The sequence below is a fragment of the Heterocephalus glaber genome, unplaced genomic scaffold, assembly GCF_053883595.1.
Source record: "Heterocephalus glaber isolate CG9 unplaced genomic scaffold, H.glaber_assembly_v1.0 deba00001586, whole genome shotgun sequence".
Classification (NCBI taxonomy): domain Eukaryota; kingdom Metazoa; phylum Chordata; class Mammalia; order Rodentia; family Bathyergidae; genus Heterocephalus; species Heterocephalus glaber.
The window spans coordinates 2,517,527-2,589,615 of record NW_028258364.1 but is presented as its reverse complement, the minus strand read 5'-3'; the positions used below and the strand labels follow the sequence as shown (position 1 = coordinate 2,589,615).

The window sequence follows — 72,089 nt, the reverse complement described above, 5'->3', positions numbered from 1 at the left end:
CTTGAAGACATTGGCCTAGGAAAAGATTTCATGAACAAAATCTTAGTCACATGGGAACTAGCACAAAGAATCAATAACTGGGATCTCATCTTATTAAAGCTTCTGCACAGCAAGAAACCACCAAAAGTGTGAAGAGACAACCTACAATGTGGGAAAAAAAATTTACCAAATGTTCCTCAAAGGACTACTATCTAGAATATATAAAGAATTTTTAAAAAATCAGACCCCCCTCAATTTAAAGACCCAATCCAAAAATGTGAAATGAACAGACATTTCTCAGATGAAGAAGTAGAAGCAGCAAATAAACATATGAAAAAATGTTCAACATCATTGGTCACTCAAAAGATGCAAATTAAAACAATGCTGAGATTGCACCTCACTCCAGAATGAATGGCTATAATCAAGAAATCAACCAATAACAAATGCTGGCAGGGCTGTGGGGAGAAAGGAACACTTCTCCACTGTTCGTGGGAGTGTAGACTGGTGCAACCACTGTGGAAATCAGTGCAGAAATTCCTCCAAAAACTAGGATTAGCGGTCTCATTTGACCCAGCTATTCCCCTGCTAGGTATATTCCCAAAAGAATTAAAAGCATCCAGCCAGGGATTTAGCTCAGTGGTTCCATTGCCTGCCTTGCAAGTGCAAGGTCCCAAGTTTGATCCCCAGTACCAAAAAAAAAAAAAAAAAAAAAAAAGAATTAAAAGCATCATACCACAGTGAAATATGCATGCCCATGTTTATAGTGGCACAGTTTGAAGTAGCTAAATCTTAGAAACAGCCCAATTGCCCATCAACTGGTGACTTGATAATGAAGATGTGTTTGTTTGTTTGTTTATAAAATGGAGTAGTACTCAGCCATAAATAATGATAAACTAGAGACATTCATAGCTAAATGGATGGACCTTGAGACCATACTCTTAAGTGAAATAAATAGGATGCACATGTGTAAATACTGAATTGTTTCTCTGGTGTGAGAAATTGAAAGTGTAAGTGCAGACCAAAATGTATAATTGATATTGTGAAAAAGGAAGAAAAGGTTCAAAGGGGATGGGGAACTAGGTGTGGGGGGTGTGGGGGCATGGGGAAAGAAAGAAGAGAATGAAAAAAAATGAAAAAAGAAGGAAAAAACAGAACCAACACTTTTGTAAATAGGGAAAGGTGGAGGGGTAGAAGGGAGGGAAGGGGAATGGCAAAACAAACAAGAACCAGGTCATATCATGTACAGGTACAAATTCCCAGTGTTGAATGCAATCATAATATTGTAGATAGGTAAGTTGATTAGATATCTTATAGGCAGTTACACAGGGCTGGTCTTCAAGGAGCCAACAAGGAGAACAATTAAGGACCCAACATGGACAACAACTGAGGCACAGTGAGTGGTTAGCATTACAAAAATGAAAAGAGGTGCTATTTCCCCTAGAGATGAATAGCAGTGATTGATATTCTAAATGGAGAAATTCCTTGTATGTGACTTGCTTTCCCATTTGGTCCCCATTTAATCAATATTACCTGGGTGACTGTACTTGTAATCTTATTGGTTGGTCATGGTTTTGTCCCACCTCATTCCCACCTTGTAATTTTCCACTGGGTCTTATAGTTTTGTCCCACTTTGTACCCGCCTCACTTCATGGCTTTGCCCTATAAAACACCTTTGAAAAGCAGGGTGGGCTGGCAACCCATTTTCCGGTCCCCCCTCTGTCTCTCTTAGAAGCTTATCTTTCTCTCAATAAATTTTTAACCTCCATTGTTCCTAGAAGTCATTCAATTTTAGAGAACAGGAACTTGCATTTCAGATATCAGATATCTAGCAGATTTGGGAGTTATATCTATTTCCCCTATATCAATAATGTATACCTAAAATGTACCAATAAACTTAATGAATAAAAAAGAATAACAACTCCAATAAAAAAATAAAAATAAAGGGTGTTTATTTTTTGACGAGAATGTATCTTTAATGTTAGACTTAGGATCAAGATATCAAAGTTGGTTCTGAGCAGGAAGAAGTTAGAAAGAAATGTTTTAGATGATATCCTTCCATAAGGAGGGCACTGTCCTTGAGGAGTGCTTGTTTCCTGAGCTGTGAGGGAAAAAGTCAGATGGCAGGGCCCCTCCTCAGGCACACTGCCCAGCAAGCATATGTTTGTGTCCTCATTCCACTGACGATGGCCTGTGTTGTCGGAGAAAAATCTGTGGTTTCGGGAACGCCTGGGTGGAATGCATTTGTGGCTTTCAACCAACACATCACTCAAGGGATGGAAAATTTATCTATTCAGTGCCTGTGGCTTTCCAACTGTGAGAAGAAGAGAGCTCTCTTATGTTTGAATGTTGGATTGAGGCAAAATATTCTTTTCCTGGCCAAAAATGTTGTGAATTTAAGGTTGACTTCATACATAGATCTTCTAGGGATCCAGGGCAGATGGTGTAGGCAGAGTTTTAGGTGGTTAAAAAAGATTGTTCTAGAGGCCAATAAAAGCTAATCTCAATCTGGTGAAATTGTCTTCTTTAGGTCTTATGTTCTGAGAGGAGAGATTGCACAGAATTGTGATAATGAGACTGAGGAGCGAGGTCACACAGAGCTGATGCTTCCCAAGGGGTCTGTGGTGTTCAGGGTCCCTCAGCCTCACGCAAGGTTTTTAAACATCCACATCAGTTCTACTTCTGTCTATCACAAAATATTTGTACTAAAAACTACTGCAGGTCTGGGTATCAGAAACTTTTGATGGGGACAGGGATTAGAGTTAGGAGGTAAGTGAATGAGGTGGGGGAAGAGAAGGAAGAATTTATGCAATATATTTTAAAGGACAGACAAGCCAGGTGAGACAATCTGCCTCCCTGCTATGAAGTTACCGCTGACCCAATGAACCATGTTGTAGGGTGTCTGTCTCTGACTCATGGCATCACCCCTTAAATGATGAGTTATATGTTGGCTCTGAGTCTGTTCCCTGGAATTTCCCAGAAAGTGTCTCTTACCTCTTCTGATAAGACTGCTCTTCAAACATCGCGAGTCAGGTCCCTCCCAAGTCTTCTCTTCCCCTAGGTTAGACTTCAGCTGTTCTTTTCTAAGTCATCCTATTCCTTGTCACTTCAGATGCCACTCTGTGCCAGGTGAGGCCAGCTATCTGGAGAGCAAATCTATAATCCTGTATCAACCCATGCTAATAAGTTACTCTTACGTATACAATCACATAACAGGAAGCAACCTTAAAGGTCAACCCAAATCCATATTTATGGACAGAAATAAACGGTGGTTTAGTGCCACACATTTGTTGGTAGGTAAATTAGGACAAGAAGGCAAGTTTTTTTTGTTTTGTTTTGTTTTTTAATCTCTCCCTGTTACAGGCATGTGCCAGGCCACATTCCTGGAAAATATCTACCAGGAAGAAAATCATAGTAATTTAGGAGAGCACAATAAAGCACAATTTAACAGTATGATGAAAAATTCAGCCTGCTGAGGGCTTCTAAGGATCTTTGTTTCTTCTTATTAGGATGATAGTTTGCTATTACTGATTTGTTGATAAAAGACACAAAATATGAGCTCCTGCTCCTTATTTTTGGTTGGTGATATTTTACTTTTGAAGATGTCATTCAGTGGGTGCAATTTATTTACAAAATTGAAAGATCTTCAGAGAACCAAATAAAAGGTGGGTTTATATTATGCAGCAGCAATATCATTTACTATGGAGGAAGGAAGAGAGCCTGTGTGTCTCAGTCAATAATCAGTTGTCTGTATTTGTGGGATCAATTCATTTGATTTTAAAGGCAAACTTCAGAATGATTCCTAGGAAAATTTGTTGACTTTTCTTCATTTAGTGTCATTTAATTTTATTAAAATCTTGTTTTCTCTATGTATGCAGCTATCATATTTCCCCTTTGAATGTGGTACTTCTTGATAAAACACAGAAAATCTTCAACTTACATTTCTTCTTTCAGCAGGAAGATTATCTTACCCTAGAATCTTAGGGTGAGAAAGCGCACTTAGAAACCTGCCACTCTAACAATATTGTTTTTTTTTTATTTTAAAATTTGTATTAGTAAGTATTTGCAGTACATGTTGTTTACAGCCCTTGAGTGGAGTTGTGCATGTGCGTAACACATCTGCATTCCCTTTCTCTCCCCTCCTCTCCCCTCCCTCCCTCTCTTGACCTCCTTCCCACTTTCAAAAGATCTGCCTCCCTATTTCCCATTATCTCCTTTTTATTTTGTTCTCTATTTATATTTTGGATTCCTTATATAAGAGAAACCAGGCAATATTTAAATTTGTATGTCTGATTTATCTCCCTTAACTTTATGGTCTCAAGGTGCATCCATTTTCCTACATGTGACTCATTTATTTTCTTTAAGGGAGAGTAGTACTCCATTGTATGTAAATAGTACACTTTCTTTATCCACTCCTCTGCTGCTGGACATACAGGGTGATTCCAAGATTTAGCTGTTACGAACTGTACTGCTATGCTTAAATTACTGTAATATGATGTCTTTAACTCTCTCAGGAAGATACCTGAAAGGGTACCAGTTTTGAAGTTTTCATCTGATTCCTCCCAGAAATAATTTCTCCTGGGAATTGATATCTTAAATGTTTTTGCTGGCTTCATCCTTAGCAATATATCTTTTATGATCATTCATGTTATGACTTGCTCTCTTCTTTTGAGTAAGATTTTTGTTGGTTGCATTTGTCTGTCTCTTCTCTTGTTTTGTTATCTTTCCACTTTGTGCTGATTTCTTCTTATTCAGCATTCTCGAATTTGTTTTCACCTAGTTCCACAAAATTGTGAGTGCAGAGCTAAACCTGGAATGACATTTAAGCTTGTGTGCTGTGACGATCCCGGTCATCGGTAATACGTGTCCTGCCCAACTCCCTGGTCCAGGCCTTGCTGCCATTCTGTCTTTCACAGGCTCCTTCCAGAATGGAGCCCGGCCTAGGAGCCCCGCCTGACTCTGCGCCAGGCTCTACTTTAAGCAAAGATCCCCTCCGGGTGCCCGATCTTCAGCCCTTTGGAAAATGCAGGTCACCACCACACCGATGTATTCCCTGAGCTATCTACAGCACTCCAAACTGAAGAAATAACGAGGTCACACTTCCCTTAAGCTCCTCCACGGGTCCTTTGCTCTGGGTTGCTAAGCTGTGACCGCTGTAGGAAACTGTGGAGGCAGCACCGGACAGGCCCCGTGTGGACCGGGATACAGCTGGGCTTAACAATATTGTTTTTCCCACGAAAAAACTGAGATATTAGTGAACGGCTCAAGATCAAATGGCTGGTAAGTGAGTGGGCTACTAAGCAGTGATCAGGGTCTCACTGTCGACTCCAGCCAGACCCGTCTCCTCACACGGCATCTTGGTCCAAACAGGCTTCTGTCTTTTCAGTCCTGTCTCCAGTCACATTCATTCATTAACATGGCAACTTTTCAGGTTGACAGTAAAAGTTGGTATCACCCACAGGCTAACCAAGAAACTAAGCCAGGGAGAACTGTTTTAAGCATGGCACTAATAAGGTGAACTCTCAAGTTCTTGCTTCCCAGGGACTTCAGCTAATTTTTCACTAGTACCCAAACTATAGCTATAATATCTCTTAACAAGGTTGAAAATGTTTACTTCTGGCTACAAAACAAATTCAGTGGCAAAATACCAGTTGTATGTATTACCCGCTGCTGTTATTGGGAAAATAGCTCAATGGGCAGATCCTGTTGATATGGAGCCAAATGGAGAAATTTCATATTAAAAAACCAGTAGGGCACCTCATGTCATTGGGTGGCATTTTATTAAATGATAAGATTACATTGTTTATAATTAAACAGATATGGAGAGTTAATGGATGACTCAATAAATGTGGAGAGGATCATAATTATACATTTTATATTCTGATTCCACAACATTTCTTAAATAGATTAGCAAATCCATGAAGCTTTAGGTCTGCATACTAAACAATTTGATTGTAAGATGTTTCTGTTTTCTATACATCATCTAAAGCAACAAAAACGATGCTAGGCAATGAAAACTGAATTGAGGGGTTAATTTTTTCTTTTATTCAGAAGTACTATCTCTATCATCTTGCCAGTTCTTTATAAATATATTTGATTCCTTACATTTTTTCGTCATTGTCAAAGGTATTTAATTAGATTAATTAGAAAAGCCATAATTTATTGAACACCTATTGTGTGCCTAATACCACCCTAAACATTTTAAAGTTCATTTTCATGCAATCCTCACAACAGTCCTCTGAGGGAGATTAATTGTTAACTTAATTTTGTGAAAAGTAAAAGAAAAAAACCCTGAAATAACCCTGTAGTTTATGTTAAAAACATTGTCATGACTTGTGGTCACTGCATCTCAGGCAGTGCTCCGGCCTCCCTCACGTCTCTGATCAGATAGCTGTCCCGTACTGAATTAGTTCACGAGTTCACACCAAGGTAATAATGGAGATGAGTGCTTGATTTTAAGGTCAGGAAGAAATCAATCTGATGGTAGGCTTTTCTGGCAACAAAATGACTGTTGGGAAGGGAGAAGGATTAAGCATAGGAGAGTAATTCCTGCCGGGAACTCCACTGTCCCCTCAAATATGTTTCTTAAATGTTTTCCTGGTGAGATGGCTGACCAGGTAGGTGTGTCTGTCAACAAAAATGTAAGTGTTAGACAAAGAAGACTGTTTATCCAGGGAGTCCTGCTGGGAAGAGTAGAGACTCACATACCTGGTGTAATTCTCTGTCAAAGTTTTCTATCAAAAAGTGGGAAAAATGTATCACAGTAATTGTGTACTTCAGCAGCTAAGATGGAGATTAGAGTAATTAGAGCATATCTGGACAAAAGATTGCAAAATAACTTTGGTGGTGATTAATAATATTAATCACTACCAAATTTTTGATCAGTTCCACATACTTATTTTTATTTTCTCTTTTTAGTTTACTTCACATTAAATGTTTTTTCCCCTTAGTCCTTCATATCTCAAACATTGGGCAGCACAGATTAAAAAATAAAACCTCTTCTAGAAACTTATGATAAATTGGCACTCTCACATTATCATGGTTTGGGGTATGAGAAAATGGAAAACAAATTAGTAACCATTTCAGTCTCCTGGAGTTCCTTTTGATGCAATGCCAGACATTCAATTCAAAAAATCATAGAGGCTCTGCCACAGTACCTTCCTCCTCAGAACCTGTATTTCTTTTTCTGTTAGTGAGCTAGTCACCTTTATCCAATCAGAGTCTTGAGACAACTCTCGGCTGGATCATAGTTATTTTTAAAAATAGGTTTTATTTCAGAGTTGTTTTAGGCTCTTAGCAAAATTAAACAGAAAATATAGACATTTCCAGTATAGTCCCTGTCCTCACCTCCACCCCTGCCACCAGCCTCCCCCAACTAACACATCTTCCGCCAGAGTGGTGCATTTGTTATAACTAATGGACCTCCATTGGTACATTATTACCCAAGGTTCATAGTTTACATTAGGGTTCACTCTTGGTGTTGTACATTCTATGGTTTTCACAAAAGTAGAATGGCATGTATCCACCGTGTAATACCATATAGCTTTGTAACAGGAATTAGTGAGACAAGAGTTAGGATTCTATTAGGTAGTAAGGACAGTAAGAACAGTGAAGCCCTAAAATGGAGTCAGGAAGCCCAAAATGGAGTCTGCTGAGTCATGATCCTCCAGGAATTTTACAAAAACATCTGTCAGGTGTCCTGTGGCTGTTTGGGACCTCCCTGGAGCATGATCAAGCAGGCCATTGGCTCAGGGACACATGGGCCCCACACGGGTACTGCATGAACACTATATCCTATATCCTATAGTTTCCTATAGGATAGAGATTATATTGCTTCCTCAACAGGCTGAGCTCCCTTTCAAATCTCTGAAAAACCCTTAGACAAAGAACCACTCAGAACCCCCTCCTGGCTAGTGGGACTTTACTTTCTTGCCTTTATATCTTTTACTTGTTGCCTTTATATCTTTTAAATAAATTTGCTTGCTCCCTACCTCCTTTGTCCTCAGTTTCATTCTTTGTTTCTGTGACATGACTCCTGCATTCCGGTAATGGTATTATAGACAGCTAAGTTAGGTAGAAATATAGGCAGTCAGACAGAGCGAGACCCTCCAGAGAGTCAATACAAAAGATGAAAATGCATTACAACTGTGGCTGGAGGCAATCTGTTGGAGGTCTGGCTCCAAGATAAAGATGGAATGACTGTGCCTACATGCTTCCACAAAGGATAAGGTAAGTGGTAACACCTGACCCAATGAAGCCTAGATAGACATCAATCACCTTAGTGGCTGACCAAGACCCCTGGACCCTCCCTAAAAAAGTTCTTTGTTGTTTCCATGTACAGTTGCTTCATGACCTGCTTCCCCATTGGATCAATATTACCTAAGCGGTTATACTAATAATCTTATAAGTCAAGCTTTAACCCATGTTTTACCCACCTCATGATTTTGCCCTATAAAATTCCTTCTGTTAAGTGGGGTCAGTGACTACCCACTTGTGGCCCCTCCTGTCTCTCAGGAGCTATATCTCTCCTCTTCAATAATTATTTCCTATTCCTCACCTCCGTTGTTCCTTAGAATTCAATCTTCTATTTTGGGGAACATGAACTTGGCATATCTGATATTTAGCAGGTCGGGAGTTACATTTATTTCCCCTATATGATTTGGATTTTCAATAGTTTTACTGCCCTAAACTCCTCTGGCCTCCTCCTATTCAACTCTCCTTTCCCCAAAGCCCTGGCAGCTACTGATCTTTTTACTGTCTCCATAGTTTGCCATTTTTAGGATGCCACACAGAGCATAGCTGCTCTGTGACTCTTATCTCTGGTTCATCTCTGTTCCTGGAGAGTCTATTCACATTCTACCAGGACCTGGGTGTTCACTAGGGGCTCTTTCTTCTCGCTCAGATTTTAAAGACTGAAAAATTTCTGCTCTATTTATTCAGAGTTTTTCTGCTTGATTTCTTAATATCTTGCTTCCTGCAGCATCAGAATTTGGTAAATGTTTTGGTTGGAAAACAGATCAAGTGTCAGACTCAGTTTTTCAACTACAATTCTTTCTTCCCCCAGTTTTTATTTTTTTATTAGTACATGTTTGCATTACATAATGATTATATTTCTTTTGGGGGGGGTGTTGGTAAATGTAAATACCACATCTTAATTCTTTTTCTTTTTTGATTCCCTTTCCCTTCCTTTCTTCCCCCCTCCCTTCATGTCTTCATACCCTTCCCATCTCAACAAAATCTATCTCTCTACTTTATTTTGCTCTTTATTTATATTTTATGTTTCTCATATAAAAGAAATCATGCAGCATTTAAGCTTGTGTGTCTGGTTTATTTCACTCAGTATTCTGGTCTCAAGGTGTGTCCGTTTTCTCACAAATGACTCTAGTTTATCCTTAGTTACAGCAGAGTAGTTAGTACTCCACTGTGTAGAAATACCACGTTTTCTTTATCCATTCATATGCTGATAAACATATGGGCTGCTTCCAAAATTTAGCTGTTACGAATTGTGCTATCTTCCCCACTTCTTATGGAGAGTCCAGCCTTGAAAGATTCCAATTTTTCCAACCCCTAAACTGTGAAAAATTCTGCTACCTTCTTTGCCCCTTAGGGCCTCCTATGTCCACATGCATTGCCTGGATTCTTGGCCTCTCACCCAGCACCCAGAATTAGCAAATGCCCCAAGGAAAAGTCAGTTGCAAAAGACTGCAAAAACCTTTTCAAGTTTTCTCCTTTTCCAGAATCCTGTTGATCATGTCTGAGTTTCATAACAGTTCTCAAGGGCTTTCAGTCCTATGCTACTTTGTGTATTTTATCCAGCTTTTCTAGTTGGCCCATTGAAAGTATTGGCTTTCTTCTTTGGTTAAAGTGGAAGTCCTGAGATTCCTGACAGATGATTTTGTAGTTCCTTATTTATCCTGTTAAGATTAACAAAGACTATAAACAGTTTAGCCAAGAAATATACCTGCTCTATTAACCATCTGCATGATTTTATGGATGATTTGTTACTTAAAGTACAAACCTATAATTTAGTATGTTGCTATGTTAACATGTTTGGTCATTTGTTATGTTGATACTTATTTTTATAAAACTTAATGCATTTTAAAATTAGTAACTGGTGATCAGAGTCACCATATTGGGTAGTGTATATGAAATTGAACCAACCAAGAGAAGCTTAATTTTAATCTTGAGCTCCCATTTTACTTGGGTAACAGAAACTTAATCTCAGACAAGGATACCCTCAGGATTGTAGTTAAGTACCAAGAAGAGCCTTACGTAGTGCCACAACTTCAGGGTTGGGGTAGAAGCTAAGGTTCAAAAGCATCTATCTAAGATGCATCCACTGACAAGCACGACATTCTGTCTCCCTACTGCGGGTCCAGTCTGGCATTCCTTCACATATGTTCTTGTCTACAAAGTCCTTTTTAGATTCCCTGGCTTTTGTTTACCTTCTATTCTTCCATGCATACAAAACTAGCTTCTGCTCCCAAGCTGAGTTCCAGAAAGAGGAAAAGGTTCTAACTGTGTGAGCACACTAACTAGTTTTTCCACAGGGACGTGGGGCCTCCTGAGAGCTAAGCTTGGACCCTCTTGTGGGTCAAGCTGCTAGCTTTAGAGGAACAGTACAGGTATTCTTAACAGTGTTATCAGAAAATTTTGTTCCAATATTTTGTTTATTCCATTGAGTTCTCTGGACTTTCCTAAAGACCTAAGGTTTTGAAACTCAAAATGCAGGTATGGTTTACTTTTATTGTCCTATATGTTCTCTGAGGTAATAAGACAGGAGCCTAGTTAAAAAAGGAGAAAAGCAAAGCAAATATTCCAAAAATATCATTGTACTATGTGTATATTCATTCATTAAGCCCTTCCTTGCTTATTAAATATATATCAGGCATTATGTTAGACAGTAGACTGTAACGATGAACAAGTTAGAGTCTTCACTTCAGTCAGCTTCAGATCTAACAAGAAATATATAAGATAAGAAGCATTCTACTTCTTTGTGTGAGAAATGTCTGTTCATTTCAGATGCCCATTTTTGGATTGGGTCTTTAAATTTGGGAGGTCTGATCTTTTTAAGTTCTTTATAGATTCGAGATAGTAGACCTTTGTCTGAGGAAGAGCAGGTGAAGGTTTTTTCCCACGTTGTGGGCTGTCTCTTCACACTGCTGGTGGTTTCTCTTGCTGTGCAGAAGCTTTTTAATAAGAAGAGATCCCACTTGTTGATTGTTTGTGCTAGTTCAAGGGCAACAGAGGTTTTGTTCATAAAATATTTTCCTACACTGATGTCTTCAAGGGATCTACCTAACCTCTGTTCCAACTGGTTCAGAGTTTCTATTTTAATATTTAGATCTTTAATTCATTTTGATTTTAGTTTAGTGCATGGTGAGAGATATAGGTCTAGTTTTAATCTTTGGCAAGTCAAAGCCCAATTTTTCCAGCACCATTTATTAAAGAGGCTATGTTTTCTCCAATGAGGGTGTTTGGCTCCTTTACTGAAGATGAGATGGCTGAGTGTGTCTGGCATTGTTTCTGCATCTTCTAATCTGTTCCACTGGTCCTCAGGTCTGTTTCTTTGCCAGTACCATGCTGAACAGACATTTCTCAGACAAAGAAGTAGAAATAGCAAATAAATACATGAAAAAATGTTCAACATCACTGGTCATTTGAGAGATGCAAATGAAAACAAGACTGAGATTGCACATCACTCCAGAAAGAATGGCTGCTGTCATGAAATCAACCAATAACAAATGCTGGCAGGGCTGTGGGGAAAGAGGAACCCTGCTCCACTGCTGGTGAGAGTGTAGACTGGTGCAACTACTGTGGAAATCAGTATGGAGATACCTCAAAGAACTAGGACTGGAAGTCCCATTTGACCCTGCTATTTCACTGCTGAGGATCTTCCCCAAAGAATTAAAAGAATCATACCACAGTGATATATGTGCACCCATGTTCATAGCAGCACAGTTTGTAATAGCTAAAACTTGGAAACAGCCCAAATGCCCATCAACTGGAGACTGGATAAAGAAAATGTGTTTTTTTGTATAAAATGGAGTACTACTCAGCCATAAAAAATGAGAAATTAGAGACATTTATAGCTAAGTGGATGCACATTGAGGCAATACTCTTAAGGGAAATAAATAGGACACACATGTATAAATACCGAATAGTTTCTCTGGTGTGAGTAACTGAAAGTGTAAATAAAGACTAAATGCATAATAGGTAATGTGAAATAGGAAGAAAAGGGGCAAAGGGGAAGGAAGTGGGAGGGCTAGGGGAAAGGATAGAAGGGAATGGAATTAATATGAGAAAATGGAAAAATAGGAACAAAATCTTTGTAAATAGGGAGGAATGGAGGGTTTGAAGGGAGGGCTGGGCAAGGATGAAAAATAAGAACCAAGAGAGACTATGTAAAGGTGCAAATTTCCAATGATGAATGTCAGTAGATTGTATACCTAAAATGTGCCAAAGATTAGAATGAATAATCGATAATGTAAAATAGGAAGAAAAGGTCCAAAGGGGTAGGGGTAGTGGAAGGGGCAGGGGAAAGGAAAGAAGGGAAAGGAAAAATGCTGAGAAATGGAAAAAATGGAAATAAAGTCTTTGTAAATAGGGAAGGGTGGAGGGGGTGAAGGGAGGGCTAGGAATGGGGAAAAAATAAGAACCAAGATGCATTATGTAAAGGTACAATTCCCAATGAGAAATGTAATTGTGTTGTATACCTACAATGTACCAATAAAAGAATTTAATAAAAAAAAAGATAAGAAGCATTCAATACTTCCAAACTAAAATGGCAGAATGAACACATATCCATTGACCTTATATCCCAAAACTACACAAATTTAAAAGGCACAGAACTGTAAAGACAAAAAAATAGTTATATGAAATATGTAGCTGGGTATTGTGGCATAGACCTGTAGTCCCAGAACTCTAGGAGGCTGAAGTGGGGGATTGCAAGTTTGAGCCCAACTGAGACAAAATAGAAAAGGGCTGGGGATGTAGCTCAGTTTGAAGGTGCTGGGTTCAATCCTGAGTACCAGAAAAAAATCACAAAGAAAAGTAGAAAAAAATGGGATATATGTAAGTAGAGGAGACAGAAGTAACAGAATTTTGGAGACCAGTGGTTAGATTAGTGCTAAACTTATGTAACAGACCAGAGAAGACTGAAACCAAAATGAAGTAAGAAAGGCAAATCACTCTACACAGGAGTGTACCAGTTTTTCCAGTCAGTTTTATTTTTTATTTTTTTAGCAAAACATTTATTGGTACATTTTGGGCATACATAATGTAACACTCATCATAGGGAATTTGCACCTGTACACCATTTTAAATATGAGCAGATAGCCAAGGAGTTTATGTCCTGACAGAAACAAATCAAATAAACAGTTGAGGAAACAGCAGCTCTGTGTATGGAATAGAAGAAAAATTAAAAACAAACAAACCCTACATTTCATAACCTTATGTAAGTAAAAAGAGACATTGTATCTGAGAAGTAATGTCAGAAGCCTACAGTAAGAAACTATTCAGAGAGCAAACACTTCTCTATCAACTCAAATATGATAGAAATTACAGAAAAAAGTTTGGAAGATGATCCCGAGGAAATCTCCTAGAAAGTCAAACCAAGATTTAAACAATGGAAAATTGCCAGGGGTTTAGCTCGGTGGTTCCGGCACCTGCCTCACAAGCATAAGGTCCCGAGTTCAATCCCCGGTACCAAAAAAACAAAAACAAAAACAAAAGCAAAACATAAAAAATGGAAAATGGAAAAGAATCACATTAGAGTTCAAGAAGCTCAACATCCTAATAAGCAAGAGCCTCAGAAGGGGAGAATACAAAACAAGAAGGTAAGATACTAAAAAAAACCTGCAAAGTTCTTCTTGAATAGAAGACACAAGTTCCTAGATGGAGAGAACTCACTTGGAGAATTCACTTGGAGATCTTCACAAGGAATAAAAACCCCAAAAGGCACAATAAATCATGCCATGTGAAATTTCCAAATCTTGGAGATAAAAGATCTTACAAACGTCCAGAGATTAAAAAGACACAGAATTAGAAAGGCGCAAGAACTTCTCACCTGCTACAAGAGAAAGCAGAAAGTCAGCGGGGTCTTTCCTTTGAAATTCATATAGGAACTTACTTCAAGTCTTGACTTCTATTTCCTGTCAGATTTCCTAATATGCATGAAGGCAGATTAAAGACCTTTCAGATACGCAAGTGTGAAAACATTTTACCTCTCTTTCACTCTTCTTATGGGAAATACTGTACTGGAGAATGGGTTCCACAAAATAAGATGAACCAAAAAGAAGGCAAGGTAGACTCTGGGAACCAGGTGCATGGACAAAATGTTCCAGTTAGCCTGGGCCTGAGGGCCCTGGCACCTGTGGACATTTTAGTTATGAAACCGGTACAGCTCCTGGCAAATCAAGATTCATGGTCATCCTAACTCAAAGCTGGTGGCAAACACAGAACAACTTATAAGACATGGGGAGAGAATGCTGCCGGAAGGCTGTGTCCAAGGAAGAGTACATTCCTCTGTGTGTGTCTGTGTGTGTGTGTGTGTGTGTGAAAGCATTTCCTGTGAGTTTGAGTATACTGAGGAAATTCTTTTAGGGGAAAGTTTAGAGGTAAGTTGTATGCACACAGGAAATGAAACTAATGAAAAGACTGAGGATGATAAAGAAAAAGTGATAGGTAGAAGAGAGTAAAAATCAAAGAACACAAACACTGTCCTCCTATAAAGTATACTTACATAATTATGATAATGTAGTCACTGGATATTGTTCCAATCAGAAATTATAACCATTGAAATTGTTGGGAGAGGAGGGAAGAAAAAGATAAAGCTAGGACATTATCTTCAGTGATATAGAGTGAATAAAGGCTATTCTAAAAAAGACCCCTGTAATCATGCTACTTAAAAGCATAAAGGTCAATTTGAGAAAAGATAGTTGAAATAAATTGAAAAGAATTTTTTTCTGCTTCTGGAGAATGCAAGTTAGTGTGAACTAGTAGGGCAGGAGAGTTCTCAATCCTAAAAATAACAAAACATTTTGACTTAAAAATTATGAATGTGAATATATTTGATGGAAAAATATATTTTTAAATCAACTACATTCTTCAGCATGTAGTTTAACTTTATGCATGTAATATTTTGCAGATAAATTCTGTAATATTCTGTTTAAAATTTTAATGTAGTCAAATTGATTCATTTCCTTTTGTTGTTCATTTCTTTTCTTGTGTTCTTAATTTCTTCATTAATATGTCAAAATACAGGCTGGGGATGTAGTTCAGTGGTATAACACTTGTTTAGACTATGTGAGGCCCTAGGTTTGATCCCCAGGACTACCAAATTAAAAAAAAACTACATCAAAACACAATGTAGAGTGCAAAAAGTGCTAAAAGGCTTGTATACTGTATACTTAATTATATTAAATTTTTGTATCAAACTATATATATGTGTGTGTGTGTGTGTGTGTGTACTGGGGATCAAACTTGGATCCTTGTGCTTGTGAGGCAGGAGGCGGAACCACTGAACTAAATCCCTGGCCCTATATATGTAGTTTTGGCATGTCACAACTTTCTTGTCTTTATCAGAAAAATTTTCATAAAAAAAAATTGCTTTGTCTAGATCTCAGCATCCCACTTCTGAGCTCTGAGGAAGTTTGCTTTCCTTTGAGCTACCTGCTCGTTCTTCTGAGCAGGGGACATTTTGGGGCAGTTCCACTTTTTATTTTTAACTTCTCCCTTGGGCTCCTTCTCATAGACAGCTAGACTTGCAAAATAGTATGAGCTTTTTCATATATATCTCCATCATGTCTGCAGTTACGTTGTTTTTTATGTACAGAGAGAATTGTTTCTTCTAAGTGTCTTCAGCTTCTTCCATTAGGTATCATATATTAATATACAATGTTCCAGTACAGGATATGGTTCTGATGTACTTCTGTACTGAATTTTTTGGTTTTAGAACCATAATCAGGGACTCATCTGGCATGATGGACAGACAGACTAGCCTCCACCTATAGCTCCTTCTGGGCCCCAAAAGCTTTCCTGCCAACTGTACTCCTGGCAAGTCTTGTGTCCAAATAGCAGGCAAAGGCACTAGGTTTAATCATCAGTGCTTTACACAGTATGTATCTGGTCGTCTCCACTTGGCCTTCATAGATCTTGTCCATGCCAAACCTACTGAGAAGTCTGCAGGTAAGCAGTACACCAATGCAGCATAATTTGTTAGGCATTTTTCATGCCATATTTTGGTAGTTTATGTGTATATGCTTATGCAGACTATTACATTCCCTTCCATATGGCATAAGCAGGTGATACATCTGTTAGTTACGTGACCTCTCAGCCTATATTTTGGTGTGTTGTACTCAGTTTGTCCTGGATCACCATGCACTTCTAAACATAGTAATCAGTTTTATTCTCTCATCTTCTAAATTTTACTTGGTATCTCTTAAAGTCAGCCACATTTGTGAGAACTTTAACAAATCCCACCCTGGGAACAGAGATCTATGGAGTTTAACATAAGCCACAAACACAGCAATACTGCTGGCCAAATGGGGGAGCTACATATTATTTTGATTACTATTTACTCTGTCTTTAGCATTTTACTTCTTTATTTTGAAAAAAAAATTTAATTAAAAAAATTTATCAGTACATGTTTGCTGTACATAATTACATTCATTGTGGGGAATTGATATAAGTACATAACGTATCTCAATTCTTTTTTTCCCCTTCCCTTCCACCCCCATTTTTTTCTTTTCTTTTGGCCAACATCAGATTTATTTATTTTGTAAGTCCTTATCAGGTTAATTATTATAAACACAAATTGACAGCCAGACTAACAGCCCCTCAAAAATATAAAACACATTAAACAATTCCACTAAATTAAGGTACACTTTTAGATATACTGGCCATGATGGATTACAATTACTTTTTTCCTATTATTTATTTTGCACTAAATTTACATATTGGATTTCTTATTTAAGAAAAACCATGTGATATTTAAGTTTGTGAGTGTGATTTACTTTACTTAAATTAATAGTCTTAAGGTGCACAACTCAAGTCTATTTTTATTGCAGAGTAGTACTCCATTTGAGTATAAATCCTACATTTTCTTTATCTATTCATCTGTTGATGGACATATAAGCTGTTTTCAACATATAAGCTGTTATGAATTGTGCTGCTATAAACATGGGCATGCATGTATCACTGTACTATAATCTTTAATTCTTTGGGGAAGACACTTAGAAGGGGAATAGCTGAGTCAAATGGAATTTCTATTTTTAGTTTTTTGAGGAATCTCCATATAATCAGTGGTTGTACCATAGTGTTTGTACCAGTTTATACTTCCATCAACAATGAAGCAGAGTTTCTTTTTCTCTGAAGCCTCTCCAGCATTTGTTATTGTTAGATTTCTCGAAGATTTCTTTCTAGAGATGGAATCTCAGTTTTGTTTTGATTTGCATTTCCTGAATGCCTAGTGCTCTCCAACATTTTTCATGTATTCATCTGCCATTTATACCTCTACTTTGAGCTAGGGGCCCACAGAAATGTACCTAACCTGGGTTGGAAGGTTGGGTTAGGAAAGTGTTTCCAATGAAGGCAGTGATCCAGAAGCTACATCCTGACCTGGGTTGCAGCTAGGCGGTTGGGGAAGGAGAGACACCAGGAGGTGTAGAGATATATATTCTAGGAAAGAAAATATATCCTGTACTTGACGATGGAGACAAAGATGAATCCCATATGGGGAGCTGAGATGCACTGAAAGAATGTGTACTGAAGACTTACTGAGGAATTTGGTGTCTGGATTTAATTAGTAGGTGCTCATATTCTTTAAAAAATGATTTTCCTGGCACATGATGCATTTCTGCTTCATTGAATCTACTGTTTTTGCTTTTTTCTGGTGTCTCCACCCCAAACTGTTCCTTCGTCTCTCCGACTGCTTCCCCTTCGCTCACGCAGATGCCTGCTTTCCCCAGTCTCCGCTAAGGGTGTCAATGGCTCCCTTTCTGTTCCAGCTGCAGCTCATATTTGCTGCTCGGGAAGACTGAGATGGCAACTGTGAAAGCCTTTCAATATGTTTTTCCCCCTCTAGTCTCCTTTCTATGCCAAAATCCTCCTCCTCCGGCCTCATGGGATTCTAGGACGCTGAGTCACGCAGGGAACCCTCTGAAGCCCTCAGCGCTGCTGTTTATTGGTTTCCTGGGGCTCTGCCCCGGTTTTTCTGGGCATGGAGGATCCCCTTCCTGCCTGGGGTGGTTTAGCTTTGCTCCCAGCGAGGTCTCAGGAGCCGGGAGAGCGGAATGTTGATTTTCCTCCCTAAGTTCAGCCTGTGAGAGCGGGCAGGGGTTGTAAGAATCAGGGAGTGTTTAGTAAGGTTCCAGCACAGAACGTCATATTTCTCCATGATACTTTCTGAAAAACATCAGAGAATACTGTTTCGCTTGTGTAACATGAAAGCTCATTTTGGTGTTCTGAATACTTTCTTTAGACCTTTGAAAACAGTAGTTATCCTTCCCACAGGAAAATATGATTAGATTTGGGCATTATACACTGTTACCTTTTTTTAGATTGAGGTAAAATCTGACTAAAGTGAAATGAACAGTATATTAATGAATGAATCTTGAAAAAAATATGTATACTATGTGACCATCATTCAAATCAAGATACAGAAACTCTCCATCATCTCCAAAAAGTTCCCTTTCTGCTTTTAATCAACCTCACCCTCAAGAAAGAAAAACAAAACCCTGAAAGTTAAAGACAGCAGCTAATCTGATTTCTGTCACCACAACTTAGTTTTTCTGTTCCTGACCTCCACATACAGCAAATCAGATAAAATTTTTCTTGTCTTTTTTTGTTCAATAACTATTGAAATTATTCCATGTTATTGTGTTCTTTTTATTGCTAATACCATTTCATGATAGAAATAAACCATAGTTCATTTATTTTTATCTCTTCCCCCATCACCTTGTGCTGGGGATTGAACCCAGGGCTTTTCCATGCTAAGCTCATCCCTTTTCTCTACCATTAAACTGCAATTCTCTTTTGATACATATTTCAGTTGTTCCTCCACATTAATTTTTAAAATGAGTAAACTGTGGAGAAATGTTTAGAACATTTCTTTATAATGGAGAATTCTTTTTATAAAATCGACATTATATTCCTAACAGAATGTCCAAAAAATTGGAATTATATTCTCTCTTCAAACCCATATCTGACTGTGTACACTACACTCTGATAGACTGGAGAAAGGTACAAATTTGATGCCAAAGGAGACTATCTCAATTCTCTCTCAATTTCCATCTTGAAACTTAAAAACATATTAAATATAAGATAATTTTAGAACTCTTCTGTATACTACTCTGTGAACATGACTAGATAATCAAAAATATTCTTCAACAAGTCATTTTTGCGGTTTCTGAAAATGAAACTGAAGAAATAAAAGACAAGTCACAGATATCATTCAAAACCCCTATGAGGCTTGACTTAAAGTCAGTGGTATAAACTTGGAACTTGGGCCTAGAACTTTAGCCACATCACTCCACTATGTAAACTATTTGGATGTCAGCTACCCCTCTACAACAAATTATCTCCAAATTTGGTATTTTAAACATCGAATTTAAAAAACATAAATCTCCCAATTTCTCTGTGCCAGGAGCTGAGTAGCAGAGTATCTGGGTGGCTCTGTTTTCAGATTTCTCATGAGATTGTTGTCAAGATGTTAGGACTCATGATCAAGGAGGAACCCTAAGAGAAAAACTTAAGAAGACACTTGCAGTGGGTCTTGAAGGAGGAATAGGAGTTTACCAGGTGAACTGAGAGCAAACAGGGGAGTGTTTGAGCAGGCAGGGAGACAGCAAATGCAAACCTAAGGGTTTTTAAGTAATGTGTTAGTGAAGGTCATTGTATACCTTGCTAAAAAATTTACTCTTACCACTGGCAATTTAGATCTGCTAAAAATCTATTAATTTTAAGCGTGGAACACTATGATAAGGTTTGCATTTAGGAAAAAGAAAATTTTAAAACAAATGGGAAAGTAAATTAGGTAGAGGAGAAATTAAGAGGCCACTAGAAAACCGTGGCAATTGCCAGTGGATAGGAGGGAGCTAATACAAGATACAAAAGATGTTACTAGAATCTACCTCCTTAGATCTGGCAATGGGAGATGGTTAGTGAGGGATCCAGAAATACTGCCAAAATTCTGCTACCACTGATGCTTGATACCATTCATCAGGACAGAGAATGTGGGAGAAAGATTAGTCTGAGAGGAAAATGATGAGTTAAGTTTGGGATGTTGGGTTTTGAGTTATCTGTAGGGTGTGCTTGTTGAGATATGGGTAGTAAACAGGTAGACATATTAGCTTAGAGTTTAGGACATAGGTTTGAGCTAGATATAGGAATTGAGAAGTATGGATTGGTATAGTCAGGTCGGCTGCAGCCTGGGTACACAGTAAAAAATGGAACGTGTAGCTACAGCTTAGTGAGGAATCCCTTATATAGATGAGTGGTTCTCATATATGGTTGATTTTCTCCATCAGGCAACATTTGGCAATGTCAGGAGACACCTTTGTTTGTCACAATTGGGAAGGGAAGATGCTACTGGAATATAGTAGTAGAGGTCAGACACTGCTAAATATCCTAGCTCCCTTTGCCCTCCAAGAACAGATAATTATTCAGCCCATGATGTCAATAGTGCTATGGTTGAGAATTCCTGTTTTACAGGGGCAGTTTCTTTCTAACAGAAAGTGCTACATGAGAACATGTGATTGCAGTGGGGGCTATCACTGTGGCCTATAACCTTGGTGACACAGTCAGATGTTTCTAAGTTGAAGATTGGGAAAGAAAGCTTTTGTGCAGCTGGGAGAATGTGAGCCACAGCTAACTGTGACGATGTTCTGGCCACAAAGAGGCGGTTGGTCTATGAGATGCACAAGACAGAGAGAGCTCTGAGCATGTCATCAGTCATCCTTTCCATTTGTTCATATTTTTTTTTCTTTTCTTTCTGTTTCTTTTTTTTCTTTTTCATTTCGGTGAACTGAATTTGGGCATGAAAGATTCTGCTTCCATGAGGTGGAGGCTAGAATTCATTTCTCAAGGATAGCAAAGTGAGAGGGTTCACCAATTGGAATCAACCATGAGATATTTTGATTCAGGAGGCAGTAATCTTATCAGGGCTGGGCCAGTCCTGCTTATTCAGTCCCTCCTGGGACTTAAACATTGTATATAATTACATAGCAAATGTATAGCCATATGAAAACCGTGAACAAAATAGCAGGCTCATGGTGATAGCAGAAAAAAGAAAAAAATCCAGAACTTAGAGGTTAGATTCATGTGGTTTATGGAAGGAAAATTGTACTGTAGTTTCACAATGACCTCACTGGCTCAATATGGCAGGATCTTCTCCTAAACAGGCAAAATAGTGTCTCCTGAGGGTCGGGGATGTAGCTCAGTGGTCCTGCCACCTGCTTTGCAAGTGAAAGGTCTCAAGTTCGATCCCCGGTACAAAAACAAACAAACAAACAAAAAACAACAAAATAATGTCTCTTGAAAGGATTTGGGCAAGCCTATCCCACACTGATGTCTCCTTTTATGCTTTGGTGGTGATGTCTCCTTTTTAAAGTAACTTCCAGATTTATGTAGCAATCTACATACTCAGCTGAATCAATCAAAGTACAGTTAAGAAAACAAAAAACTGACTAATACAGTTATGAGACATTTTAAAATTAGGTATTAGTGACTTAACCAACTAAAAACTGAAGAGCCAAGATCAAGGCAGATACCACAGTGGGGGTTATCAGGAGGCTTGGATACTTGAAGGAACTACTGCAATCTTCAAGAAATTTGCCAGCTCTCTTGTTCTGTAGCCTCAACAATACTGACAGCTTCTGTTTCCCAAGACCTATCCAGGAACTTGCTGGGACTTTCACACTGGCCCACGCTTCTGATCCCAACTCTCACCTTCTCAATTGCTGTTCAAGTCTGGGAAAACACCTTTCACTGGCAAATTCTAACAGGGTGCTCTGGGAAATGTAGTTTCTGTTTTCTCCTTCACAATGGAGAAGAGACCTTGGAAAGAAGTGGCAGGGATGCTGAGCACTCTAGGGGTGCAGTGCATGTGCACACTGTGTGTGGTGTGACAATGAAGTGACGTCTTCAGCAATGTAAGCCACAGACGCTACATGGAATCCATCTTCTGATGATGCTGGCAGTGTAAAGTGGCAAGCTTTCAGAGACAGTAGGTCAGACACTCCAGCCATTTGTCTGTGCCCAGAATCATTGGTGTCAATGGTAGCTTCTTCGCAGAAGAGGCTGCCAGTGTGACTTAGGCACCATCCAGCCTACAGATTTTCTGCCAGATGTTTTGTGAGCTAGATGTGGTCCCTTATTAGTTTTGCCTAAATTAGTTAGAATGGGTTCTACTGTTTACAATTAAAGATCCTGCCAAGCACCCTTTCAAAAAAGTTCTCTTTTTACCTAAGCTAGTTTGAGTTGAGTTTCTGTCACTTGTAGCTAGGAGAGTTATGACTTGTGCATTTTTATTAATTTAGGCCTAGAGAAAAAAGTTAATGGGAGGAAAATATTTAAGTATAGGTGACATCATGTTCATAAATCTGAAGGATAAACCTTAAAGAGGAACCTCTCACTCTCTAAGCAAGAAAGCATCTAAGCTTCTTCATATCCTTATCTGATCAGTCTCTGTACCAGTTCCCCACATCCTGTACCACAACTCCTAATAAAAGATGATTTTTGCTTTGTCTATCCACGATTTCTATCTTGAGTGAAGCAATCTGAGCTGGTAACACCAAGAACTGGTAACACCAAAGTCTGGTGGCAGTGAAAGTGGCCACCATCCAGAGCTACTAACAATGAGTAGCAGCCATTGTAAACAGCAACAGAAAGCAATGGGAGGATTACTGGGATCTATAGCTCCAGCTGCTAGTAGTTACAGAGAGCTTCTAATAGCTGCTGCCTCCAGCTACCAGGAGTAGTGAAGGGGAACCCTAACACTAAGAACCAGGAGCTGAGAGCTGCTGGTGTTCAGTCCTCAGAGCTATTAACATAAAGGGAGCTACATTTTGCCTCCTTTGATTTCTATCTGGATTGAGCAAAAGACCCCCACAGTCAGTTGATAGTGAGAAGATATATATATATATGATATATAGTTGATTGGTCAAAAAGTACCAGTGACAACTTGATACTTGTAATGAACATTTGAAGTAGAAGCAGTCTTGTGGGACGACTAAGCCTGTAACCTGCAGAATGAGTAACCTGTAGAATGGGTAGACCTAACTAGAAAATAAGCGCTAGTAGTTATCATGGTGATGGCCAGTATCACGTAGATTACACCTCATTAATCTTTTGCTCAGTGGCTACTCTGTAATGGCACATAAGGCAAGATGATTGGGACTGGTATTTTTGTTCTCTAGTTTTAAAGGCTGATTATTTTCTGGTTAGGTCTTATTTTGGGGGAAACAAGTATTAACTCTGGTAAAAATGACAGTGTAAAAATTGAATTGTACTCTATCCAGTTGGTGTCTGGAGAGTTGGAGAACTGCTTACTGTGAAGTTAAATCTATACATTTGGTATCAGAGGTGTTAAATATGTAGATAAAAGTTTTTTTCTTCAGTTGGTGTTCACTGGAGAAACTGAATGTGTATATGTACATACATATTTTAAATATTTGTATTATATGTACATACATGAGTATATATATGGATATTTATATGTCTATACATACTTACATATGAATACATACATATAGATTTATATATGATACATATGTACGTGTGTGTATATATTGTATATATGAGACTTATTAGGAGAAATTGTTGATGTGATTATGGAGGCCAAAGAACCCTATCATCTATCATTGGTGAGCTAGAGACCAAAAGCTGGCGGTGTTCTTCTCAGGCCTCAGGGCCTGAGATCCAATAAGCTATAGATTTCAGTCCAATCTGAAGGGGGAGTGCTGTGGGCAGAAGATTGCTGTCCCAGCTCAGGAGTCAGGCAGAGTGAAGTTGATCCTTCTGCTTTTTGTTCTATTCAGGCCCCCAACCAAGTGGATGATGCTGGGCCACACTAGGAAGAGTAATTTGCTTTACTCAGTTCATCAACTCAAATGCTAGTCTTTTCCAGAAATGTCTTCACAGAGCCACTGAGAAATATTATATAACCAGACATCTGGGCATCCTGTGGCCCAGTGAAACTGACACATACTAACCATCACAGACAGGAAGCTCCCTAGCCTACTTATCCTACTGTTTCTACCTGCTTATTTAACAGACTTCTGCTGTGTCATCTCAGTCCATGTCTTAGTTACTTTTCTCTCATTGTGAGACAAAATATCCAACATCTAAAGTTAAAGGGGGAAAGGTTTATCTAGCGCACAGTTTGCAGAAATTTCAGTCAATAATCGGCTGGCTCCAAGGCAGGGTGGCACGGCAGGCAGGCATCACAGAGGGCAGTTCATACCAGGCAGAAGGTAGGAAAGCAAGTGAAAGACCTTAGCAGCTCTTTTCTGCCCCTTTTATATTCTACTGGGATTAGGGCGGTGCCAAACCAATCAGTGGACTGATTTAGTAATCAGCCACCCTTAATTCTATTGAAGAAAAGAGTGAGGACTCCAGCATAGATAACTCTCTTAACAGGAAGACAGGAGTAAAAAGTAGCTTTTAATGTTGCAGGTGGCTCAGCAAGTGATTCTTGCCAGTCTTGAGAGCCCAGAGAAGTTTGCACTTCCTTATATAGCTCTTTTTGCATATATGAGGCTTAATTCCACTGGAGTTTTCCTGGGAATATAGCAAGCAGGATTTACACAAAGCAGAGCAGTGGAGAGGGGGAGAGCAAAGAGTTCTGGTAGGACTTTCTGAGTCTGTTACACACCATTGGTGAAAGATTACAGAAGTTGTTATGACCACTCAGGTACATTCTACAAAGAGCGTGGTTACCTAGTTAGTCCATAGTAGCCTAATAACACAGTTAACTCATATTTGTCCAATTCCATATGGAGGGGTAGTCTCCTCTCTCACTAACACCCTTAATCCTAGCATTGCACCATGAATTAATCACACACTGTAGATCCACCTGCCTCTGAAAAAGCCCCACCTATGACTGCGTGAGGCTTTGGGGGTACATTAGGCTGAGCATTCTAATTGGACAGGTTCTGTATGGTTAGTGTTTTAAAAATTTACCGAGTTCTCATTGTCAATGACAGGGCATGACAATAAATTCATTGAATGGATGAATAACCACCCCAGATACAGACACTAGTGTTGAGAGTTTCATTCAACTGGCCTCAGGGATTGGAGTGAGTTGGGCTGTGTGTGGGTGCTGAGTAACTGGCTGGTGACAGCTGGAGCCTGCAATAGGAGAGCAGTGAGTGGATTTGGAGGAACTGAATTTAGTGATGAGTAGGACAGGTGGAGACTGAATCAGCAGCAGGGAAAATGAGGGGTGGGTTAGTAGTGGTGAGAATTTTTCGGAGGAGAAAAAGGAGTACTTGAAACTAGTCTTCCTTCTACTTTTAAGCATTAAACTAGTCATTTCATTTACTCCTAGTTACCACCTCCAATGAGGAAAAAATCAAATTATCATCCAAGGTCATACACTAGTAAGATAATAAGACAAAACCTTATCCAAAGGGATGAGTCTCCTTCAGAATCCAAAAATCCCTGTCTAAGAATACATGTATTTTTCTGCCAAAATTCTCTCCCAACAAGGTTTTCTTTGGCCTCTTCATACCTTCTGATCATTCAGAATATCACCAGGTTGCAGTGAGTTACCTTTGTTAAACAAGCAAACAAACAGACCTGTATCACAATCCCTTCAAAACATTTAATGAACAATTACTAAGTGCTGGGGCCTGTGCTAGATGTGGGAGTTAATCAATAAACAAAAGAGACAACATGCTTATCTATTTATGAGTATATTTAGTATTTTTATTGCTTCTTTTACATTTAGTTTTGACAATTTTAATTAAGCCTAAATTATTCTATCTGAAAGACTCTTTTGAAATGGGACCAGGGAGAGACTTGAATTAAATGGCAAGTGATGCTTTTGGAGTGCTTGGCACCAGCAGATGGGGACTGGGGGGGCATCTGTTTATGGAGAGGGGTGTATATGGAGGTCTAGGTTAGCTCTACATTGATGGGAAGACTCTGGCAAAAGAAGAATGGGGGGAGATGTCTTATTTACTTTTCTAGTTGCTGAGACGAAATACCTGACACCCAAAGTTAAAGGAGGAAAAGTTTATTGAGCTCACAGTTTCTAGAGGTTTCAGTTCATAGTTGGCTAGCTCTAAGGCAGTGTGGCATGGCAGAGGGGCATTGTGGAGAAGAAACATCTCGTGGCGAGCAGCAAAGCAGCAAAGTGGCAAAGAAGTGGCAAAGCAGCAATGATAAGCAATGACAATAACAGCCTCTTTCTGTTCCTTATATTTTATCCAGGCTACCTGTCCTCACACCCTTAATCCTAGCACTGCACATGACTCAATTCCAGCATCACACACTCTAGATCCAGCCACCTCCAAAAAGCCATGGAGCAGAGTGTCCAGAGGAGAACAGGCTGGCATGTGAAGGTGGGGGGCTAAAGCATCAGAACAGGAGATGAGAATGGTAGTAAAAGATTTTGAAAGGGGAAAGAGCTATTGGGAAAGAAACTAAGTTTTTCAATTTCTTAGGCATTTTCAGATTACTTAATCCTAGGCACCCGTCTAGGTAAGGCTCAGAGAATCTCGAAACTGTCCCAGTCATGTGATTGCTGTGTGGGGAGAGTGGAGATTTGAATCTCCTTTTGACTTCAGAGTGTGTGTTCTTTTTTTTTTTCCCATTAAGTTTATTGGTACATTTTAGGTATACAATACAGTTACATCCGTCATTGGGAGCTTGTACCTTTACATGATATATCTTGATTCTTATTTTTTCCAGCTCCTGCTGTAGGGAAAGCTGGGGGACAGGCAGGGAAAGTTAGAGGGCCTCAGCGAGGTTTCTGGAAAATAAAGAGTTCAACCCCTGCTGGAGAGAATAGCAAAGAAAAATAAAGAGAGAAGGCTGATAACGGACCTGGCTCACTCCTGGCCTGGCTCCCTTCATGGCAAGGCTGGGTTCCCTCCTCCCTCCACCTCCAAACAAAGTGTGTGTGTGGGAACTATATTATGAAAAGTCACTTAGTATATAAGATATGCACTAACATGCAGACACACACACACACATATCTATCTATCTATCTATCTATCTATCTATCTATCTATCTATCTATCTACATTTTATTATTCTCTCCCCATATTAATACATTAAAATGCACAGGTATCTTTTTTACTAATTCAGCCTGGAATGCAACTCTGCTGTAAATCTCACAAGGTAAGCACCTGGACAGCATAAAGAGATCAAGACAGCACTTATCCAAGAATGTACACATAGGCAATGGAAGGGGCAATGGCCAAATTAGGGGTCTCAGAGCCCAAAATAGCCAATCAAGTTATAACTTTCAAGGGGGACAGTCCCTTTCTCACCATGTAATAAAAGAGGCTGAGAACCAAGACCCGAGTGCCAGCTCTGGGCTCCCTACCTTACTCTGACAAGGTAGCTATCTATTTACTTATTTTCCCTCCTTTTCCCAATAAATAATTTTGCTTCCCCATTTCTCTTCCCTTTCCAATAAAGTGATTTTTCTCCTTCTGAATTTACATCTCTAATTGTTTTATTGATGCAGGTTTTTTCTACGAACCCTAGATAAAAATTTACCTGCAGGAGATGCAGTACTGTCTGAGAGTCAGGATGCTTCTCCTTTTTGCCTGTCTCCCCTACCGCATCCTTAGTATTCTCGCATTTCCTCTGCCTCCTGCAATTCAATTTTCTGTTTTCATTCTTCTTTAACTAATCATATTAAGTAAAAATCAATTTAAAAAATAAATTGGTTGAAAATTTTACGTTTTGCTAAAAAATGACTTCAAGTCCTCAAAGTTGGAGGGAAATTGTTTTGTATTTATACACAGTTTAAAAACTCATTTCTTTTTTCTTCATGAATCCATATAATCAAGGGAAGCAATAGGCAGTGAGTATATGACTAAACCATTAAAGTTGAGAAATACAACTACCAGATGGAGTAGACCAGTGACTTGTTTAGAATAAATTAATTCTTGAATAACCCAAACAATTGAGGGAAAGAGTGAAATAGGGAAAATCCTGAGTTTACAAATAGAGTTTCAAAAGCGTGTTTGTAAATCAGTGGTCTGACATTTTGTATGTTCCCCCCCCCAACAAGAAAATATTGATGTGATCTAGTCATCTCATAAAATAGCTGAAATTCATTATTTGTACCCTTGAACATTACAACAAACCCAAATCATCATGCAGTACTTTTAATAAACACAACACAATGACAAGACACTGACCAAGGTGGAATTTAATTTTAAATGCATAGAAAGAGAAGTTTGAGTGGGAGGATGAAAATTAACTGGAGGATAAAAGAAGTAGAATTTCTGAACATGACCTTTGGACACTGATTAGAGACTTGTGCATTCAATGACAGATGCTGGTATTTAGTAGTAAAAGGAGACTTCCCAAGTACCCACTATTTATATTACTCACTACACATGAATATAAATTGCTCAAAATCCACCAATGAAATACACCCTTGAAAGCAGTCTTTATGTGGCAGTCTCCCTTTATGTACCTTCCACTCCAGCCATTTTAGACAATGCAACTCACACATATCTACAAAGGCACTGTGATAGTTAACTGATTGTGTCAATTTAAGTAAGAAATGCCTACCTAAATTGGATCAGCATAGTTCTGGGTGTGGCTGAAGGGATTTACTAAAGACAGAAGACCTATCCTAGGGCAGATTGTCACCTGAATGGTATAGAGGAAAAACGAAGAAGGAAGTCTTGCTTCTGTTTCTTTGGAAGGGCTCCAGTCTTTACCTTGGAGGTCATCTCCTGGCTTCCAGTGCAGACTCTTCAGCCTTCTAGCCAAGACTCTTAAGCCTTTCATATGGACTTGAGCAGGATACTACAGTGAGATCCAGGCCTTTGAGAACACCCTTCAGATCTTCAGCACACAGACAGCCCTTTTGCACTCTTCCACATCTGACTCTGGGTGGCCATTGTAAGCTGATCTTGTAAGTCCTTATATATTTGTATATCTTACATTAAATCTGTTTCTCTAGTAAGCACTGACTGGTAGAGGCACTTTCCTTCTTTTGCCTTTGAAATTCACTTAACCAGATTACTGGGGACCCCTGAAATGTTACTGGAAACCTCTGCAGTAGGCTCCAGTCTCCTGCTCAGTGTACAATATAGGCCTGAGGGGGGAAAAAACCCTAAAAGACAGAACTAAGAGAGACAGAAAGTGGGGCACCAGGACGACCAATGCTGGTGCAACCAACAAAGGCACTGGCCAGTCCAAACCACAGATTTTTATTGGTAGTCAATTGGGGTAAAGGTGAACTACATGCAAGGGCAGAACTATGAATGAGGATGGGCAATCGTGTGGTTTCTATGGAAATTAATGTAAGCAAAGCTCATAAAGGAAAAAGACATAGAATTCTTGAATTAGGAACAGAATAGACAAAATACCTGATTGTAATTAGAACACTGTCCTTCTAGTTAAGGTTTGAATTGTGGGAATGAAATTTGCGTGTGAGTTACTCTGACCTCAGCACGTTGGCTTTGACCAGACTCACTTCTATAAACAAGCCAATTTTGGGTTAACTCTTCACAGCCTGCACTGCTGACACCTGCTTTGGGCATAATCAACATTGCAGTCTCCTGCACCAGATCACTTTTTCCTCCATTATTGCCTGATAAAGTACCCACCCCTACAAAACCTAATTCAAATGCTTACCAACAATTTTTTTAATCACTTCACAAAATATTAGCTATTCCTTTTTGGCAATGAATTGCATTTTGATTGTATTTTATGGATTTCTTTCATAACTTAGTCTGTCTCTCATTTTAGTGTCTGTATACATGCTTCATCTATATTATGACAAAATCTCCTGTATGCCTTTTCACAGGTGCTCAGTGAATAGTTGCCAAATATAATGAAATTGTACTAATTCGAGTTTCTGTACAGGTCTTCTCAGACATGCCTTCAGACTGACTTTGGGAAATAGTGTTCCTCTCATTCCCACACATGAACCTTGTTTTACTTTCTTTATAGTAGACACCACACTGGAAATAGTGGCTATTTATTGTCTGTTTGCTCCACCAGAAAGTATGACTTAGGCAGGCAGAGATTTAGTGGTGCCCGCCCCCTCCCCCCTTTATCTTCACTGCCTAGAAATGTGCCTGGTCCACTTAAATAAACTGAAGTAACAGGAAGTAAAAGAAATATCTATCAGGTATATCAAGACTCTGTATCTAATAATTTATGTCTGTCTCTACTTTTTTGCAGGGCATAAAGCCCGTCATTAACACATAATGAGCACAATTTTCCTATAACATTAATGAGTGTTAAATATAGGCTCCGAGAGAGCCAGTCTAATTCCATGACTGGCAGAGCAGAAAGTGAATGTAGGAAAGTAGAGTTTAAGAGGATGTGGGTGGGGAAACACGCTCTAGGCCAGATTAAAGACGCTGTTAACTGATGAGCGGTGGAGTGGAAAAGCGCGAATGACCTAGAGGTTGCCTTCAGACACGCGCCTCTTCTAGGAAAGCCACCGCAGAGGTGCTGAAGCGGGTTGGAGCGGGCTCCCAGCGAAGAGGAAAAACAACCGGAAAAGGAAATGGGTTCCTAGCAGGGTGGTAAATTGCATTTACTCTGCAGTTTTGCCTTCTTTCCAGAGAACAACCACTCTTGTGCGACTTTGTCGCGATTAAGCACATGGCCCTCTTGTGAAAACAAATGAGAAGTTCTGTGCGAAGAACCACATTCGTTCTCCATTTAATTTATTCTTCCTCATTCTCAAAAATTAGGAGCTTATCTGATGTCCAGAATCTCTAAACACTGTGCACTTCTCCTTTGAGAATATCTGGGGCCTGTGGCTCGCACATGATCTCCAGATTCTCAAGCTTTTGGCTCCTGCCTTATGGGCGCGGTCACTCTCACACCGTCCCGCGCTAGCTAGTCTCGAAGCGCGCGTGCTGCGACTTCCTCCTGCCGCTTTCCCAGCAGCATCCTAGCGGTAAGCTCTGTAGGTGCCCCTGCCTTCTTTCCCCCTCCCTTATACTCATCATAGACTTCATGTGGAACCAGTATGGGGCATGACTCAAATTTAAAGACTTACTAAAGTTACAGGCTGGCTTTGAAAATAGAAACCGATTCCAGGCAGAGGATTTTGAAACAGTCTATTAAACACACTATTACAGGGCCACGAACTCAAGAATGGGCCATCTAAGAGGCACTCATTAACACTTGAAAAAAAAGTTCAAAGAAACAGAGAGAAATAGCCCTCCAAGCTTCCCGCTGTGAGGACAAAGACTCGCGGTCCTCGGCGGCCAGACTTCGCCTGGTTTCCCCAAACTCCGCCCCCCGACCCCTGTGTGGGAGCTGAGTGAAGCCAAGTTCTGCAGCCCGGGACGGGAGGGAGGCCCCGCGTCCCCAAACCCGAGTCCTGGACAGCTCCCTACACCCTCTTCTTGAAGTAAATAAGGACCAGGCGGTCCCCGGGGGACGCCCCCTCCGGTTTCCCGCAGCTGCACTCCGATCCCACCCAGGCCCGCAGCTCCCGCGGGACCTCTCGGAGCCCCGGGACCCTGCAGCCGCGCCCCACGCAGGCGCGCTGAGACCGGGCCGGGGAGGGACTAGGGCCTGGGGGCGGGGCGATCGGGAGGGGCCGGGCGGGGCCGCGCCCGTTCAGTCGCCTGGAACCGGTGGACAGCTGCTGCCTGGTCCAGCTCCGTCCGCGCTGCCCTTGGCCGCCACCCCGCGCCCCGCCGCTCTCCGGGAGTCTGGTCGCTTGGGACCTCTGTCTGCGTGAGTGGCCCCCTGGCCTGGGGAGGGGGCGCTCCGGGGAGGTCGCGGGGCCAGGCGGGCCGGGCGGGGGCTGAAGCCGCGTCCCTGTCCTCTCTTGCAGCCCTGCATCTCCGCCCGCCGACGCCGCACGCCATGGCTCAGGTAAGGCTGCGCGCCTGCGCCGCGCTCCGGTTTGCCCCCTGCTTCCTAGACCGCGACGGGGGCGAGGGGTCTAGAGTGTGTGGGAAAGCCAGAGAGCGCAGGGGTACCCCGAATCTTGCCCTCTCCTGATGGCCCTGCTCCCCCTCGTCCCCTGGCGGTGTCCCCCGACCCTGCCCTGTGCCCCAGCTCCGGTCGTGCAGCAGCCGGTGACGTGGCGGGGCCTGGGGCGCTCCTTTTTTCCGGAGTAAATGTGTAAAACAGCCCTTCCCCAAATCCAGAGTCGATAAAATTAGAACCAGAGCAAGAACAGCTCATCGTGGTCATGTGAGGAAACGCCTAATTTTTTTTTTTTCCTGGCTTTCTTTTTGTTCCCTCAAAGTTTCCTGTATGTTAATACTGTGGGCGGGCAGTGACTTTTTCCTGCGGAGCTTCAGTGGGAGCTTTTTCCAGTTCTCAGCGCAGTTTTACTAAAAGGAACTAACTGTTCGTCGTCAGCACCGATTCTTTTTGTTGTTGTTGTTTGTTTTTTCTTTATGCAAAAGATTAGATCGCAGAGCTGTTTTTCTTAAGTAATGAACTCGTGGAACAAGTTCTGAATTGAATTTGCCTTGGGACTGTTTCAAAAGTTAGTTATCCAATATAGGCATTTTTTCCCCCCTCTTACTAGTACTTAACCAAAATGTAGGAAAGAGAACATAGTTTAATTTATATAATTAATAGCTCAAAAGTTGATCCTGTAGCTGGCAAGGCAGCTTGCATTTATAATCCCAGCTGCTGGAGAGGCTCAGGAGTTTGAGGCTCCCTTGATCAATACAGAGACACTTTGTCTCAGAGGAAAAAAACAGTTGATCCCGTTGATAGAGTTCCTGAGCTCAGAGAAGAATCACAGCCCATTCCAACATCCTGAGCAGCCTCTCACCTGAGCCCAGGAACAACGCCAATTCTGCTTGGCCAGACACACCCGCCCCACCTGCTGGGTCGCGGCAACTGTTGCTGTGGTCGGTACTCAGCCATTCTCACAGCCCAGTATCAAGCCCCGCCTTTTGCCACCCCACTTAAGTCCGCCCCTTTCAACCCCTACCCGATCCATAAAAGACCCAGCTCAGTAAACTGGACTCCACTGTCCTTTGGTGTCACCCCAGGCTGACTGTGTTCTTAACTGGTTGTCACCATTTACCTAACTGGCATAAAGTCTTTTTTGAGTAAGCTATCATCAGTTATTTAATATATTCCAAGCCAATACTATGTTTGTATATCTTGCCAATCTAACTGGCTAGTCAGAGTCCAGATAATTTTTTTAAACAATTATTTTAACTGCACAAACAGTGCTCTCTCTTATTTGTAGTTCACTTTTTATCAGATTGACTTATCAAAATTGAATAAGGTTTCACGGGTCCTTTCCAAGAGAAAGTGGTAGGATTAAGATGAATTGGAAACTTAATTAAATTTATACAGTGCTCCCATTCTGACTTCATCGCTTGCACTTAAATGTTATAAACCAGTTCTCATTTTATTTCAAGTGGAAAGTTTGGTTTAGATCCTCCCCCATAGGAAGGATACTTTTATATGGAATTAACTTTCCTTCCCTGAGGATTCTTTTCTATCTGATATGTTTGCGTGGTGATAAATATGATGATTTAGCAAGAATTAAAGAATAACTCCCTTTATCCTTGCTCTCTTGGCTGTTTCTCACATCTCTTGTAAATTTCTCTAGTGTCTGAAGACACATCAATCAATTCCTTTTCATTATATAGACTCTTTAGCCAAGTTAGAATAAATGAACATGTTTTCCAAATGTAGACATTAATTTTAATAATTATTTTCATAATTAATTTTAATAATTTCAAAGAATAATATCACATCTGCAAAGCTTAGGAGAATGCTGGCTTGCATTATAAAATCACATACAAGGTCACTATCACAGTATTAACTCCCAAGATTTTTTTTAAAAATCAAAATCGGTTTTTAGTCATCTTAAAAATTACAAGTAATGAAAGTGCAGTGTTGAATTTTGCTCTAGTTTTGTTACTAATTATTCTGGGAAATCATGAAAGTAAAATATTTTGCTGAAACATTTAATATTAAGATGGAGTTTTGTTATCCTTATGTTTACCTTTTATGATGTAGAGAATGCCCATATTATGGAATTGTACTTCTACTAAAGTTTGATTTGGAGCCCAGTGTAATCGTAGGACAGCTGGAGCTTCAGTATTGGGTTTCAAGTGTTTCTGTGGAAGTACCTTTGGTTGACCTGTAGTTTTGGGAGCCAGACTTCCACTCTGGGGACAACTGGAGAGTAATGGAATTGGATACCTGAGTCTAGAGGTGCATGTTTCAGTAATTGAAAATGTATTATTTCTTTCTTTTTTTTTTCTCGGTACCATGGATCCAACTCAAGACCTTGTGTTTGTGAGGCAGGCATGGCACCACTGAGCTACATCCCTGGCCCTGAAAATCTATTATTTAAATACCAATGTCCCTTATTTATTGAAGAATTAAAATGCAGTTTTTCTCCACAATAATTCCTCACAGTTATGAGCTATAGCTTCCATATCGACAGTTTCTTCTTTTTACTTATGTTGTGGTCAACACTCTGCCTATAACAGTATATGTAAAAATCCAGAAATTATTTGTATGTACAGATCATGGCCATGATGTCTTGCTAAGAATTTAACTAGAAAATATAGATTGATCTCTGATAGATATGTTGAAGCTTTTTTTAAACCAACTATTACTACAAGTTTTAGTCTTGTGTATATTTGTATTAGTATTTGTTTGCATTTGAAATTCACATGCATATGGAAGTAAATTTTTTTTAGTTAAATTTTACCTTAATCATGTCAGGATAGGGAAATTAAATTGTGGCAAAATACAGTACTGGGCACAGCATAATTTATAGTGTCATGTTGGGCAAATATATTCACACCTGGAGGCCACTTGACTTGCCCTTCTTTTTCTGGTCCTAATTAGTTTTGAAACATGTGACATTCTACCAATGGAGTATTCTGATAGACAGTAGTAGTTTAATGACAGGTTTCTTTTTTTCTTTCATTCTTTTTTTTTTTTTTTTTCTGGTGTGAGAATTGAGCCCAGGGCCTATTCACTGACCTGTGTCCTCAGCCTTTTTAACTTTTAAATTTTGAAGCAAAGTCTTGCTAAGTTGATAAATTGCCCAAGCTGGGCTTGACCTTTAGATCCTTCTGCCTCAGCCTCCCAGAGTGCTGGGATTCCAGGAGTGTGCCACCACACCCAATTTAATGATAGGTTTTTAAATCTTTTACCTTTTTCTTTCTATAGCCAACTTATGATTATATAAATACAAATTTCTCTTTAGGTCTTCTTTCTTAACTTGCTTATTCTGGTTTTTTATCTTACTTTTTAGTTAGACCCAAATTATTTCACTCTATCTTGGTTTATAAGTACTTAAAGTATATAAGTACTTGAAGTACATGGGCTTGTTTGCTTTGGAAAAATTAAGAGTTAGTTATACTTCATGACTGTATAATCTATGTAATAGATTTTAACTCCATTTAAGGCTTTTATATCTTTTTAAGATAATCAAACTTTAAAAATCTGATTTTGAGAAATCTGAGCTTAATTTCATTATTTATGTTATTTAAGAAGATTTATATCTTTAGGGTAGCAGAAATGTCATGAAGGCAGAACTAGGCTACATAGCTGTTCATTAGAAATTTCATGAATATAAGAGCTATCTCCATGATATGTATTTAAACTGTGCAGAGTTCAGTAAGAAAGTTCTTGGATTGGCTGAGAATTGTTGTGCCAATTTACAAAGACCCTGTGCAGAGTGAGGACGATCAGTGTCCATGAGTCTGTTTGTGAGGAGGCTTGGATCACATGAGCTGACTGGTGGTCAATTCAGTTTTAAGGTCACATGTCTGTAGCTGCTGTAATCTGGGGATCTTAGATCAAGGTCACCTTTTATCCATGGCCTATGCCTCTCTGGGTGAGTCTGTTTCAGATCCTGATCCCTTTGACTCTTGTCTTCATTTTTTGCACTGGGAAAGAAGTAGATGCAAAGTGCTTGGCTGTGTTGCAAGTCACTGAACAATTCTTTAGCATTCAGCAAACCGTGGTTCCCTTATGTAGTGTCCCATGCAGCCTTGGGAGATAAGTAAAGAAGTATAACAGCAGATACAAATGCTCAGGGAATGTGAAGACTTTGGCTGACCAGGAGCTGCAGGAAGTATATTGCTGGAGTGAAGTTGCAGTGAGGTAGTTAAATGAAGCCTTCTCTTAGATGGGGATGCCAGATAGCTGGATGTTTGCCAAGGGCCAGTCATGTTCGTTAGATTTATGCTTCCTGTGTAGATGTAAAAGATAGGAGCCAGGCCTAAATAATATGAATTATTTTATAGGGAATGGAGAACTGTCAGAGTTGTAGGGTGGATGTGCTGTGGTCAGGTTTGCATTTGACAAAGGCTGCCTTGGTGCCAGTGTGATGGTTGCATTTCTGGAGGTTGCAGAGTTGCAGATGGGGGTAGGGAGAGGGAGGACGAGGGAAGTTGGATATTGAAAGACATTGAGGAATCTGCTGCGGTAATTCCAGTGAGGCCCTAAAGGCTCACACTAAGAGAGGCTGGGACTTTAGATGGGATGGGCATGTGGGAGAAGAGCTGAGTGTGGCACATGGGTGGGGTGGTGGCTGCTGATGGAGGTGTCAGGTGGGGGCTAGATGACTGGCTGGCCAGCCTGGACTGATTTTTTTTTTTAATTTTTGAGAAAATGAAAGTTTGAGGCAGAGAAGAGACAACGTGGATTTGCTGAATCTTTATGAACTGTTTAGAGGGCACTTTCTAGTAAATAGTAAGATATATATGATCTTCAAATCGTTTTATCTCTATAGATCCATTTTTTTACATTTTATTTATCTTTTCCTACAACTAAAGAGAATTTGAAGCCAACTCATTTCCTATCTTTGCCAAGGTCCAGTCATGTTCTTTAGATTTATGCTTCTTGTGTAGATATAAAAAGAAAGAAAACTGTAAGTTCATGTGCACTCTTTTTTATAAACTTGACTGTTTTCTGAAGCACTGGTGTGAATGAATTGGTTATTGATTCACCTTTCAAGTAATGCTCACAGAATGCCCAGTTGAACCGTTAGGTAAAATAGCAGACTTTCCCTTGACTTCAAATGTGAACTCACGGAAGGCTGATACCACTTGCTTACTTGGGCAGACTCAACACATCACTGATACTAACGTGGGCACCTTCTAGGAACACACACGGTAACTTTCCACTTCTTTGGTATTTGCTAAGGGAAGGCATTCCTTCTTCTTGTAGGGAGGTTTAGAGAAACACACAACATCTAGGAATTACAAAGCAAAGATTTGAATCATGCTTACAAATCTTTATTTTGTTCCTGAAAACTTCTTTTTTACCTCTATGCAAATATTTTACAGTGATTCTTTTCCTTCCTCACCTTAAGGAAGAGGTTAAAGGTTGGACAAAATGGAAAGAAGCAAAAATAAGAATGAAGGATAATGAAAAGGAAAGGAAGTCATGCAAAAGTAAGCAATAGGCCAGTTTGAGTTTGAGGATTTGAACTGAAACATTTATCGTTTCTAATAGGATTAGAGCAAGGGTAAGGATTAGAGGTTGAGATCTTATCTCTGTTGAGTTTGTACCCCTCAGTTCTCTTGGAGGGCCTTATTTTTCTTCTGGTATTTATTTCACTTTAAAGCAGAACACAGGTCATACTGATTTTTCTCTTTTTTCTTGCTTATCTCATTTCTTTATTAATACAGTAATTTTGTTTTCATTGGTGGAATTCATTATTACAGGAAATGCTAGTGGACCTCAACTATGCACAGCAGGTTCGACCAGACGCGCTCTTACTGAATGAGAGGGGCAGAACTCTCCCATTTTTATTTCTGTCTCCCACCTTTTCATCAGCTGCCTGGAGTCTTTGGAAACCTGAGTCTCTGAAGAACCATACTTAAAACCCCCACACAGCTACATAGCAGTTGCTTGACTATGCTAGTTTGCTGCATAGTTTATGGCTCCTTGTTAGTATTGTGCAGAATGTTGGGTGAGTGTTTGATTAAACTTTGATTATATAGTATGGAAGATAAAGAGGGTTTAGCCTTCTTTGTTCCTCTAAGAAAGTTTTATTTAAAATGTTCCAGACTGATGAATGTTTTCTCCTCTTTAAATGTGAGATTGTTATTTGTATATGATTTTCCTGTATCTTTAAATGCTGTATGTAGAAAAAGCAACCCTTGAGGTGGTTTTTGGTTAATTTTACTCATTTTATTTTGGTGTATCTTGTTTTTTGGGGAGTGGTGGGAGGTAAGAGAACTTCTAGTTTACAGGAGGAAAAAGTAAACAGAATTACAGAGCTAAAGAATGGGTATTTTAGAAGATTAGAATCAAAAGAGTAAATTATATGTTTTGGCCTTGTGTTGTCCAAGAATCCATAATAATTCTTGGTGAGGCAATGGTGATAGTGGAAGAAGGGAACTGAGATGGACTGATGATGAGTGCAGGGAACAATAGAACCTTCTTTTTTTAAAATTTAATTTTATTAGTACATTTTAGGTATACAACATAATGACATTCATCATTGGAAATTTGCACCTTTACATAATCTCTCTTGGTTCTTATTTATTCCCCCTTTCCCTCCCTCCCTTCAACTCCTCCATCCCTCCCTATTTACAAAGACTTTGTTTTTATTTTTTCATATTAATTCCATTCCCTTCTTTCCTTTCCCCTACCCCTCCCACTTTCCCTTCCTCTTTGCCCCCTTTCTTCCTATTTCACATTATCTATTATACCTTTTAGTCCTTATTTACACTTTCAGTTTCTCACACTAGAGAAACTTTGGTATTTACACATGTGTGTCCTATTTATTTCGCCTCAATGTGCATCCATTTAGCTATAAATGTCTCTAATTTCTCATTTTTTATGGCTGAGTAGTACTCCATTTTATACAAAAAAACCACATTTTCTTTATCCAGTCTCCAGTTGATGGGCATTTGGGCTGTTTCCAAGTTTTAGCTATCACAAACTGTGCTGCTATGAACATGGGTGCACATATATCACTGTGGTATGATTCTTTTAATTCTTGGGGAAGATACCCAGCAGGGAAATAGCTGGGTCAAATGGGACTTTCACTCTTAGTTCTTTGAGGTATCTCCGTAGTGATTTCCACAGTGGTTGCACCAGTCAACACTCCCACCAGCAGTGGAGCAGGGTTCCTCTTCCCCCACAGCACCGCCAGCATTTGTTACTGGTTGATTTCATGATAGCAGCCATTCTTTCTGGGGAGAGGTGGAATCTCAATGTTATTTTCATTTGCATCTCTCGAATGACCAGTGATGTTGAACACTTTTATATATGTTTATTTGCTGTTTCTACCTCTTTGTCTGAGAAATGTCCATTTCAGATGCCCATTTTTGGATTGGGTCTTTAAATTTGGGAGGTCTGATTTTTTTTTAAGTTCTTTATAGATTCTAGGGAGTAGACCTCTGTCTGAGGAACAGCAGGTGAAAATTTTTTCCTACTTTGTGGGTTGTCTCTTCACTGTGTTGGTGGTTTCTCTTGCTGTGCAGAAGCTTTTAATAAGAAGAGATCCTACTTGTTGATTGTTTGTGCTAGTTCATGGGCAACTGAGATTTTGTTCATAAAATCTTTTCTGACACCAGTGACTTCAACAGTTCTACCTAACCTCTGTTCCAGCTGGTTCAGTGTTTCGGTTTTAATATTTAGATCTTTAATCCATTTTGATTTTAGTTTAGTGCATGGTGAGAGATACAGGTCTAGTTTTAATCTTTGGCAAGTTGAAACCCAGTTTTACCAGTGCCATTTATTAAAGAGGCTATCTTTTCTCAGTGAGGATGTTTAGCTCCTTTGTCAAAGATGAGGTGGCTGAGTGTGTCTGGAGTTCTTTCCGCATCTTTTAATCTGTTCCACTGGTCCTCAGGTCTGTTTCTTCGCCAGTACCATGCTGTTTTTATCACAGTAGCTTTGTTGTATATTTTCAAGTTGGGGGTTGTAATACCCCCTGCCACATCTCTGTTATCTAGAATTGCTTTTGCTATCTTGAGTCACTTCTTGTTCCAAGTGAATTGTTGAATTGTTTTCTCAAGGTCTGTGAAGTACGCTTCTGGGATTTCAATTGGGATTTCATTGAATCTATATAGCAATTTTGGAAGTATGGTCATTTTCACTATGTTGATTCTTCCTACCCAGGAGCAGGGGATGTCTTTCCATTTTGGGATATCATCTTCAATCTCTTTTTTCAGAGTGCTATAGTTTTCAGAGAAGTCTTTCATTTCTTTTGTTAGATTGATTCCTAGGTATTTCAGTTTTTTGGATGCTATTATGAAAGGAATTGTTTGCCCTATTTCTCTCTCAGTGAGTCTGTTGTTCCTGTAGAGGAAAGCTATTGATTTTTGTGTGTTGACCTTGTATCCAGCGACTTTACTGAATTTGGTTATTAAGTCTAGAAGACTTTTGGTGGAGTTCTTGAGGTCTTCTATATAGAGTATCATGTCATCTGCAAATAATGACAATTTGACTTCTTCATTTCCTATCTTTATTCCTTTTATTTCTTTCTCTTGTCTAATTGCTGTGGCTAATGTTTCCAAAACTATATTGAACAGGAGTGGTGATAGTGGACATCCTTGTCTTGTTCCTGATTTTAGTGTGAAGGATTTCAGTTTTTGACCATTTAGTATGATATTGGCTGTTGGTTTTTCGTAGATGGTTTTTATGAGATTGAGGTAGAGACCATCTATTCCAATTTTTTGTAGGGTTTTTATCATAAATATGTTGGATTTTATCAAATGCTTTTTCTGCATCTTTTGAGATGATCATATGGTTTTTGTCCTTGGCTCTATTGATATAGTATATTACATTTATTGATTTGTGTATGTTGAACCATCTCTGCATTCCAGGGATGAATCCCACTTGGTCAGGGTGTATGATCTGCTTGATGATCTTCTGCATTCTATTTGGCAGTATCTTATTAAGGATTTTTGCATCTCTGTTCATTAGTGAGATTGGCCTATAGTTCTCTTTTTCAGTTGGGTCTTTCTCTGCTTTGGGGATCAAGGTGATGCTTGCTTCCAGGAATGAATTCATGAGTATTGCTTCCCTTTCAATTTCATCAAAGAGTTTAAACAGCAGTGGCAGTGGTTCCTCTCCTAAATGTCTTGTAGAATTCAGCAGTGAAGCCATCAGGACCCAGGCTTTTCTTGGTTGGTAAGTTTTTAATTACATTTTCAATTTCTTTGATTGATATTGGTTTGTTTAGAATTTTTAGGTCTTTTTTGTTCAACTTTGGTAATTCATAGGTATGTAAGAATCTGTCATTTCTTCAGTGTTTTTCATCTTATTAGCATTTAGGTTGTTGAAACAGGTATTGATGATCCTCTGGATTTCTGCCGGGTCTGTTGTAATTTCATCCTTTTCATTCCTGATTGTATGGATTTGGGCCTTTTCTTTCCTTTTCCTGATAAGGTTGGCCAAGGGTTTGTCAATTTTGTTTATTCTTTCAAAGAACCAACTCTTGGCTTCACTGATTTTTTTGTATTGTTTTCTTAGTCTCCATTGCATTGATTGCAGTTTCCTCCCTTGTATGAGCTTTGAGTTTGTCCTGCTCTTCTTTTTCCAGAAGCTTGAGGTTCACCATGAGGTTGTTTAATTGGTTTCGCTCTGTTTTCCTAATATGAGTATTTGCTGCTATGAATTTCTCTCATAATACTGCTTTCATTGTGTCCCATAGATTCCAATATGTTGTATTGTCATTGTCATTTAATTGAAGGAAGTGTCTGATTTCTTCTTTAATTTCCTCTGTGACCCATTGGTTATTCAGAAGTGTGTTGTTCAATTTCCATGTGTTTATGAAATTTTTGTGGTTTCTTTTGCTATTGATCTCCAATTTTATGGCACTATTGTCTGATAATATACAGGGGATAACTTCCATTCCTTTGCACTTACCTAAATATGTTCTATGAGCAAGCATGTGGTCAGTTTTGGAGAAGGACCCATGTGCAGGTGTTGAGAATGTGTATTCTGATTTTGTGGGGTGGAACACTCTGTAAACATCTGTTGAGTTTATTTGTTCTAGAGTTTGATTGAGTTCTAGTATTTCATTGCTTATTTTTTGTCTAGTTGTTCTATCTATTTGTGACAGTGGGGTATTGAGGTCCTCTGTTACTATCCTATTAGTGTTTATTTGATTTTTCATGTCCGTTAGTATTTGTTTTATACAGTTGGGTGCACTAGTGTTTGGTGAATATATATTTATGATTGTTATCTCTTCCTCTTGGATTGTTCCCTTTGCAAGGTTGTACTGTCCTTCTTTGTCTTAATCAGGGTTGGTTTGAAATCCACTTGATCTGCAAAAAGGATAGCTACTCTTGCTTTTTTTCAGGTTCCTGTCACATGGAGTATTGTTTTTCACCCTTTAACTTTCAGTCTACAAGTTTCTTTTTGAATTAAGTGTGCTTCTTGTATGGAGCATATTGTTGGATCTTGCTTCTTGACCCATTCTGCCAGTCTATTCCTTTTGATTGGTGAATTGAGACCCCATTAAAATTGATGGTTATAATTGATATGTATTGACTTATCATTGTCATGACTTTTTGTTGCATTCTCCCCCTTTGCATTTAATTTCTTGTCATGCCCGATGGCTTCATTCTGCTGGGGTTTGGGGTTGTGATCCTTGTTTTCTTTTCTTAGGACATTGTCTAAAATTTTTTGGAGTGCTAGTTTGGTATTCATGAAGTTCCTCAGGTGCTCTTTGTCATAAAAGTATCGTGTTTCTCCATCAAGTTTGAAAGATAGTTTTGCAGGGTACATCAATCTGGGTTGGAGGCTGTTTTCTTTTAGGGCTTAGAATACATCACTCCAAGTTCTTCTTGCCTTGAGGGTTTGTGTTGAGAAGTCTGGTGGGATTCTGATGGGTTTTTCCTTTGTATGTGATTTGTTTCTTTTTTCTAACTGCTTGTAGAACTTTGTTCTTCTGTTGGGTTTCTGGAATCTTAACTATTATATGCCTATGTGTTGATTTATTTTGATCAAGGCTAGTTGGAGTCCTATATGCCTCACTTATCTGTATGTCAAATTCTTCTCCCTGGCTTGGGAAGTTTTCTGCCATCACTTCTGTGAACAGTTTTTTTTTATGTCATCTGCACTCTCTCCTCTTTCTTCATTGGCTCCAATCCATCTTATGTTATTCTTCTTTGGATCTTCTAGCAGCTGGTGGATTGATTTCTCTGGGCCATTACAATTTTACTAATTGCAATCTTATCTTCTATATCTAAAAGTCTTTCCTCACATTGGCTCATTCTGCTGTGTAGACTTTCAGTTGAGTTTTTAATCGACTGGAAATCTGTTTGGATATGTTTTATGGATTCCATTTGTTTCCTGTATTGGAATTCCATCATGTTCTTCAGGTACTGTATTTTTTAATCTGGGTCCTCTCTAGAGTTATTAATCATGTCTTCCACTATGGGGACAATCTCTGCCATTATCTGAAAAATTATTTCTAATTTTCTTTTGTTGCCAGTTCAGGGTGTCTAGTTGGTTGAGTATCAGAATGTTCCATCTCGTTTCCCTTTGGGGTTTCTGTAGGTGATCTGGAAGTCTGATTTTGAGGCTTGTTTACATGTCTTCTCATTTTGATGGGGGGTGGGGAGTCGAGTGGGGTGGGGTGCTAGTGGCACTGGAGTGGCTCACCTCCTCTGCTCTGGGAATGGTGGTACGGTGACCTGGAAGCCTCCTCTAATAGAACTTTCTTAGGGTAGAAGTTAACATGGGTAACGTGTGTGGACACCAGGAAATAGGGGAAGCCCTCTTGAATGACTCATTTATAGGCTTAGTTGCAGGCAGTGCTGTGTGGGCAATGATGGGGTTTAGGCAGGATATCCAAAGAAGGGCTCTGCCCTTATGACTCGTGTCTCTGAGTCACATCTGGCCCCTTGATACTTCTGTGTGGCATTCCTAACTTTGGCAGTGACTCCGTTTGCATGAATGTAGCAAAAGTTTCACAATTTTTAGGTTGCAATATATGGCTGGTAGTCATTTCTTCTTCATAGCTAATAGCTGAGAGTTTTAAGGCCATTTTTTCTTTTCACCCTTTACTTCATTTCTCTTAGTCCGTAGGGTCAGATTTTTTTTCCTTTGAGACAAATGTTTCTTATCTCTTCTCTTTGTAAACTCTTCCTCATTTTTTACTCTTCTAGCAATTTCTTCAAATCCTACAGCCAAATCTACCATTGCATATAAGATGAGGGTTGCTGAGATATCTGTCTCTCAGTTCACTCTTGAGTGTCTGGTAGCCAGGCTTTTACTGCCACTGGGCACCTCCTTCCAAGTCCAGAGGACCCTGTTGATCATACCTCTTAGTAGGCTTCCCTGTGGTATTGGATGCTTTTTCCTTTCCTTGTGGAGCATTTCTCCCTTTGGCTGGTGTGCATGATCCCCTGGAATTTCTTCTCGCCTTTGGGAAACAGGATGGCATTGTATTTATGAGTTTAGGAGCCACAGTCCCATGGCTCTGGTACTTGGTTGTTTGATGGTCACTGGGTGACTTGGCCAAGCCTTTCTAAGCTGCTAGCTCTGCTGTGTACAGTGCTGTTGCACTGAGACAATCCACCCTCAGCAGATATGAGCTGCCATTTTCAGTGCAGGTCACCTTCTATAGTATGCTTGCTGTAGAGAAATGCAAAATCAGCCATCATGTCCCCATCCAAATCAGAATAATCCCATATATTACTTCTGTTCCTGCTTATGTTTTTTTGTCATTTTCACACCACTGGATTTGATCAGGACTTTGATACTTTTTTTTTTAAGTGGTTTTGGACAGTCTTCCCTCTCTCCTTTTTTCAGATACAGAGCCTCACCATGTTGCCCAGGCTGGCCTCACTCTTCCTGCCTCAGCCTCCCCAAGTACTGGGACTATAGATGCTCTGAATGGCCTTCCTGTCTCCACTCTTGCACAGTCCATTCTACTGTTTCCACTGATGCCAGAATCATTACCGTGGAGAGCTGATGCTGTTCTCCCATGCTTCCATGTCTTCCAGTGGCTTCCTATTGCCTACAGGATGACATCCGTAGTTTTAGTATGTTTTTTTGTGCTCTGCCCATGACCTTCCTCTTCCTGGGTTTTTCTATTCAAGCTGACTGTTTGTTCCAGTCTATTAAAATAGTTAACCCTTTATCCAAAGTACTGGATCATTTCATTCTTCCATACTTCATGCATGCTGAAAAATACCCTTTGTGCTTCTTTGCTTTTTTGATCATGGTTGTCAAATTCACAAGCAACTTTCAAGACATATTTTGGAATTTTTTCCAATATCTTCTCCTTCTACTCTAATAATTTACTTTTCTGTTCATGTCCTCACATACTTTGATCTAACCTTTGTGCATATGTACTCTACTGCACTTGATGATTTATACAGTATGCTTGTCATTTCTGTTTTAGTGATCATGACTTTTAGTGCAATATTTGGAACACAGAAAGCATTAAAATGATTAAGCAAATGAATAAAGGGGCAGGTGAACAATGGCAAACAGTCCTAAATCACGCATGAAAAAAGCTTGAGGTATTTATTCATTTTAATAGTGATATTGATGTTATCTTTATGAATTCCCACTAAACAGAAACCACAATTTGGCTTGAGAGAAGTAATTTTCCTGACCTATTGCTATTTGAAGGTCCACTTACTCCATTCCTATTGATTTCTTTCCCAGCTATAGGCTGCTGTATATTATATTCCATTAGTTATGTGAAATTATCACTATTCAGCCTTTCAATTTCATATAACTTAAGCTGTGGAACTAGTGTAAGGGAACTTATTGATCTTCATGCCTCTGTATTCCTAAGATGAGATGGAGGTGGAGCTTAGCCTAGCTATGGGTAGATTTCCCACTTAATAGAATAAATAGGCCTGGCTTTCATGAACTTTCCATGAGACAAGTGGGAGAAAGTCTTCCTGTCCTGTATCCTTTTTCTACTTGGCAATAGTCATTTGTTCAGATGAGGAGTTGAGCAAATGAAAACTGCCATCTGTCAGTATCTTGCAGCAGGGACATCATCCTGGGACATGCCCCTTCTTCTTTCGGACTACGCTCTTCTGCCGTGTGATCACTGCGCTTGACCTAGGAAGTGAAGGTCAGGAGAAGGTTCATGATGTCAGATTTACCTGTAGGTGGTCTCATAGCTGCCTCTGTTCATAGGAAAGGAGAATCTCTCTTCTCTCCTTGACTAAGAAGAGGGACCACTATTAAAGAAGAAATTATTCTGACACTTGTTAAATTGGCAAGGAAGAGTATCATGATGTGGGCCATGACTATCATCATAGGCAAGAGAGATCAGGCTCAACTTGGAATACAGTGAAAACAGAGTAGGGAATTTGCAGCCAACTAGTAGAGTCAGGGGAGGGAAAATTACTAAGAGGAGACATGGAGGGTAGGAGGATTCTTGCTAACCTGACCTCACAGGGTTCTTGTCGAAGTTAGGCCAGGTAATCAGATGGTGAGGGTGGGGGATGAGGAAATTGATTAGATACAGAGTGGATGCCTTGATGACTAGTGGTTTATGAATAGAAATTTAGTTCTCACAGTTCTGGAATCTAAGTCTGAGATAGAGATAAAACATGGTCAGGCGCTGGTGAGGGCTCTCTCCTGTGTTTAGATGGCTGCTTTTTGTCATAACCTCACATGGCAAAGAGCAGAGTGGTACAAGCCCCTGAAGACTCTTACAAGGACACCCTCAGGGGGAGCCCTGCTTTTAAGATGTTATCTAATCTGAATTATTTCCCAAAGGCCCTACCCCACATTGTAGGATAGGGATTTTTACTAGTCACCTTTCCCATTGCTGAAACAAAATACTTAACACTAATAACGTGGAGGAGAAGAGGTTTATTTGGCTCATGGTTTGATTTTAGTCTATGGCTGTCTGGCTCCAAGGCAGGAACATCATGGTGAAAGGATGTGGTAGAGCAAGGCTGGATACTTTGTGGTATCCTGGAAGCAGAGCAGAGGAATGCCCTGGAGGGATAAAAGCACATCCCTATTTAAGAACAGAAAAATATAATTTTCTGTATCCAAACTACAATTTTACAATACAGCTGGCTTTTGATGCACTTTTCTGTTCTTAAAAAAGCCCATTGTGCACAACATTCTAAAATGAAGACATTTCATACTAAACAGATTACCTCCAAGTTTTCATGATGTACAGGAAGATTTTCAGAGGGTGTATTATATTCAGATATCAAATGCTGACCAGTGTTACTCTTTAAAATCTTGAAAAAGATTCCTGTACTTACCTGGTTTGCCAAATATGCCAGTAGTTGAAGACTGCACTGATAAGATTTGGTAAATAAACAGCAGGATTATATTTGTTATTTGTTTTCAGTCTTTGCACTGAAATTTTCATGTATGGTTTCCAGGGAAGATTGTCTACCTCAAAACACCACTATTGGAAAATGGATGTTAATTACCAGCTTACACATTGTTTTTAATGTTTTTGGTGCTTTTGAACATTATCAAGAACCATTTCAATTTTTTTCAAGGGAAAAAACTTTACTTTGGATTTTCAGTTTTTGCATTCTATGAGTCTGTATTCTGTAATGTCAAAGTAATGTTCTTTTAAAACATATATTTATATAATCACTGATCAAGATTTAAGACAAAGCATTTCTAGAGAATGTTGATTTCCTTTGTAACTACAGATTCAAAATCTTTAGCCAGGGATTTAGCTCAGTGGTTCCACCACCTGCCTCACAAGCCCAAGGTCCCGAGTTCTATCCCCGGTACAAAAAAAAAAAAAATCTTTAGATTTGGTGCCTGAGAATCTGTATTTTTAAAACTAGATTTTTCTTTGGGCAGCCAAGGATTGTAAACCACTTCCCCAGTGGCAACATAAATTCAAGAGATAGCAATACAATGTATCCCTTGGTACCAAATATATTCATTTCCAAGTTTGGATATCTAAACCTTATTAATGGACTGAACTGGAATTAACTTATGAGAAAGTGGGTTTACTATAAACTATTGGCTCATGTAAAGCAGGAATATTGAAAATTTTTTGTCAAGACTTTTAGGGTTCATTGAAATGATAGAAGCTTTTTTTTTTGGTACCAGGGATCAAACTCAGGACCTTGCGCTTTCAAGGCAGGTGCGGTGCCACTGAGCTAAATCCCTGGCCCTAGAAGGTTTGATTAATTGCAAACAATGGATAGAAAGTTTGGTTTAAGTGTATCCCATTAGGCCTTCTAAAAATAAATTTATGTGCATAAAGTACATTTTTGTTGTGAAAAATTCAAATATATAGAATTATGTAGAATAAAAAAAGATCTCTCATCAAAAAACCAAGAAAAGCATGTCCCTAGTGATCCACTGCCTCAGGGTCCCGTTCCAAGAGCACATTCAGCTGGAACACTGGAGGATCAATCAATCCGCTGATGAGAGTATCGATCCCATAATCCAGCCACCTCCCCAGGAGTCTGACAGTAAAGATTCCTTGGCACAAGTTTCAATCTACAAATTTTTGGGGGACACAGACATTCAGTCTATAACAGTGGTTAGATATTCAGATCGGGTCTCTCTTTCCTAATATGACTTAGCAGAATTCTTGCCACAGGAGGGTTAGGCAGGTAGACTGGAAAGCAGGCTCAGAGGAGCCCGTCTAAGATGTGGTTAAGGAGAGTCTTTGTCCGGATTGGTCGGATCCATGAAATTCATTTTTTCCCCAGGAAGCGTAATCTAGTGCCACTAAGGAGATAAGGCCTCTGAGCTGAGCTGGCTGCTGGTGCTATGGAAGTTCTTTCTATGGTGATCTCTCTCTGTTGTCATACCCTAAAATTTCATTAGTATTAAGATATTGTTGGTATAAAGATTTTTTCCTTTTGTAGGTGACTGCACTTCTATGCATTCATTCATTATAAAACATATGTATGAGTGCAAACTAGACTAAATATTCTCAGGCTTACCCTCCTGTTAGTTACTGTTCCCCAACTTTAGGTGACACATTAATAGGAATTGAGAAATTCAAAAGCATTTATTGGTAAAACGTCAATGCTAGAAGTGTCCTCTGTCATAGGATAAATTTATGGCTCAGTATTAGTAAGGCTTCTGAGTCTAAGGATCTAGTGATACTGTGATATGGAGGAAATTTTAACATTTTGATTATTAAAAAGTATACATAACAGGAATCCTTTTTAAAGAATATCTTCCAACGTATTCTTATGGCATATAAATTACAAAGTATCTTTTCAGGCCTTGGTGAGTTATCTTCAGAGCTCTACAGAAACAGGATTTAGGATGATAGTGTATGGAATAAGAGCTTTGCTTAGGGTTGTGCTCAGGGTAGGTGTCATGTTTTAATATAGATTTAGCATGCTCCTAGATCAAAGTGCTAGAGACTTAATGTGAAAGAATCCAGAGAGGAAGTGCCCTCTGTGAACCAGGAGACTGTGGTGGAGTGCCGTCTTAGGGGTGATGCCCAGAGGAAGGGAGAGCCTGCCTGCCTTCTCACTAATGGGATTGCTGGTGGGTCAGGGTAGCTCATATGCTGAATTGGTCCTGCTAATCTACATTGCATATGGTCTAGTTTTTAAATGGGACATAAACCATATCAAATGGTAAATTTACCCAGAGAGCAGATGGGACTGTTTACATTGTTTGCTTTACCACACTGGTAATGATATAGATAGTACTACCGTGCTTCCTGTCTTAGGCTCTTAGAGGAACCGTGACTACCTTCCCTGGATTTGATGATCGAGCTGATGCAGAAACTCTTCGGAAGGCCATGAAAGGCCTGGGTAAGTTCAACCTCCTGTTTGTTCTAATTTTATAAAAGGAATTAATTACAGTGAGATTAATTTAGAATAATGATATGAAATTTATATGAGAAAAGACACATTAAGGTAGCAAAATAATACTATGGATCATCCTTGATATTCATTCCTGTTATCCATTTACAAACCTCTCATCTCAAGGATTCCCACGTGTCACTCATGCCCTGCACTCGGGCTCCTTCTACATCAGTGTCCTTTGGTCTCTGGCCTCTGGAGGTCTTTGTCAGCCCCACCTTCCATTGTGGCCCCATATGTTCTCTGATCTGCCTTTTCTAAGAGTCTTCAAAGCCCTGCATTTTCCTATTGCTGAGCTTTTTCCTTTTTCTAAAAGCTTTTCCTTCTTTATATCCCAGCCTCTCACAATCCTTTTATTCTTCTAGACTGCTATGGGTGTTACCTTCTACATGGAACTTTCCCTAGAACTCCTTTCTGCCTCCCCTCAAGCAGAGACCCTCCTTTGAACCCCATTTAACACATAGACCTCTCCTGAACCACTTGCCATTCAACCTTACCTCATAGTTATTTGTGTGTCATATTTTGCACCTGAAATTATCTTTAACTTGAAGCCAGATTCTCTCTATACCTTTCTTTTTTCCCAGTCTACTATAACACCAGCACATTGTGCCTCATGAATAGTTGTTCCTTGAGTAACTATTTGTTGCATGAAAAACTAGGAGTACTCAGTTTTAAAAAGTAAGAAGTATTTTTCCACCTACTTCAAAATATGATGGGAATAGAGGGTAGTGTATATCAGAAATAAAAAATTTTGTATATTGTCAGTTTAATATTTTAAATAAATTATTCAGTTATACATATATATTTTATATGCTCAGAGAGAAGAAAGGAAATAAGGGGAGCTGGTTTTGGGGGTTATTGAGAGTGGGCATGGGAGAGCCAGGTTGTAATTGTTAATCATAAACTGCAGGTACCGATGAGGAGGCCATCCTGACCCTGTTGACATCCCGAAGTAATGCTCAGCGCCAGAAAATTATTGAGGCGTTTAAGACTCTGTTTGGCAGGGTAAGATTACACTTCATTCCCAGGTGGAATGTCAGCATAGCTGTGATTTTTAAGAGAGTTTCCTGCTTTCAGTGAGAGACTGGTTCCAGGACTCTCTGCAGAAATAAAATGTGCAGGTGTTCAAGTCCCTTATATAAAATGACATAGTATTTCCGTATAACGCATGTACACCTTCCTATATACTTTGTCATTCCTAGATTATGGTACCTAATACAATATAACTGCTCATTTGTTTAGAGAATGACAAAAAATATCTGTACATATTTGATACAGATGCAGTTTTTCACCCAAATGTTTTCAGTTGAGGTTGGTTGAACCTGCAGATATAGAACCCACAGATATGGAGGAACAATTGTATTAGTATTCTTTTGTAAAGAATATTATTTGTTGTAAAGAATGTCATTTATTTTGTGACTCTCACTTTTGTTCACTATTTTCTTCTAAATTGTCAGCTGTTGGTATGTAATATTCAACCGACTTATCCTCACATAATTATTTTTCCTTGCTTGCTGCTCTCAGGGTCTCAGAAGGCCTCTCTTCTCTTCTATGCTTTCCACTGAGCCTTGTTTTATTCTCCATTTTCTGTGTAAGATTCTTTTGCAGTGTTTTGTTATGACAGTCATTATCTTGCTTCCTTTTGTGGTGATTTAAACAAATGACTTTTTAATTAATTGATTTAAGTGTTTTTACTAGCAATTCAAAGTAAAATTGCTAAATGAATTAGTGTATGGGTGAAAAACTTTAATTTAATTATCTTGAAAATTTCTATGTCATTTAATTAAGAAACAAATGTAGAACAAAAACAATTCTGATTTTTGTTTCTTTTTCTAAAGTATTGGTGATGGAACCCACAGTCTTATGCGTGCTAGGCAAGTGCTCTACCATGGAGCTACATCTTCAGTCCATGCTTTTAGCCCTCTTTTAAAAATTATTCATTCTTTTTAACCTTTGAACTTAATAAAAACATCTCTTAAAAACAGATGGGTGATGCATAAGTGGCTTTGCTTAGTGTTTAGGTCAGATGTCAGAAACATGTCCTTCATAGGCTTGGGCTTTTGTGTAGCTCCTGGGCCTTCACCTTGGTGATACCAGGATATAGATTTCATTAAAGCAAAGGGGTATCATTCATATTTAAGAAGAATATCCTTAAAATCTCTGTCTGGATAACCAGCTTATTTTCTGTGAGTTAGGATCTTCTGGATGACTTGAAATCAGAACTGACTGGAAAATTTGAGAAATTAATCGTGGCTCTGATGAAACCCTCTCAGCTTTATGATGCCTATGAATTGAAGCATGCTCTTAAGGTAAAAGGATGCATGAAAGGAACATTCCTATCATACATAATGTCATTTTGTTTGGGTAATTACTTCATCTTAATTATTCCATTTAAAAAATTATATCATTTATTTCATTGAGGGATACTTCTAAGACACAACTGTTGAGGCAATAAGCAAAGGAAGAAAAATTATAGGTGTCATTTAATAGTTTTTTGTATTAAGCTCACTAACATTGGCTATTTAAAGTTTTAATCTTTTAGAACTTTTTATATATTATTTTCGTGCCTGTCTTCTAATTTTGAGAGTGTTTAAAAATGTTACAAATGAAGTGTTTTAACTCCTAATGTTGAAAGTTATCTGATTAGGGAACAACAAAGTAACTGGTAAACTTGTTATAATTTCTGTTGTAGCAAAAACCTACATATGTATTTCCTCCAATGGTGTTTGGAATATTGTATGCCTATAGCTGCACTGAAACATTTACTTGGAGTTAGGGGGATAAGAAATAGTTCAGGGGTGAGGAGTTGAATTTTAAGTGGGCAAATCGAGATTTAACCACAAGGAGATAATGTAGCTCAGGGAGTCCTAGGGAATGGGAGGAGAAAAATATTTATTCATTTAGAAGCCTCTTTATGCAAATTCTCTTCATTTTCCTACAGTGATTCTTTTACAGTAAACAAAATAATAGGTTATTGAGAAAAGGGCTTTCTTACAGAATGCTTCTGGACTGTCACCAGTAGCTGAAACTCTGCTAGAAGATGAACCCAGGCTTTTAGTGCTTCATATTTTTTGGTAAAGAAACAGAAATAAAAAGGAAATAGGCTTAAATCTTTTTTTAAAAAATTAAGTTCAGCTAGGGGGTCGGGGATTTAGCTCAGTGGTTTTGCCGCCTGCTGCACAAGTGCAAGGACCCGAGTTCAATCCCTAGTACCAAAAAAAAAAAAAATTAAGTTCAGCCATAGTATTGCTTATATTTTCTAATTTAGCAATGTGGATAAGACTTTCATAAGCAGTAAAAGCAAAATCAATAAAAATTATTTTCCAAAAATCTAGAAAGCAAGTTCCAATTCCTTTACACTGATACAATTTGTAAAAACTAAGCAATGCTGATTTATTGTTACCTTTGTTAGCTTTCCATTACTGTAAAAAGTCCCTGAAAAAGTTTGTTTTGGCTCACAGTTTTAGAGGTTTCAGTCTGTGGTAAATTGGCTCTGGTGCTTTGAGCTTGTGTCCAGGCAGCAGGTCGTGACAGGAGCATGTGGCCGAGTAAAACCACTCCCTTTACCACTAGGAAGCAAGAGAGAGGGAAGAGGGTGTCAGGGTTCCACAGTCTTCTGCAAGGTCACGTCCCCAGGGACCTGAGGACCCCTACTAGGTCCATCTGTAGAGGCATTTCCCTGCCCCCATAGTAGTGCTGCTCTGGGAACCAAGCCTGTAATACCTGAGTCTTTATAGTATTATCTGGATGCAGAATTTGCTTGTGGTTCCATATAGAATTTAACTTGGGCTTAGGGGTTAATTTTTTGAGGTACAGATTGTTTAAGTATCAGTGATTCTCCACATGAATGTATGAAAAGTTTTCATTTTTATTATTTCTGCCTTTTTGTTATTTCACATCATTACAATACTTTGATTTTAAACTAGAATGAACTAATCAAATTATAAGTCATAAATTTATATAACCTTTATATAACCTTTATACATACACACACACATATATATAAAACAATGTATAACAACATATATATACATATATTTAACAATAAACATTGTTTTCATTAGATAAAAGAAAAAAATAAAACTGTTTTTGGAGAAAAAATTAGTTTAAAATTTCATAACACTAATAGAATTTATAAACAAAGTAGTCCATGTTATGGTGGATGATATTTATATAATTATAATTTTCTTTTTAATAGTGACATATTTTCTTTCTTAAAAATAAATTTCCAAACAGGGAGCTGGGACAAATGAAAAAGTACTGACAGAAATTATTGCTTCAAGGACACCTGAAGAAATAAGAGCCATAAAACAAGTTTATGAGGAAGGTAAATATTTTGAATTGTATATTACCTATCTCTGTCACTTTCATTTGTCAAACCTGAATGTAGTACTTTTATAGATACAGCAGGCAGGTAATACATGATTGTTGAATGAATGAGTAAAGGAATAAACTACAATTTAAGCTGTTTTTCCTCTTCAGTTTAAAAAAACACTTGCCCTTCATCCTGTAATTATTTTAAGTAGTTTATAAGAAACTACAAATAAAGGTGAAGTTTATTTTTGCATAGAATTTAGACTATTAGAGGAATATACAGGTTAACTTTCTTTTATGTTAGTTTAAGGTATATACACGTACTTTTTCTTCCTTCTAATTAATTTAGTCTTATGCTAGTAGCAATTAAAAGTTATTTACAAAGCATTTTGGGAACATGGGAAAAGAAACATAAACTTTTCTAGATCAGAGTTGACAAAAGTACCTGAGTAAGTGTATATTTGTTTTAGCTAATGGCAGTGCTTGAATGACATACTTTGCATTTTGGTTTTTCTTGTAATTTGATTTTTCTTGTAATTTGATCTTTTAACCTAGAGTATTCTATGACTGGAATCAAGAAAATGAGATGAAAGTAAAGGTGGAGAGTCGTTACTGTCAGATTTCCTGAAGCTGACTCTTTCTTCCTCCTTCTGAGAAAGTTCAGGCCATCTGAGTTGTTAGTTCAGTGGGCAGACTCCATGCCTTGTGCCTTGTGTGGGGGAAATGTGTCTCTATTTCAGTGTTAATTTGTTGATCTTAGAAATGACTTTGTTAATCCATCAAGTCAGAACAGTATGAAATTTAGACCAGCTAAATATTACCTTTCCAAAGTATGGTGTCTCTCTTTCATACTTTTGTTTTTATAGTTGGAGAGGTCCCAACCATTGAGACAGAAGTGACACAGGTATCTCAGCTTTTAGGTTTATTTGATGTATTATTCAAATATCTCTTCCTGGGGATGTTGACATCATTGATTGAGCCTTTGTGCTTCTAGATGACAAGTGAAATGCTGGAAGGGGGCAACGGCTGCGTAGTCCATCCTATTCAGCCGTGTTATTGAGCAGTAGTTGTATATCTGACACTGTTCTAGCTGTGCAAACACAACTCCTGTCCTCAAGATGTTTGCATGCAGCCTGAGGGATAGGGGTGACATGACTTAATGCAACTGCAGTAAACAATGGTGAAATTCAAACTAATGTCAAATATGAAAGTCATCAGATATTTGGGTAGTGAGGAGGCTTCATGGAGCAAATGAGATAATCAGCAGATTTTCAAGACTAAGTGGGCTTAATGAATATCCATTTTCATATGAGTAGATAAAGAAATAGTGTACACACACATACACCAAAATACAGCTTACTCAGCCTTAAGATGGTAGCTCCTGTCATTTGCATTCTGATTTTTCTTTTTAGTCCCCCTTACTTTTTAAAATTTCAACCTAGAGTGTCCTAGGCATGGAACTTGGAAGCACAGATAAACTTGGAAAGTGCTCTGTTAAGTGAAGAAAGCCAGGTGCAGGAAGGCAAAACAATTGCGTGATCTCACATATATGTGGAACCAAAAAATTGAACTGATAGAAGTGGATAGTAGAATGGTGGTTGCCAGGGGTTGCATGGTAGGAAGAGGAGAGAGGGTTTAAAGGGAAAAGGTGATGAGGGGATATTGGTCACAGGGTATAGATAAACTGAACGAGCCAGCCTAGGCTGGGTCAGTGGTGGTGAACCTATGGCATGAAGCAGGCAGTTTGGATCATTGAAAGCTCAAGAAGGTTCACCATCATTGGGCTAGGTCATACATAGATGGTTTTGCATGACTGGATGATGTATTTGGGCTTGATTCAAAGGCACTGTGAGTTCCTAAATGGGCAATGGAGTGCTGAAGGAGTAACTGAAGGAAGAAGGGAGTTTTGAATCAAGAGGCTTATTTGGTAGCCAGATGTGTGAGGAGGTAAGTAGGTATTCAGAAGTTATGGCCCCACCTAGGGTGATGGGAGGTTTGAGGAGTTTAAATCAGAAAGAAAAGAAACCATTTGATAGGATTTGATGGTTGATTACTTACAGTGTTGGATCAGAGTAAGGAATCAGGTTTCTGCAAGGTTTTGTTTGGGAAATTGGTTGGAATAAACATAAATTTTTTTCCTTTTAAAATAGAGGCTTTAGCTGGGGATTTAGGCTCAGTGGTTTCGCCTCCTGCTGCGCAAGCACAAGAACCCAAGTTCAATCCCTGGTAACAACAACAAAAAAATAAAATAGAAGCTTAAGGGTTTTAAAGATCATCTACTTTCAAATAATGATTAAATATTTAAATATGTTAGGTACTGTCTGTTTTCTTGTAATAGCAGCTGTCTCAGTGTTAGTGAAAAGGGGTTATAGGCCCTGTCGATGTCAGATTGCCCTTTTCCTGTGATCCTGTGTTGAAGAGTTGGCAGTAGAGGTAGGAAGCACATAGTTTAAAATGTCATTGCTGTCTCTCAAAGTTAACTTTATTTGCTACAGAGGAAAAAAATCTTATTGGAGAGAGCTATGGCCATGCGCAAGGAAAGAAAACTCAAGATGGAAGATATTTGGAAACCAATTATGTAAAACATTTAAAAGAAAGCAAAACCAAGCTTAAACTTGTGACTAAGTTTGTTAGTAAAATTTAGATATACATAATGATCACATTCATCATGTGGAATTTGTACCTGTACATAATATAATATATTTTGATTCTTATTTTTTTCCCATTCCCCTTCCCCTCCCTTCTACCCCTTCTTTTTTACAAGAGTCTTGTTTCCATTTTATCTTTTCTTGTTTTATTTTCTTTTCCCTTCCTTCCTTTACCCGCCTCTCCTCTCCCTTGTGTCCCTTCCCATTTGGACATTTTCTTCCTATTTCATAATATCTATTATACATTTTGGTCCTTATTTACACTTTTAGTTTCTCACACCAGAAAAACCATGCAATACATGAACATGTGTATCTGATTTATTTCACCTAAGAGTGTGGTCTCTCAGTGCATCCATTTAGTTATAAATATCTCAAGCCTATCCTTCTTTATGGCTGATAGTACTCCATTGTATTAAAAAAACCCACATCTTCTTTATCCATTCATTGGTTGGTGGGCATCTGGGTTGTTTCCAATATTTAGCTATTATAAACTTTGCTGCTATGAACATGGTTGTGCATATATCACTGTGGTATAATGCTTTTAATTCTTTTGGGAAGATACCAAGAATAAAGATAACTGGGTCAAATGGAACCTCTAGTTATAGTTTTTTGAGGAATATCCACACTGATTTCCACAGTAATTGCATGAGTCTACACTCGCACCAACAGTGGAGAAGGATTCCTTTTCCCCCACATTCCTGCCAGCATTTGTTGTTGGTTGATTTCTTGAGAGCAGCCATTCTTTCTGGAGTGAGATGGAATTTCAGCGTTGTTTTCATTTGCATCTCTTGCATAACCAGTGATGTTGAACATTTTTTCATATATTTATTTGCTGTTTGTGCTTCTTTATCTGAGAAGTGTGTATTCATCTGAGATGCCTATTTTGGGATTGGGTCTTTAAATGTGGGTGGTTTGAGTTTTTTGAGTTTCTTTATATATTCTAGATATTATTCCTTTAAGGAACCACTGACAAAAATTTTTCCCACTCTGTTGGTTGTCTCTTCACTCTGTTGGTGACTTCTTTTGCTGTTCAAATGATTTTTAATAAGATGAGATCCCAGTTGTTAATTCTTTGTAATATTTCCCATGCAATTAGAGTTTTGTTCATAATGTCTTTGCCTACCCCCATGTCTTCAAGAGTTCTACCTATTCTGTCTTCCAGCAGATTTAATGTTTCTGTTTTAATATTTAGATCTTTGATCCATTTTGATTTTAGCTTAGTGCATGGTGAGAGACATGAGTCTAGTTTTAGTCTTTGGCATGCGGAAAGCCAGTTTTCCCAGCACTATTTATTTTTTATATATATATATTTTTTTCCAGCACCATTTATTAAAGAGGCTTTCTTCCAGGGCTGGGGATTTAGCTTAGTGGTTCCACTGCCTGCCTGGCAAACGCAAGGTCCTGAGTTCAATCTCGGTACCAAAATAAAAAAAGAGGCTTTCTTCCAGTGAACATGTTGGCCCATTTCTCAAAGATAAGGTGGCTAAGTTGTTTCTGGATCTTTTAATCTGTTCCATTGATCCACAGGTCTTTTTTGCCAGTACCGTGTTGTTTTTATCACAGAAGCTCTGTAGTATAATTTTGAGTCAGGGATTGTGATGCCTCCTGCCTTGCCTTGGTTGCCCAGAATTGCTGTTGCTATTCTAGGTCTCTTCTGGTTCCAAATGAATTTTAGGAATATTTTTTCTAGTTCTGTGAGGTGTGCTATTGGTATTTTGATTGGGATTGCATTAAATCTATATAACAATTTTGGGAGTATGGCCATTTGTACTATGTTGGTTCTTCCTACCCATGAGCAAGGAATATCTTTCCATTTTCTGATAATCTCTTTGATCTTCTTTTTCAGAGTACTTTAGCTTTCAATGTAAAGATCTTTTACTTCCAAAAAAACCAAAATGATCTTTTACTTTCTTTGTTAGATTGATTCCTAAGTATTTCATTTTTTTCGATGCTGTTGTGAAAGGTGTAGTTTCCCTCATTTCTCTCTCAATAAGTTTGTTATTTGTGTACAGGAATGCTATTGATTTTTTGAGTGTTGACTTTGTATCCAGCTACATGACTGACTTTGGTTATTAAATCTAGAAGTCTTTTGGTGAAGTTTTTGAAGTCTTCTATGTAGAGTATCATGTCACCTTCAAATAATGATAGTTTAACTTTTTGCTTTCCTAGCTTTATTTTTTTATTTCTTTCTTTGTCTAATTGCTCCATTTAATATTTTCAGAACTATATTGAATAGGAGTGGTGATACAGGACATCCTTGTCTTGTTCCTGATTTTAGAGTGAAAGCTTTCAATTTTTAACCATTTAGTATGATGTTGGCTGTTGGTTTTTCATAGATGGCTTTTATCAGATTGAGATAAAGGCCATCTATTCCAATTTTCATATGGGTTTTTAATATGAATGAGTGTTAGACTTTTTAAAATGCTTTTTTTGTGTCTATTGAGATAATCATGTGATTTTTGTCCTTGGCTCTGTTGATAATAGTGTATTACATTTATTGATTTGTGTGTGTTGAATGATCCCTGCATCCCTGGGATGAACCCTACTTGTTAACCCTGTATAATCTTCTTGATGATTTGCTGCATTCTGTTTGCCAGTATCTTATTGAGGATTTTTGCATCTGTGTTCATTACGGAAATTGGCCTGTAGTTCTCTTTTTTGGTCGGATCCTTCTCTGGTTTTGGTATCAGGGTAATACTTACTTCCAGAAATGACTTTGGAAGTATTGCTTCCATTTCAATTTCATTAAAGAGTTTGAAGAGTAGTGACAGTAGATCATCTCTAAATTTCTAATAGAATTCAGCAGTCAATCCATCAGAACCTGGGCTTTTCTTTGTTGGTAGGTTTTTAATTACCTCTTCAATTTCATTGAATTATGACTGATTATATTTTCGAGGCTTTACAGTACCTTTATGAGACTTTAGATTAATAACTAAAATGACTCAGAGCATTTCTAATTGGCTGAGTCATGATTTAAACTTGAGTCAAGTGCTTTTGAGAGACTTTAATTCGTTTTTGTTGAGCCACTCAAAGCTTTAGCCTTCAGTCTTTAAAGCACTCATGTTTATCAAATGCAATTTTTCTTTGTGTCTTTTTTATTTGATTAATGGGGAAGGATATCTTTTTGTGGTTGGCAGAAACTGTAAGTAAGTGTGAAATAATTCTGTTTCAGAATATGGCTCAAGCCTGGAAGATGACGTGGTGGGGGACACTACAGGGAACTACCAGAGGATGTTGGTGGTTCTCCTTCAGGTATTGGCTGGGGACGAATCATAGAATCATAGTTGACTAAAAAGTCAGTGGTTAATATCTCTATTAAGTAAAGCCACTTAAAATTTTTAATAATTCCTGGTACTTGCTGATTCCAACTGTGATCGGTGAATGTTGTCTGTACTTGTTTATATTTATGACCTAAACACTTAATATCTAAGACATCCACTTGTTTTTGACAGTAATACATATACTCATCTTCTACAAAATCTAAAATCAGGAGGGTTGGATTAGTTTTGGAGTGATGTGGGATAGTGTGAAATATTAGGATGGATAGGATCTTTTTTATTTCGTTGGTACTGGGGATTGAACTCAGGACCTCATGCTTTTGAGGCAGGTTTTGGCACCACTGAGCTAAATCCCTGGCCCTAGGAGGGATAGGATCTTAATAAAAACATATTATTGCTAAGAGAAATAGCTTTATGTTCATAACCACCAGAAGGAACATGCAGCATAATTCAATAATGTGACATATTCTCTCTTACAGGCAAATAGAGACCCTGATGCTGGAATTGATGAAAATCAAGTTGAACAAGATGCTCAGGTGAGTGTGGCTACCATCTGATGAAGTTTAATTATGACTTAGAGGTGAAAAAAGCATTCACGGTAATGGAGAATCACAATGTAAGAGCTTCTGGAAGTGGTCTAGTTTACGAGTCCATTAAAATCATAAGACCCACACATGTAAATTTCTCTCTCTCTCTCTTTTTTTGTTCTGGCCAACAAAATAATTATTTTATTCCAAAGCTAAAATGAAATAAAATAAGTTATATAACAAATTCTACCTAGTCATATTCTAGTTTTTTTGTGATTATGTAATATTTACAAAATAGACTTGTACAAAAATAAGAAAACCCAGGCCAGGGATTTAGCTCAGTGGTTCCGCCACCTGCCTTGCAACCACAGGGACCCGAGTTCAAGCCCTGGTACTGGAAAACAAAAAAGTTTGTTCTTCAGGGGGCTAGGGATTTAGCTCAGTGGTTTTGCTGCCTGCTGTGCAAGCTCAAGGACCCGAGTTCGATCCCCAGTACCAAAACCAAAAAGAAAACCCAGGTGTTACTGATTCCACTACCTATGATGCAGCAAGTCTCTAGTGGGAGCAAATACAAAAGAAAGAATAAAATCTTTAATGGTGAGTGGTATCTGATTACATAAGAGATGACAGGTTATTTTCACATTAGGAAGCATCTCTGCATTTCCTTTGACAGAATTCTAAACAGTAGGGTTCTTCTGGCAGCTGCTTTTTAGTGACTCCCAAAGGAAAATTTGCACTTAAGGGACTTTCACATCCCAGTATAATCTCAGTGTGGTTTATAAAGCACTCAAACTAAGTGTTAGGAAATTTAAAACAGGAGAGTTGGAAAGTGGAAACTGGTAATAAAGCAATTGTTAGGTTCCTAGACTCACCCAGGGTAGCCTTGTCTCTCTGATCACAAATTTCAGTCAAGTGGATGCAGTCTTGGTTGTTAGTCATTTTCATCTTCTACTGGGCTCACCCTTCTCTGTGTAACAACCGGTAAGCATGCGCTCTGACTTTGCTGATAGAGAAGAGGAGAGCATCATACTTGGGTGGGTTGATCGGATTGCACAGTGGCTTCAAAAGGCTGTGATTGCTGCCTTGCAGGAGACAGAAGGGAAGAATCAAATGTTTCCTGAGGGCTGGATGTGCAGTATGTGACTCTTGACTCACTGTAGCTTATTAAATGCCAGCCTATTGTGTCACATTCGTGTTTAAGACCTTAAAAGCCTCAGGTGTCCCACTGGCCCCTAAATGTGTTTTGCAAGCCCCTCTTGATCTGTGTCCTGCTTGCTTCCGCCCCAGCCTCCCTTGTTTGTGCTCTGTCTCTTGTGCTTCCTGCCTCTTCTCCTGACTACACCTCTTCAGAGGTCAGCCCTGAATCGAGCTACTTCCAAGTAGCCCCACCTGAGCCTCCAAGTGTGATTCAGGTGGTCCTTATAGGGAAAATGGCAGCATGCTAGGCTTCCTGCTAGGCTTTCTGCCACAGGCATACCAGCCACCCCACAGTGACTGCCTTCCCAGGGCACTGAGTGGCGAAGTCAGTTGCATCCTCAGCTCCTAGCATATAGTTGGCACTCAGTAAATAAGTGATGAATGAATTAGTTCTTAACTGTAAAGTAGGGTTGCAATTTCCCTTCTGTAGATAAGGAAACAAGCCCATGGCTCTTGCCAAATAAAGTGGAGCTGGGATTCCCAGCCAGGCCTGTCTTGACTCCAGAGCCCTTTCACTAAATAGTAGTCTTCTTGCTCTTGAGTATCCACTCCTGCCTCTTGAGTCCTCTGTCACATCAAGAGCTGATTGAATACAGCATGGAAACACAGATTCAGTTTAAGTCCACCTTCTGGTGGAGAAAAGCCAAGGGCAGCGCCCAAGGTAGTATCCCATCTGTGAGGGGTTTTGCTCGGCACTGAGATGACCTTGCTGCTTTCCAGGCATTACTTCCTGTGGGCTTTGGTAGGAGGCAGAGCTGATTATCTCATTCCTCTCTCAGGACAGGAGTTCTGGAAGTTTTCCTGAAGTCTGTACAGAGTGGGTCTCACAGTCTCAGATGCCTGCGGTGAGAGAGTGAGCAGCAGGCAGATTTCCCAGCAGTCAGTGATGTAATGAGAGCAGTGAGGTGCCAGAAGGAAGGCAGCACATTTTAACCTTATTTCCACTGATTTTTCTCCTCAAAGTGCTCACTGCAGTGCACTTCTCAACCTTTGGGGGCATGTGAGTCACCAAGGGATCTTGTTAAACCACCAGTTCCCATTCCTCGGGTCTGGGCGGGACCTAGGAGTCTGAGTTTCTAACTTGTTCTCAGGGAGTTTCCAAGGCATCTCATTCTGGGATCGCACTTTGAGTCCCTAGGCTGTTGCTTCCTGCCATGCAGCAGATAAGACCATTCAGAGCCCTGAAAGTGAGATGTTGGTAGAACTGGCTTATGGGGCTGCTTTAAAATATCCTTTGCACCCGAGCTTGTCTTCCTTTCCAGTGACTGGGGATGATAGAGAGCAAGCTGTGCTGGTTATGTTATTGATTCCTTAAAATATGTTATTATTAATTCAACCTGTTGGAAACAGTTATTCGTTCAGCTTTATAAAAAGAAACACATCTATTTATACCTTATATAGCAAGGGCAGCTGGACTCATCACTAATGAGAATTTAAGATTTCTTAATTGAGGGTAAGCTGAGACAAGCTTTTGAATTTTTTCTCTACTAATACCTGGCACTAGGAGGATTCCTGTTATTTCAGGGGTCTGATAAACTGCAGTGAATGATTCATTCGGGAACTGAACATTTTGTAGATAATCCACTTTACTTTTAAATATTTTTTAATGTGTCAAACTGATACTATCTTTTTAAAATGTGTTAAACTGACTTAATATTTTTAAAGTATTGAAATAAATTTGTATTTCCTGTGCCAAATCTTTATTGTATATTTTCTCTGGAGGAAAAGTTGAGCTCAGAAAGAGGAAAAGAAAGGAGATAGGAGTCATTGTTTATTGAGCACCTACTACTGATTATCTGACATTGCTCAATGTGTTACCTGGGTTATGTGATCTCCATTAATGACCCTGTAGAACCATAATTCCTGCTCTGTAGATGAACATCAAAGCTTAGGAAGTGATTAAGGAGCTCATCTGAGATCTCACAGAGAAGAGCCAGAACCAGATCTTCCTTCACTCCCAAGCCTCTGTCTTTTGCCCTGAACCAGGCGTTTTCAAACTGCTCAGGATGAACTGAAAAGGGAAGAGGGGGTGCAGCCTGTGGAGGTGAAGAGGTCCCTCACCCACAGCAACTCTGTGGATGCTGGACATTCTTGTTTAGATGAAAAATACATAGATTAAAATAAGACAAAATCTTTAGATATCATTGTTCCTTTTGGATACATCATCACCATCATTATTATTGCATATGACTTACTTACTAATACTTTTAGAATAGATGTTAATCCCAGATGTAATTCTCCCAAGAAAATTGAAATTGTAGTTAAAAAAAATAGCTGACATTTCACCAGTTATTCCCATATAACAGGCTTACCTGCTCTACCTGGTGCTGACAATTGCTAGAAATATAGAAGAGTTGATAAGAAATGCATGCATTAGCCATCGTGGACCTTGCAGAAGTTAGAAATGCAGTGTCCCTTTTCTTAAAGGGATTCCATTCTTTTTTAAGAACATTCTTATTTCTGCAGTGACATTAACTTCTGTTAAAATTTACTTAGGGTCACAAATTTGTCTCAGAGCTTTTCTAACAGTTGGTGAAATGTGTTTGTCAGACAATGCATCCCAGTAGAATGATTCCCATGTACATTTGAAAGGTTCAGCCTTTTCCACATGCATAGCCACAAACCTGACATAAAGAAAGATTTATTTGTATTTTACTACTGTTGGGTCAATTTTGATATTCACTGGTTACAAACAAAGCCTTACTATTCAATAGTGGGGAAATAGTTTTAAAATTGTCTTTTACTTTCAATATTTAATTCTCAGAGATCCTCATCCCTATTTCAGTTTGGATTCTTTGTTTTGAAAAATACTGTTTTACTAATCTAAAAATATTGGATACAGATGGACCCTGAATAGGAAAAGGAAATTACCTTTCATTGTAAGTGTCTTTTTATTGGGATGATGTGAAGCTGGCGCCCTCAGGCGAGGCGCACTTGTTCAGACAGCTGTGGCTGTTCTCGTTGCCCTTCTAAGCTCCGTGCCTCCGGCTGGGTCAGAGACCACTGCTTGGCTAAAAGCTGATCCCTCATCACTTGTGAAACACAGTGGTCTGTCTCTCCCAGGGCTGGTGCAGCTACGAGAGACTTGACTGCACCTGATGGGACGGTGCACTTAGCGACTGAACTGCAGCTTCTCCTTTTTTCTTGGCATTGCAGGTTTTGCCAAAAGAACTTTTTTGTATCAGATACTGATGTGTGAAAGTGGAGGAGCTAGTCTGCTGAGCCAGGAGTAGTTTGAGATTCTGAACTGTCATTTTTGCACATTTGAATACTTTGCAGGCTGGCTTTGTACAACCCTAATTCTCTGGTTTCCTATATGTTGTAAATAATTAGACCATAATTTCAATATAAATAAATGTATAAATATTCTGAAAAAAATGCGTGCATTAAGAACACCTGCAATATTGCACAGGCCCCTCCCCCTTTGGGATGTGAGTATGTATATCTTATCTACATGTAGAAAACATACTAGGTGTGGTTACCATCATGCTGAAACTGTTGGTATAAATGGTAATTTTATTTCTTACTTGTGTTTTTTTCTGTCTATAAGATTTCTCAAAGAACATGTTATTTTTCTGATAAAGCTATTTCAAGAAAGGTCTGTATAATCCTAAAATTTAGATATACACATAACTTTCATAGTAATGGTCTTTTCCATTTCGAAGAACATCATCATATTACCAGAATTGATACTGCTTATTTTTATCCTTAAAGTAAATTGACTTCAAAGTTGAGTGTAAAGATACATCTCACCTTTTTCTTTAATTCTCTGGATATGTAATAAAAATAGATCTAGACCACCATAATCTATATTCTTATTTATATTCTTAAAAGTACTGTGATCAGGGCCAGGGATTTAGCTCAGAGGTTCTGCAGCCTGCCTCACAAACACAAAGTCCCAAGTTTGATCCCTGGTACCAAAAAAAAAAAGTACTGTGATCAAACTTTCACCTTCAATGCAAATAATTATAGTTTTCTGTTCTCGTGTGGGTTGCTGCCTCTAAGTAGTAGCTGTAACACATTTCATTCACGTTGGCTTAACAGGTGTACTTAACTTGAAATGAACACCTAAAGAGTAGTTCTGTATGATGTCATAAACTGATTCTTGGGTTTCAATAAATTATCTCCATCTCAATTTAATGATAATGCTTGTATAAAAGTTATTTTTAAAGCACTGGGAAGTATTTATCTTTTTTTCATGTCAGAAAGTAAATATGGGGCCTGAAATGATTCAACACATGTGTTTATTAGGTCCCTGATATATCCCAATTTCTGTGCTACACCAACATCCTTTTAAAAATTTATTGTGCTCTTTGGAAATATGAACACATTTTATAGCTAGCCTTCAATTTCAGTTGTAAAGAGAAAATATGGAACATACTTTTGTCCTGTGCTATGGGACAACTATAGAACAAGCAAAACAGAAATACAGATAACTTAGTTCCCACGTAAATTGTTTCCCAGTCCGTAAGTGGATGTATCAACAGTGAGATAATCAGAACTTTCCTCCCATCCCGTACTATTGTACCTGCAAGATTGGGAGTTACATAGATGTTTTGAGGAGATTTGATCTTGCACTCTGGCCATTGTTTCCCGCTATGGCCCATTAATCTGTGGCAGCACAGTTTGTCAGCAAGCTGCCAAGTAGCTCCAATCTCAGTGGGCTGAATATCAGAGTAGGAAACTTTAGAAGTGAAAAGTGTATGATGATGAATCTGAAGAATTTACTATTCACAGAATAAAGAACAAGGGTGATTGAGAACCTCAGAAGAAGATAGAACAGCTTATTAATTGAGGTGGAAATTTTTTGCAGACACTGTTTCAAGCTGGAGAACTTAAATGGGGGACGGATGAAGAAAAATTCATCACCATCTTTGGAACACGAAGTGTGTCTCATTTGAGAAGGGGTAAGTGAAAAAAATCTGTGTGAGACAAATGCTTTGGTAAATTATGAACACAAACTGGTATGACAAAATACTTGTTACCTAGGAGACACTTAATAATCAGGTTTTGTGTGTTTCCTTGTAGTGATGTGGAAAAAATCTCATCACTCTTTTTGCTTAGTCAGCACTTCAGTATCAGAGGGTCTCTAGAATCTTATTCTCAGAGTCAGAAACCACTGAAGATTGGCTCACTGTTAATATTTCCTCCTAGACATCGATACCAAGACCTTATCTCTGGATTTTTCACTGGTGCCTTTGGTACTGGCTGATACTGAGTTCAATGGCAGGTGACAGAAAATCCTAATAGTGGGCTCTATTTCTGAAGGTAGGGTTCCATGTTTGATTTGGTAAGACCTAGGATGTTTGTTATTTTACTTTATTATCTTTGTAGTGTTTAGGTTTTTTTTTTTCTCATGCTCGTTACCTCATCATCACAAATTGGCTGCTATAGATCCAAAGAGAACCATTTCATAGGAAGAAGAAAAGAAAGGGCTAATTTAGTCATCTCTATCACTTTTTATGAAGAAAGAGAAAGGTTACTCAGAATTCCCTACAGCACATTTACTTTAGGTCTCATGGTTGTAACTTTTTAGGGGCTGGGAAGACAGTGAACAAAGAGCATCTAGAAACCATTGCTTGGAGCTTAGTAGCACAGAAAGGCTTCAGCACCAGGCTTGTCATGGGGAAAGAAAGGCTCTGTCACAAGAATGGTCAGTAGGGCAGGACCTGGTCAGAGTACATGGCTCCTTTCTGGAAAGAGTGATCCTTATGTGATTAAGAAATCATTTTCACTTTTTATTCTAGTGTTTGACAAATACATGACTATATCAGGATTTCAAATTGAGGAAACCGTTGACCGGGAGACCTCTGGTAATTTGGAGCAGCTACTCCTTGCTGTTGGTAGGTAATTTTCAATGTATATAATATTTGTGGTGGTAAGAGATTAAGTATTTTATTCAATTGAGGGTAAATCTGAAGATAACCACATATTTCTTCATGGAAAAATGAACATGACATGCTATTGGGTGACATAAACCCCTAAGTTACTAATTTAGAGATCTGTTTTGATGTTAGAAGTACATGATTACCTGGTTAGTTCAAAATGGAAATATTAAGAGAATCATTAAAAAATCATTTTGAAACAGCATTTATTACTATTTCATCATGAACCCGAAATGTTGTGGGCATTATCTTAGAGGCTTGTAAATATTATTTCTGTTAACCAGTGGGATTTTAGAATTCTCTTGAATACCATCCTCACAGCTTTGAGGCAAACTGAGAAATTGTCATATGGTTAGAAAAAATATCTAATGTATTGATGTAATGATGTAATAGAAGATGGGATGATAGTTATTTTCAGGTTAAATAATTTGGAGTTTTATTCTAAGTAAATATTGATAATAATCTGAGACAATTGGAGAATGGAGTTTGTGCAAGTGTCTAGTTTTATGTACTCTCCAAAGCCAGAGAGAAACTAAATTGTGAGTTCCTAGTGGTCCTGATTGTCACGTGGGTCTGCAGGGAGCATCTGTTTACAGTTTGTTCTGAGTATTAGGTGTTGAGTGCAAGGTTTTATTTTGTTTTTTGAGAATAAGCCAAATATTTGCATCAATCGTCACTAAAAATAGCTTTTTATTTAAATATGCCTTTAATGAGCTTTTATTAGAAAATTTAGTGCCTTTATAATTAGAATATACATGAAAATTATGACCTTTTTATTACTGGTGGCAGTTTTTCTTAAGCAGTGGAAAAGGGAGAGTTCAAAAACCTCACAATTCAAGGATAATTTTTGTATATTAAGGAATTTTCATATGAAGCTGAGCAGACTGAGGTATTAGCACCCTTAACTGGTATTAGTCATGTACATGTTCAGAGAAGATAAACCCTTCTGATAACAGTTTGAGTATCTGTCCTTAACTGGATAAATGTCATGCTATTAATGTGAATCATGGATTTTAAAGAATATGGGTAGGATATAGGAAGATAGCCCAAGATTTTTCAAAGGTTAGTTAGAATAGTAATCTTACACTATTTGCTTGAATGTCTTGGCATAAAAGCTTCCAAGTAGTTTAATTCGTTAGTGATGAAGGAGGTTGTGGCATAGTAAAAGCCCAGGCTGCCAAAACTGCTATATCCACAAGTGCTCCAAGAACAAAGGGGCATAGAAGAAACTTGCATCCTTGTCTCATGTGCCTTTTTATGTAGAACACAACTCCAAGGAAAAATGAAGTTAGTATTTATGAAACTAGTTGGTGAGTGAGGAAATCAGATCAGTTTGTAAATAAGCAGCTCTTTAACATGTTACTTTTTTTATTGTTTTAAGCTTTTAATTTTTGGGGGGTGGGGGGAGCTGGAGCTTGAACTCAGGGTCACACAGATGACTTCCAGTCCTAGCCTACTTTACTTCATTTTCCTATTAGAATGGCATCTGATCATTGCATTATTTATTTTCTTAGTGAAATCTATTCGGAGTATACCTGGCTACCTTGCAGAAACCCTCTATTATGCTATGAAGGTAAATGGATATCCTGAAGCTTCTAATTTATCTTTTTAGTTAGCACCGTCTCTAATTATGGGTGTTTTTCTCTTCTTAAAATATAACCAAGGCCTACTAAATTGTTTAACTTTATTGACATACCCCAGTTCAGGAGAGTTTGATGCTGTGTTTGATATTTTTGAACAATGTGCCTTTCTTTTTCTTTTTTAAAGGGAGCCGGGACAGATGATCATACCCTCATCAGAGTCATGGTATCCAGGAGTGAGATTGATCTGTTTAACATTAGGAAGGAGTTTAGGAAGAATTTTGCCACCTCTCTTTATTCCATGATTAAGGTAGTAGAACCTTTTTACCTTTTTGTAAATTATATTTAAATGTTTAGAGCAGGGTAATAGGTAGCAGGCAAGACACTAATGGGAGAATTCAATTCCTGTGTTAACTTTAAATTTTAATCATATGACCAGAGCTAGGAGTTACAGGAGTGAAACTCAGCAGAATGCTTTCTGAAGTAGGGACGATGGCTCCCAGGGAGAGTGTGAGTGTTGTTGTGGCTGAGCCTCATGGTGAACATAGAAGCATTTTTTAGTAATGGTGACAGATGACCTAACAAGCCCAAGTCCTTGCCTATGATAATAATGTGTTCTTTCTCTCTTTTATCAGTTCTAGCTATCTATTATTTCCTCCCTTTCTAGACTATCAGTTTTTTCCTTTCTTTGTTATCAATTATCACCTTGTCACTGGTGTTGGTTCATAGTTCAGGAAAGAACCAACCAAGTCATACCTTGATTAAAGAGCCTAGGTATTGTTAGATAGATTTAAGATCTAAGGACACAAGCATTATGTCAAGGGGGCTGAATTAGTGACTTCAGCCTCTGAGAGGGAGGGCAGTGGCTTTTAAGCCTGGGGCCAGAGCTTAGGCTGCAGAATGGAGTGAGGGTTGGAATAAGGGAGTTAGCTGTCTTTCAACCTAGAATAGAAGTTATATTGCTAGGGGGGCTTTAAGATAATGGGTATTACTATTGTTTTGTTCTTAGAATTAAATTTGGCATAAAGTCTTTTGGCACCCCCCCCCCCCCCACTGGATACATGTTAGTGTGGGCCAAGTGTAGAACAAGATTTCAGTGAGCAAAACATTCTACTTTAAGGTGTGTGGTTTGACTGGGCTGAAAGGCACCAGAGAGTTTCCCCTTGTACTTATAGCTTGGAACATTAGTATTTCATCCACATTTGTGTGTGAGACAGAGGCAAAATATGTTCTGCCCTTCTGGCAAAACCACAACCTCTGCACAGCCTCAGCATTGCCATTCTTGAGCTATATATATATATATATATATATATATATATATATATAGCCAGATATATATATATATATAAAACTATATATATATAGTACATGATAGAAACATGGAGTCCATTTAGAAAGCTTGATTTCAATATAGTTATAAATTTCCCTGTTCTCTGTGTTCCTAGAGAGAACATAAATGGTACTTCATTTCTTATCTTAGATAGAACTGTGCCTTTAATAAGTAAAATCAGAAGTTACTTGGGTAAGAAACTCCTTGTTTAACATTCCTAATGTGAAAGTCACAGAAAAATTACCCACTTGGGAGAAAAGTCATAGGAATAAAATTTCTTGCCAGGTATTTTTTGGTGTTGTATTTCCCATGGGTTCTGTGAGTCACGGAGGTTAACAGAGTACTTTTGGGTTGTAGAGTGATACATCTGGGGACTATAAGAAAGCCCTGCTGCTGCTCTGTGGAGGAGAGGATGACTGATGCCTTGCTGGGGAGAGATCCTTGCCCTGTGCCGGCCCCTGCCACTGCCGCCTTCCTTCAGCATGTCCAGCTGCAGCTTTCTGTATGCCAGTGCCTGACACTTTGCCTTATCACTCAAGCACACTGATGACCAAACACGTAGATAGTGGTGCTTCCTCCTGATCTTCCTGTGAGACCTTCCTGTATCTGACTGTTGTAATACTGAAGTGTACTTATGTTACTAAGTCTCATGGCTGAGTCATTCTTATTTTACTTTAAGAGGTCAGATCGCTTTTAGCCTTTTTTTTAAAGCTTCATTTATATTAAATTCATAACCATATTACCTTAATCGGAACCTTAGCCTTGAAATTGTGAACTCCTGGAAATGTTATTAATCAAGTTAGTACTCAATTAAACCAACAAAACTATGGTAATTGTATTCAAAAGATTAATGACAAATAAACATTTCCTTCCCCCTGAATCATGTGTGGATGTTTAGAAAGTTTGTGTATTTAACAATGCTAACTTTTTTTCTTTTAAGCCAGTGAACTGGTAGTGGTGTTTACTGAAAATTGAATTTACGGTTGGTCTTTTGAGCAACAGAAATGCAGTATCACACATTGAATTTCCTGCCTAGCATGGAATGAAGGAGGGTTGCAAGGGTCTGTGAGGTACTCGCAGCATGTTTTCTTGGGCGTCAGCTCTGGCAGAGCTTTTGGCACCTCTGCTTAGTAGAAAAGCTTATTTTAAAATCTAATGTAAAATTTCAGAATCCTAACTTTTTCTTTTTTATTATAAACTCATTTTCCCTATTTGCCATGTGGCATTTTCTTGAGACAATACAGTATTATTTTTTTTTTAGAAAGGAGCAGTTTTTTTGTGTGTGTCTCCTAATTATTTACCATTTCAGTTTTCTGAAAGGTGGTTTTCAAACCACCTCTTCAGGCAGCTTGAAATTTTTCCTATTTGTATTTATAGTCTTGTACATGTGTTTTAAAAAACAAAGTGATTGCCATCAATAAAATATTTATGATAGGGCTGGGGATTTAGCTCAGTG

At 38.7% G+C, this 72,089-nt stretch overlaps 1 protein-coding gene and 1 pseudogene across 1 annotated transcript; one reads left to right on the top strand and one right to left on the bottom strand.

Annotated features, from left to right (window-relative positions):
- Positions 1–15,561: 15,561 nt before the first annotated feature.
- Positions 15,562–18,100, bottom strand: LOC110343955 (large ribosomal subunit protein uL18-like; annotated as a pseudogene).
- A 13,626-nt stretch (positions 18,101–31,726) lies between these two features.
- On the top strand, positions 31,727–71,513 carry Anxa5 (annexin A5). The gene is made up of 13 exons (XM_004854926.4): positions 31,727–31,884; positions 31,985–32,025; positions 49,739–49,823; positions 50,785–50,879; positions 52,070–52,183; positions 54,111–54,201; positions 60,009–60,088; positions 60,594–60,650; positions 66,652–66,745; positions 67,586–67,681; positions 69,238–69,296; positions 69,491–69,613; positions 70,991–71,513. The coding sequence occupies exons 2-13, from the start codon at positions 32,017–32,019 to the stop codon at positions 71,051–71,053; spliced, it is 966 nt and encodes a 321-aa protein (XP_004854983.2). The 5' UTR covers positions 31,727–31,884; positions 31,985–32,016; the 3' UTR covers positions 71,054–71,513.
- Positions 71,514–72,089: the final 576 nt, after the last annotated feature.

What these genes read in the sequence shown, in the direction of transcription:
- Anxa5 (XM_004854926.4), top strand. An exon ending in AATTGAAGCATGCTCTTAAG is followed by an intron (nt 52,184 to 54,110) that starts GTAAAAGGATGC and finishes ATTTCCAAACAG; the next exon opens with GGAGCTGGGACAAATGAAAA. An exon ending in TGTTGGTGGTTCTCCTTCAG is followed by an intron (nt 60,089 to 60,593) that starts GTATTGGCTGGG and finishes TCTCTCTTACAG; the next exon opens with GCAAATAGAGACCCTGATGC.